We start from the raw sequence: 65,571 nt of genomic DNA on the forward strand, positions 1-65,571 counted from the left end.
TGAAGTCGAAATGAATGAAAACTCAAGTCGGAATGAATGAACAAAAGCATTGTACATAAATAACAAAAGATTACATTTCATTGGGCTGAAGTTTGTCATTTGGCTTGGAATCAAATTACATTTTTCGGGGATGGTTCGTTAGTTCGATCTCCGATAATAATTTGCTGAAATCTTTGTAGGCGATCAAAGTTAACTTAGCATAGGCCCACTTTTTCTGCATTATCGTACTTGCTTTGGAGTTTTGAACTATCCAAATGCAACCTTATAAACCGGCCTTTTTCAAAGCGTGGTTGCCGACCTTGTCAAAGGGAGCAGAAATCGATTTGGTATGAGATCGGGCGTCTATTGCCTTGTCGCGACACTAAGAACAAGGAACGATTCGTTTTTCAGAATATGATCAGTATTCTTTGTCTAAAAGCCTTGCATAGAAACTAAAGTCTAATTAAGAACTTAAGTGTCACACCCCAAATTTTCAGACAATATTTAAAACAATTATATTTAATTATCTGGAAACCCGGGGTGAAACAAAACCCAAAACCCCTCAAGTATTAAACCACGATATATACAAAAACTGAAATCAAAAGAAACGAAAAGGAAAAAAATCCTTAAATTACATTATTAAACTATAAAGAAACTAACTCACTCTTCAGAAAATCCTTAAACCGAAGACTCCAAGAGCAACTCCAAATCACGTCTCCTTATCCACTGCACTCCACCATCTATGTTCCCAAGAACACACCCACGTTGCAAAACAAAGCAAACATGGGTCAGCAAATTGAATTTGCTGGTATGAATAGACTAACAACAAAATATATAATAATCTTTTAAATGAATAAATGTAACATTTCAAACAATTTCAACTTGGAAGACAATATAGTTCTATTTTCCAAAAACGGCGTGTAGTTTCTTCCCAAGTAAGATTTCACCCCCAACATACAAATTCCAAGAATCTCATATAACAGTACTCGTCATTCCAACTTTCCAAAATAACTCACAATACAATACCACTTACATTCCATTTATTAAATGCACATATGACAACCTAATTAAATATGTGTTTGGTATACCTTACCTTTAAGCCAACACGTCGTCTTAGGGTAGGATATTTACGTCCCTGCAGAAAAAGATTAATAGATCCTACCCTCCCCGCAAAAACGTAGTTAGACATCACAATAAAATGATTTATCTCACCCGGTCAAAATTTCATTCATAACCAAACCTCATTTAAGACATTTAAGTCTAATTGATATGACCTGGTTCGTCTCGCATATTCGGGGAATACCACTTATCATAATACCTATATCAAGGGTAGTCATTCATATGACATCATTACGTCATAAAGTTTCTGCGTGCATAATCATAGATCTCAGACTATCACAAGTCATTAATAGTTTCGTAATAACATATCAAGTTATAGTCAATTCACAGTCACATAGAACTCACAATCATTTATTAGTATTATTCACCGTCACACTTCATATCCATAGCATCACACAATTCATATATTTTTACTTTAGTATCACTCGTCTACTTATGAGAACAAGGAAAAGTCACAACCAAGGAGTACATTCATCCCTTGTGAGTATCAACTCATACAAACCACGTAAACATTTCTCATAAGAAATCATAGACATCATATGCAATAACTCCATCACACGTAAAATCAATATTTTTACTTTGCTTATTAATTATCTTGTTGACTCCTTTATTCAAAGACCACATTGACCTTTTAGTTCCTACTCCACGATTTGCACTACACACATTTATCAAATCACACATATCCGTCGCCCTCACTCACACGAGTACCACTACAAGACATCGTCCCAAGCGGGATATCGCCTCCGAAACATACTTTCATCTTGTAAACTCGTAACTTGTGAGTCACGCGGCCATCTCTCGGGCTTTCCATACACATAATCACAAAGCCTCTTTTGGGCATAACAAAATATCGTCATTCATGGCACATTCAATGAATACCTTGGGTCATTCCCGCCACATTCAAGGAATACCCATCATAACACTAACGGGCCATTCATGGCACATTCAATAAATGCCCTGAGTCATTCCCGCCACATTCAAGGAATACCCAAACCTACATTCCCGTACATTCAAGGAATACGACCAACTAAAATCAGCTCATAACCCATCTACAACTTAAAGCCCGGTCCATGTAAACTGACCAGCCCACCTAAAAAGATCCGGACACAAATTAACTAAACCACTGGCGGGAGTTTTGGCTAACACTCCCATCATCTTCTCCATCGACCTTCTTTTCCACCAAACAACTAATACGACACCTATCCAACCACCACCATCAACCCAATCCTAAAATCACTAGCATGAAAAACCCCATAGCCTATTAGCAATCAAAATAACAAATCATCAATTTCTCCAAAAACCAAATCTAGATTTGAACCACCTACAACAAAAAACGAATTGAAACCAAGAACCAATCCATATACAACAACAAACAAAAACAAAATTAATCAAATCATTAGTTCAAAGTTTTAACGCCCAAGTCAAATTTCTTAACAAAAGGAAACTGACAGCCATTATTTCAAATCCCAAATCAATCTCCAATCTCTCCCAAAACTCAACCATTTACAATAACCACACAACTCATTATATATAGCAAAAGAAACAATAGTATAATTACAGAATCACAATCTATTAACGATCATCAAACAATTTGATCTACAATTGAGTTTTTGCCTCCGAACCAAAATCTATTTATCTTGTTTATTTATTTTATAAATTTGTTGTTTTTGCAATTATTAACACTAAACTTGAGTATTCAACGTCACCTAAAAATTTCAATCCAAGTATATAAAAATATATATACAATCGACAATTTACATATTATTTTTAAAACATGAGAAAATCATAAGATATATAAAAATATCTACTCACCCGTGATACGCTCCTGCTAGCAGCTATCTATCAGTAGATTTCTAGCAAAAATCCCCTCTTCTTCTTTATGTGAAAAACTCCATTTTTATTTTCTTCTCTTTGTGTCCAATCCCCTCCACGTGTGAATCCTTTTTTTTTTTTTTTTTTTAACTTTAAAACCACCCCGAAAAATATGGAATGGGCTTTATCCACTTTACCCTATCTCTTCATAATCTTTATCCTTTTTACCTTATCTATTTCTAATATTTATCATTTTATTTTATTTTATCTCTTTTTATTATTTTTATTATTTATTGTACTAAGAAAATATTAAATAAAAACACGGGGTGTTATATTAAGATACAAAGAGGACATATTGCTCCATTATTTTAGACATATTAAGAAGTTAATATGACTCAGATTGTTTCTTTATTGGTAGGGTGCTCTTTTATGTATCTTTGATCTTTCTATGTGGTTCTCACCATGAATGTAAACCTAGGTATAGATGAATGCATTAAATAGAATTTACAAGCCCTGAAAATGGACGTAATTTCAACTTAATTTCAGAGTGGCACCTATATGTCTAAAATCTCAACCCCGCCTTCATAATTAAAATACTAATTAAACCACAACAGTAATCATACAAAAACTGAATAAACAAGCGAACCAAGAGAACATAAAATAATTTTATATTATCTATGAAGTAGAAGCGAGATACTGCAAAATATTTACTGTCAAAATCCATTTTATTAACCAATATTTACCCAAATTCTGATTTTGAAGTCATTTTCACTATACACCATCGATTTGTCATAGTACTTCAACTTGTCGTAGTACTTGTAAAAAAGAGTACCATGCAAACACAACACCATCGATTTGTCGTAGTACTTCAACTTGTCCAACCTTTAATTAAGTTTGTTTGTTTCCCGCTTTTCCATAACACAAAATAACAAAAGATTGATTAAGAATGAAAACTGAAGTCAGACCTCATTTACCTGTGCTTCAAGCTTCGTCATTTACCTGTGTTGGTTGTGGAAATGAAACAAGGCAATTCTTTCTCTAGAGTGACGGCGGCAGGAAGGAAGGATAGGGCATACATAGTTTGTTTGAAGAATAAGATCCAATAGATCCCAGTGTTAGGGCATAAAGGAGCATACTCTTTGGGATTGGCTTATTTTGCCATGTCACAACTTAGAAAATACAATGGTAACCACTGGATGGAGGCCCTATGGGCCCCACACCATTGTGTTTTATTAGATAGAAGATATAGATATATAGATATAGATTTTAAAAACATGGGCATAAAGCAAAAAAAATTTGTTTTAAAACCAAGAGGAAAGTCTCTACAGCCACTAGGGTTTCTGTATATATAGTGGTCCTTGCCGTTGCGCTTGTCGTATTTACTTTGAGGCCCAAAAATAATAAACAGGCTTAAAAGTCCAAGACCCAGTAAATTCTAACACAAGCCCGGCCCATAAAGGCCCAATATGTGATCAAGTGAACGTTGCTCTCCATACCGTTGGTAAATAAACTAAACAGTCATGGAAGTTTTATCCAAACTCTATCTTCAACAAACTTTGATGTGTCCTAGATTCTAAACAGAAAGTATCAATCTTTTTTCTGTTATAATGGCTTCTCTACTCAACACTGTATCTTCCTTAAACTTTTCTAACAGAGAACTTCACCATTTGCACAACTCTTCACTTGTAAAACCACCATCTCTTTCTTTCTCCAGTAAGTACTATATTTTACTCTCTTTCTCTCTTTTTATATCATTCTTTTCTAACAGTGAGATTTTTTGGTTTGGTTTTGTAGGGAGGAAGTTTGTGATCAGAGCAGCAGAAACTGATACTAATGAAGGTTGGGCTCTATTTTTTAGCAGTTGGAATTTTTAGTGTTTTAGTTTATTGATGAGTAGAAGTATGAGTTTGGAGTGATGGGGTGATTCTAATATGGCAGTTAAAGCTGAAGTACCAAATGTAGCACCTTCTGCAAGTGGTTCAAATGTAAACCAACTTCTTGGGATTAAAGGAGCTGCACAAGAAACAGTGAGTTCTTAATACTTCTTTCCATCTCTTAAATTGTAATGTGATGTAATTTTTAGTAATAGTAACTGATCTAATTTTTTTTTTTTTTTTTTCACCATGTGTTCCTTATGCAATAAAGTATGTGACTTGAATTGTGAAGTAGAAGGGTTAGTCTTTTAGGCTGCAAAGGGGATTGTGGAAAAACTGGTTATAAAGTTATTTCGAAACCTCTTTGTGGTTAACAAATTAAGGGGAAGAAAAGGTTGCAAATGAAAAATGGGATTTTTGATTGATATCTTGTGTTCGAGACTGGAGATTAAATTTGATTGTGGATAGGAATCATAATTTTTTGAAGGTATTTAGACATTATTTTATTGAATGGAATTATTTCGAGAAATGGGTTGCATTGGGTGGTTAGGGGGAGGGAGCATTGTTATGCATTCTTACTTCAACTAAATAATGGCATCAGCTCCATAATGTGGATGTAGTAAGTAAAAGTCTGAAGTATCCAGTCAAGTCGTCTTGGCACATCAAGGGAATCATTCGATCCCAAACCTTAAAATCAGGTTTTGTTGTATCATTTTACTAAATTGATGTGAAATAGCACTGTCTCATTAATGTGAACTAGTGTGGTTCTTTTTTTTGGAAAAGAATATTTACCAAATCACTTCATTGCTTTATTAAATGGAGTGTGCAGTATCAATTAAGTTGGGGAAAGACCTTACAATAAACTATAAGAAATCCATTTTTACAATTGGAAAGTACATAAATGAACTAAAAAGTACTTGTGTGGTGTTCTGAAGGTTTTGTCTGTGATTTATATGGCTCTAAGAACACTCTAGCAATCTCGAGTTCACATTATCCTGCACATTGGCGTTATATCATGCACTACTAGCGTACTAAGAGATAAATTTCAAATTTAGAGAAGCCTTGGAATGAAAAAGTGGGCAATCCTGAGCCAAATCCTGTTCTCAGAAAACAAAAAGGGTCCAGAAAGCAAGAATACCTAAATAATGATAAATAATGGATAGGTGTAGAGATCTTAGCAACCTAAAGCCACCCTAGTGGGCACCGCTCACGACCTCAAGTCGAGCTTTAGCGCTTTCAAAGCTTAAACGCCCACAAAGCGCACACTCCATTTTTGGAATTTGTGAACTTCAACAAGTCAGTGCGTTTAGTATATTTTGGGATGCCTTCTTGACATTTTTTATCATTGTTTTTTTTTTCCTTTGTTTCATTAATAAGGAAATGATGCAACATGTCAGTAGACCCCAGCCTTGGGTAGTAGTCTAGGCTCTAGATTTTATTATAGGGTCAGACTAAGTAACAAATGTTCATTCTATAATCTCAGTACACGTCACCTCATAAAGCAATTTTTATGTTTTTCACCATAATACACAATAATTGATATTACAGATTCATCAACTTTTTTTGTGTGGAATACAATAATAAAAACAACTTTAAAAGAAGTATATATCATTCACACATGTGACAAAAACCCATAAATAGCCATCATGTGGGCGCTCTCAAGACGCTTTTAATAGTGGAGATTTTTCATTTTAGGTGTTCTACGCTCACGCTCCAGTATTCTGCTCTCGCTCCTGCTTTGCGTTTTGGTTACTTAGGTAGAGACTCAATGGAATATGTCTGAACAAATAATAGTTTTCACCTAGGATAATCTAATTACATGTTTTTAAGCTGGCTGAAAAGCTTCTGTTTTTACTAAGCCATGCCTGCTGGATGCATTTTTTGGTTTCTTGCACAATCATTTGATACAAGAGATACTATTATAAAATTAAGCAAGTAAAGAGCAAGCATACGAGTAGATGCTGAATGTTTGCTTTTTATCCACAGAATAAATGGAAGATCCGCCTCCAACTTATGAAGCCTGTCACTTGGCCTCCTTTGGTCTGGGGAGTGGTTTGCGGAGCTGCTGCTTCTGGTACCCTTTTTCTATTTTCTACTGTTTCCTTGGAAATGCAAAATTGAGGAACATTCCCCTTCTTCTGCATATATGTCAGTACTATTGCGCTAGTTCTGTTACTTTATGATACTGTTTTAAGTGAGGACCTAGGATGACACATGTCTTCATCCTTGCATTACATTTAAACCTTTGTGTGTACAAGTGCTTTACTGAATTAAAAATCTTGTCTTACTTGATGCTGTCACATCATGTTATTCCTTAATTGTTCTGATTATTTAAGACGTTGTAGAGTTAAGATTATACACATACGTAGCTGTACTAAACCTTGATCACACTACTTCATTTTTTCCCCCGGATGAAGTATTGTAGCAGATTTGTCAGGATGAAGTACCAATGATACTAGTATGGCAGAGAGTTACTACTCCGTTGTGTCTGAACAATGAGATGCCTAGTTTTGCTTGATTTATCTTGTTCCTGTTTGGTACCCTGAAAATTCTACTCTGTGAACTTTTTATCACCGGTTGCATTGCTTCAACATCACATCCATTTTTATTGCAGGAAATTTCCACTGGAGTGTCGAAGATGTTGCAAAGTCAATTGTTTGTATGATGATGTCTGGCCCTTTTCTAACTGGCTACACACAGGTAATCGTCGATGTTCATGTGGTGCTCAGTTTCATTTTTTTTCAAGAGTACTATTTAAGCTTTGCTGTGAGTGGATTGAATACACAATTGTTTCACTAATGTAGACCATCAATGATTGGTATGACCGGGACATCGATGCAATCAACGAACCTTACCGTCCAATTCCTTCAGGAGCAATATCTGAGAACGAGGTGTGTCAGTTTAGCTGTTCAGCTTGATTCTTCATTGACAATTTAAAATACTCGTTTTATCTAATATGTGAGAAGGATAGGAATTCTGGTGTTCAAGTAACACTTTGACGATTTCATCTTACATCATGCAAATTAATTAAGCTTAGGGTGCCTTTTGTACTTCCCTTGTATGCCATGTTTTCATCAGAATTGTTAGTTGTTTCCAGTTTTACCAGGGTTGTTTATCCATTTACTAGTTATTGAATGGATCATCTTTGGTTATGCATGTCAAAGGAATTGGATATTACCGCAAGAAACTTAACTAGTTGTGTTTTTTCTCATTTCGGAGGTTTATAAATTTAAAAATGGTTGACAAAACCTGCCTTTCAGGTGATTACCCAAGTATGGGTGTTGCTCTTAGGAGGCCTGGGCTTGGCTGGTTTGTTGGATGTTTGGGTAGGTTTCATAAATGGGCGATCCTTTTGCTCACTGTTTTATTATGTTCATCTGAACTCCTGTGTTTTTGGCTCGTGTTTAGGCAGGACACAGTTTTCCTACAGTTTTTTACCTCGCTCTCGGTGGATCCTTGCTTTCATACATATATTCTGCTCCACCATTGAAGGTTTAGGCATTTCTATCTCTCTCATGCTAGGAAAACCTCTACGTTTCCTTACTTATTGAAGTAACCGAAGAACTTATGCTCGATGTGTTTTATATATACCTGCAGCTCAAACAGAACGGATGGGTTGGAAATTTTGCTTTAGGAGCAAGCTACATCAGTTTGCCCTGGTACGGTTTCTTCCATTCTACTTGGCTTTCGAAATTCTTTTAAGTCTCACCCCCTCGGGCCCCTCCGACACACCCGACACACACACACATTAATTGAATCCTGCATACCAGCATATAATTAAAAGAAAAATCAAGACCCCACATAGGATCCTAATTATACAAATGTGAAATGCACTAATGATACTATCTAATGACTTTTCCTATACCATCATTTGACAGGTGGGCTGGCCAATCTTTATTTGGGACCCTTACTCCTGATGTAGTTGTGCTTACACTTTTGTATAGCATAGCTGGGGTCAGCATTACTTTAAACTTTTTAAGGAACTTTGGCTCTGTGACATGAGTATACTTTTATTATTGATGTAATACGATATTTGGTTATGTCAGCTTGGAATCGCCATCATTAATGACTTCAAAAGTATTGAAGGAGATAGGGCAATGGGCTTGCAGGTCTTTTGTTCTCCATCTATCTACTTTATGTGAAAGTCTTGTTATTTTTGAAATGGTCAGGTTTTTCCTCAGAACTTACCTGAACTCTTTCTTATGGCTATTTAAACAGTCACTTCCGGTAGCTTTTGGGGTTGATGCTGCTAAATGGATTTGTGTTGGTGCAATCGACATAACCCAGTTATCTGTTGCAGGTAAGCTAATCTTGTTTCTTGATAGCTATTTAGGTTTTAGGGTCTACGTGAAAATTCCTTTTTCTTGTTAAGCAATAAGAGCATATGTTTGACACAAAATGGCGACCTTGGAGAATAAACTTTTGAAGCTTCATGCAGTGGTTCTTTTATTTTTTTCTATTATTACGAGTGTTATTTGCACTGATACTTGTACTGACGATTTCAATGAGATGAAACTTGATGGATCTAACACAATAGCTTACCTCAAGGGAACATTATAATAAGTTTAAAAGGGTGGGAGGGTGTTTATAATGTGCTACCAGACACGCATAAGTGTGGGAGGGTTTATACTATATAATGTAACAGCCACAACGGGGGTCAGTGCTTTCGTTTATAAAATTTTAAATTTGCTATTCTCTTGACACGACCAGAGGCCGTCATGTGTTAAATTTGTGCTATCGGCAGACTATGGAGCTAGCCAACTATAAAAACAAACAGATTAACAACAACACATGGATTTGGCATAGTGAGCTGAAAGACCAATTTCTCTTATTCGATCTTTTACTAAAGATAAATTCCCAATAAATGAGAGGCCCGGCTGCCTTTTTGATAGCTTTTACAGGGCATCTTCCTAATTCTCAATTATTAATCTCAGACTGATTTAATTGTATTCAGTAACTTTTTGTCGCATATGTGTTGCAACCGACATTTTTTAGAACTACTACTAGTGAAATCTTCCTCGGAAATCGGAATCCTTCTTCTCCTTACCTATCTAAAGTAATAAATACATGATGTGCAACTGCAACAAGTACATGAATTTCCTGTCGATACTTCTATTGGTTCCAATATGATAATCCTTATTCATATTTCCTTGTGGTTGTTGCAGCCTATCTTCTTGCCTCTGGTAAACAATATTATGCCTTGGCCCTACTGGGTTTGATAATTCCACAAGTTGTTTTCCAGGTAAATTGAATGTTTGAAACAAGTACAATTCCACATGGATAATATACTATAGTGTTTTTATGTTGAAGAACAGTTCTTTCAAAAATCATTTATCTTAGTTTATACTGTTGTTACTCTGTTGCTGTCACAGTTTCAATACTTCTTGAAAGATCCATTCAAATATGACGTCAAGTATCAGGTATTTCCATTCAATTCATGATTTTGTGTTTAGGTCAGGATTCCACTTTGCCTTAAATTTAGTACTGAAACAGTGACAGTATGACAGTCAGGGTTTCATTGATGGATGCACCCATTGCAGTGTTTTTGTATACTTTCTATATTCTTAAAACCGCTGGGCAGATTAGCGTCGAATAGGGTTCTGGATGAACATTGACCATGAATTCCAATAAAATGTTTTGGCCATTTATCCATTTGAATGCAAGTACTTTAGAAGAATATGGACACGGCTGGGCACAGGACTTAGCACTCCATATAACGGTTAAACTAAATAACATTTGAGATTCACATATACCAGCAACCCAATGTTTTTAAAATTATACTAGTATTCATAGGCGTGATATGACCACATGTAAGGCAGAGGCTGAACAAAGTTGAGCTAACTTGGCCACTTCTCGATATGGCCGATTAGTATGGTTTGTAGCATATTTCTTGAACACTCTTCTTATAAGCCCTGACTATCCAAGCATTTAGGTTTCTCATTTGGTTTAGCGTAGCAGTATAACTTTTTGGGTTCCTGTGCACAAGATCCTTCGTTTGTACGTAGATGAATGAAGTATTAGAAGAAACATCATTGGCGTAAAACAAGCAGCAGGACTGCATCAGGGTGGTGGGCTGGGGAGCCCAAATAATTAGAGATCGAACTTGAGAAGTAGACATTTGTTGTGCTACTGTATATTAATTCTCTAGGTCTTCTGAGTAAATACACAAGTAGGCATGAACATCGCTTTTCGTCTAACATTTGTGTGGGTGAGGTCGTGAGGATCACAAGCATTCGATAAATACATTAACAGAATGTTGGGGTCTTTCAACCTCTGTAAGAACAGCATTTTGTCTTGAAGCATGAGAACGATGGTAATCAGTTCAATTTTGCAGGCTAGCGCACAGCCGTTTCTTGTACTGGGAATATTGGTGACAGCTTTAGCAACAAGCCACTGATATCTTCCTTACTCCTTACAACTTTCGCCAGACAGAGGTTAAGATCATGACAAACCGTTGGGAAGCGACCTTGCGTATTTGGTTTAATCACCCTTGGGTCAAGAAGTGCATCTCACGCGAGCCCTGAACCATAGAGATGTACAAGCTCAGGCTCAGGTAATTGTATTTTGTAGAGTGGCATATGAAGATTGAGTTGTATATTGCATCTGTCTATCAGTCTTCTGCAATTTTCTAAAACGTGTGTTGGTAGCTGTGTAATCCCAGTTATTTTCATTAGATGGGAATTTTGTCTCTTTTTTTTCCTTTATATATTTTCAGTTATTTTTATATTAAAGAAGGAATCCCATTAAAAAATCTTGAAATTGGGCTCTAGACACTTTCTTTAGTGTGCTTTTTGTCTAGAGAAAGACCAGATGTCAAATTTCAGTTTTTATGGAGGAAAAACAAAAAAAAAGTTTGCTATATCCTATAAACTTAAGAAATTTGCCTATGTGTTATACGCAATTTTCTGATTAAAGAATACGAGTCTAACCTTTTGTTTACAACACAAGGGTTATGTATCTACAGCGTAGTAGTTACCAATATGCTATTTGTAAACTGAGAAAACACCAATGCACAAGCGTAAGGAATGTGGAGAAAGGCCTTGACCTTTGTTCCCTGGGCAAGTGTCCGTACACTCCCCAATATTTTCCTCACACATCATCTCGGACTCGGAATCGCCAAATTTCCCATGAAGAGGACAAGTCGGACTGAACATTAAAGTGTACGCCGACCGTGATAGATTCAGAACAAATCCAGAGTCATGACGAAGTATAATATTTCTCACAAATTCACTGGGATAGTACCTATACATCTCCAACTCTGAATAGTTAGTACTGTTCCAAACTCAATTACAATTGTACCTCTTGGTCTCTCTATAAGTAGGGCCCCAATATCAGGAAGCAAAACAAGAGCAAACATGGAAAATCACTACAAGTTCAGCATCATCTTCTTCCTCTGCCTTACGTCCTTCCTATCTCATGCCCTTCCTCTGTGTGCACAATCGCCTTCAGACAATGGTTCTAGGGCAGCTTCTCATGGCATATCTGCAGTATTTGCTTTCGGTGACTCAACTCTAGACCCCGGTAACAATGACTACGTCCCTACCCTCTTCAGAGGTGATCACCTTCCTTATGGTCGTGACTTACCCTCCCATGCAGCTTCTGGTCGGTTCTCCAATGGCAAACTCGTGATGGATTTCTTGGTAGTGGATTTAGGTCTTAAAAATCTTTTACCTGCTTACCTTGACCCGAGTGTTACAGATCAAGAATTGCTCACCGGTGTTAGTTTCGCATCTGCTGGTACTGGGTTAGACGATTTAACTGCAACAATATCCAATGTACTACCAATGTGGACGCAATTGCAGTACTTTCAAAGAGCTTCCGCTACGATCCGGAGGGCTGTTGGTCCTGTGCAACAACGTCACATTGTGAATAATGCATTGTTTGCAATTGGTGCTGGTACTAATGATTTGTTGTTGAACTTTTACACCATACCAACAAGGAGAGCTCAATATCCATCCGTGTCTGATTACCATGATTTCTTGCTTGGCCGCTTGGAACAGCTGTTGCGCCAGCTTCACTTCATGGGAGCGCGAAAATTTTCAGTCTCTGGTCTTCCACCAATTGGATGCCTTCCATTACAATCCACACTTGGCAGTTTTGTACCAATCACTCACCTTCCACGCGAATGTGTGGAGCAACAAAATCTTGATTCTCAGGCATACAATGCAAAGCTTCAAGGTATGCTCTCTAGATTGCAACGTCAACTTCGTGGGATGAAAGCTGTGTACTTCGACATCTATAACCCGGTAATGGACATGCTTCGTAACCCTTCCAAGTATGGTTTCGAAGAAACAACAAGAGGCTGTTGCGGTACTGGATTCATTGAGATGGGAGGCGTATGCAACACCTTAAGTGCTACTTGTCCTGATGCATCCAAGTTTGTGTTTTGGGATGCAATTCATCCAACTCAAGCCACTTATCAGATACTCGCCAAAACTTTCCATGACACTGTGCTCCCGCGTCTTGTCAATTAGATTTTAGGTGTAGAGTGCCGGAATATATGGTTAGTTAAGCATTATTGTTTTAGCATATAGACAATTTAGGATTGTTATTACTTTGTTTTAAGTCAAGAGTACGTTCATGTTTTCTGAGTTGTTTTTTAGGAATTTTACTCAATTGTTATTGCAATCCATAACACATAATTGTGAAGACAGTTCATATATGATTTAGTTCATAATTTTTTTATGTTTTTCCAGAGTCTGGCAATAATGTACCGTGATCTTATTATAGTGCTGCTCTAGTGTTGAAAATTGAAAATTGAAAATTGAAAATTGAAAATTATTTCTATTTGGTCTAACCGTCTAAGAGTGCTGTTTTCAGACAGAAATATGATCGTCTCAGCTCTTACACACGGCGATATTGGCACTTGGAAAAGCATCAATATTGAAAAACCACCTTGTTTTGGCTATCGTGATTCTACCTGGAATTTTTTAAAAATTTAGAACGAAAACAGGAATTTGGGAATAATTTCAAAACAAGCTGATTTTTCGCTATAATGATCTCCAAGGCACCAATCTTCGAAACTGACTATATTTTCCAAAGATTTTAAGAACGAAAACAGGAATTACACATTTCATCCACGCGAAGTATCATTATTACACGAACACGAATTAATTAATAAGGCAAAAGAATCAGTAGTGTCTCTGGGTAGTCATCAACCCCGATTCCTTGTGGTGCATCACCCCCTATACTTGCTGCTGATTTCCCCAGTTTACAATCGTGGTCTGTGTCCTTATTTTTATCAGTTCTATGTTGTTGTTGTTCTTCCTTCTTCATTTGCTCTCCTTCCATTCATGGTTACATACATAAAACAAAGATTCAATCAAAACTTAGCTGGAAGTTGGAACAAAATTCTGTAACAAATTAATAAAAAGGAACAATTTGCTGAAAGAAATATAGTGAGACTGAACCTTTAACTACAATTCTTTGGTTTTTGTCTTCTGCAATGTCACCATGGACAAAGATCTCAGTCTTCCTCTGCTGCTCCTGTCCTGAAGCCATATTATTTCTCTCTCTACTCAACAAAAGGGTTGAGGTAGTAAGTGTTAGTAATGTACTTAACTAGTTGTGCAAGCTAGTGACAGAAGATATGTATATATACAGCCAATACAGGGTAATATGTTGATATGCATGAGATGTAGATGATGATTGATGAGTGACACGTAGTGGTATTACACTATTACTAACCAAGAGAACGACATGGGAGCAGTTTTTCATGGACGACGCGATTACAATAATGTTTGGAACTTAGCTATCTTCACCTATCGAGTACGTGCCTTTAATTTGTTGAACTTGAATTGTCGATTTATGAGTTATATTATGAAAACTCACACCTAGAAGCTTCCGGATCAAACGCTGTAAATCCTAAGCGGCGCCCATGCTTAGATGCTAGCTAGATGCCAGTAATTTTATATATTCCAGGTGGTGTATCGAAATTCTTATAACATTGCTCCAGTTTCATTCATCCACAAACCTGAGAAATAAAGTTTTTCCTCGTAGAGGTTACACTGCTCTAGGCCTTCGTGTTGCACCCATTGAGCCAACTTAAAACTTGAAAGTTAACTACTTTGGTAGTTTTCCTACATAGAATTGAATTAAAACTATTACACAAAACAACAATACTATCCACTGCAACTCTATGCTGCCAATCTGTGGTCGTAATCCTTCTCTCTATTTTCTGAATCACCTCCCATAGTTGTTTTCCAAAATGAGGCTCTTTTTTTTGCAGGCAAGTAGGGATTTTATATTAAAAAGAATAAAAGAAAAACACAAATGGTTTAGGGACTATGCTTAGCACCCCAAAAAACATGCTGTGTGTTGCCTCCCATTAGGCAAAAATCCCAACAGGCACAACGTAACACTAGAACTAAAATTACAGAGCCAAGCCTAACGTCCTATAGAGATGGATTCAACTACTGTTACAAGCCTAAACAGGTATCAGACCTAGAAAGATAGACATTCTAACCCGAAGTCCACCATCTCTACTCGGAATGATTCCTGTAAGCATTTTGCTTCTCGATATTGTTTATGTTGTATCTCAACCTTCTATTTGCCTGATCCGAGTAGTCATTAGAAATTCCATAGTTAATCAAGGATCTCTGGTTGTTTCGATCTAATCCCAAACTCTATATAGCACCCCGTGTTTTATTCCTTATATTTTCCTAATAATAATAATAATAAAGATAATAATAATAGATAATAGATAAAATAATATAGGATAACTATCAGCTTACAGATAAATGCCCGTAAGTAATAGATAAGGGTTGTCCTTGTTTTTCGAGTTTTTCTCCGCGTAGAGTTTTTAAGGAAAAACAAATGAGTTTTAGGCGAAAAAAGCGGGATTTTTCCGAAAAGAAGAAAAAGTTTTTTCTTGTAGGCGGATGATAATCGGAGAGCTTGCGGTGAGTAGATATTTTAAAGTTTTTAGATTTCTCGTTTATTGTAGATTTTATGATACGAGGAAAAAAGAAAATATACGATTTTTACTGTTCAGACTGTTCTATTCAGTGTTATATTCTATTTACTGATAACTACGTTTATATGTGCGTTTATGGTTTGAAGAAACTCTGTCTCCGGTGTCTCCTGAAACCTTGTCCCGACTTCGTGATAGCAAGCGAGTGCTCAAACGAAATCGCCCTACTTTTAATAAATAGATTGGTAGGTCAGCGAGTTGGTGGAAGCTTCTTGTGGTTCATGGCGACTAAAGCCCACATAATAAATCGTCTATAAACCGTTGAACCGATATATATATTTTTTGGTTGATTCATGATGATGGGTGGTTATTGTGAAGTGTTGGGCATGCAATTGATGTTTAGAAATTCGGTCGTGACATTTTGGTATCGAGCTTAGATTAGCCTAGATGTGGAAGGTCTAGGTGATCCTTGGAATGTGGTGATTGGGTGTGTTTGAGTTTAAGATGTTTGGAGTACTAATAGAAGTCCGTTTGTTTTAAAGGCGATGGCCGAGATGACAATGACGTTCGGGAATGCTTGGGAAGTAATACCATATCTGGCGATTTGGGATCAATATTAACTCAGTTGGTGCAAACTATTCAGAGGGGTCAACATGCTAATCTAGGAGATCATTTTGCTAGGAGAAACAAGGATTTTGTTACTTTAGGAGGCCAGAAGTTCAAGGGAGAGAAAGGGGCCATTGATGCTGAGAAATGGGTTACTATGTGTGAGTCCGTGTTTGCTAAGATGCAACTCACTGAGGTGCAGAAGCAGGAGTTGGCTTCTCACCAGTTAGAGGGGTCAGCTTTATTTTGGTGGAGGTCTATCAAGGATAATGTGGATGTGGAAACTATATATGACTTGGAAGGATTTCCAGGTAAGATTTGAGGGAAGGTTTGTTCCTAATGCTGTTAAGGAGAAATTAACTGAGGAATTCTTTAATCTGACCCAAGGAGGGAAAACTGCTATTCAGAATGCGTGACTAAGTTCAATGAACTATCGAGGTATGCTCCTTATCTAGTGGATACCCAAGTAAAGAAGAACCGGTTCATCCGTGGACTAGAGCCATGTCTATCGAAGTTATTTGATACCCTTTGATTCGAAAACTTTCGATCGCGTTAGATTTGGCATTAAGATATGAACAATTGGATAATAAATCCGAGATGATAAGATTAAAGAGAATGCCCCAAAACAAGCCGCCTTTACACCTTATTTCTAGTCACCACGCCAAGGCAGAAAAAGTCGACATCACCTATATAATAGGCAAACCAATAAGCATGTGAATAAGGACGCGAGAGTGCTTCGCTAAAGAGATTTGATGGTAATTGTTTGAACTGCGGGGAGGTTGGACATACTATTCAAGATGTTCTAAACCCAATGAACTAGTAGGCAAGTGTTATAAATGTGGACAGCTGGGACACTATGCTAAGAACTGCACTGGTTAATGTTAGGTATGTTTGAATTTGTTGTTTGCTAGTTTCCTTTATTGGTACTTAGCATGTAAGAATTTATCGTATGATTATGAAAATAAAATGTTGGTGGTTTTCACGGTTAGCTCTTATGAAATTTATAATTGAAATTGTTCAGCATGTTATAGTGTTGTTTTCCTAACGGAGTTTTCTATTTTAAATAAGTATTGGCTAAAGAAGAAATTGTTATTTTAAAATTTCATATTTGAGTAATTTGGAATGTACCCAAGGAATAAGGAAAACCCTTTTGATAAAGGTTGGAGTTGAAAGTTTTTATATATTGTCCAAGTTATGTATATCGTTGGTATGTGATCCAATATACATAACATCTCTCTGTATGCATCGTTGGAGTTTGATCCAATGTATACATGTACATCGTTGGAGTGTGATCCAGTGTGCATACCATACATCGTTGGTGTTTGATCCTATGTGATGGTAGAGAGTTAGTATGCATCGTTGGTGTGTGATGGTAGAGAGTTAGTATACTTGCATATCGTTGGTGTGTGAGCCAGTATGCATGCCTCACATTGTAGGTGTTTGATCCTATGTGATGGTGGACATAGTGTAGGCCGTTGATAATATGAATCAGTCTATACGTTTTATATTTTTATTTTCGAACATGTGGTGTTTGTGAGACACTGAGAGAAATGTTGATATATGTGTAAACACTAAGGTGATGGATGAAACATATGAGTTTTTAAACAAATAGTTTTGATAGGGAAGATCGTTAAAAAGGAAATTATAATATGTTTTTTTTTAAACGCCTTGGATTAGTTGGGAAATACTAAGAGTGGAACTAACTGCCTCAGTGTGAGAGGAACTACATTGCCTTCTTAGTATGATTTAACTCGAAGAATATGGGTTTTGCTAAATTGAGAAATAATGAGTTTGCTTAAGTGTTGGCAATTGAAAAAATTAATTACGTTTATTCTTTGGAGTTGTGTATGCTAGCGTATACACGTATTTCTTGGGGTCAATACGTATATAGACAAACTTTCAAAGTATGTGATTTGAATATTAGTATGTCTATCTATACGATATTGTATATGTGTATTCCTTTTAAGGTGTGTATACTTGCGTATACACGTATGCCTCATTTTAATTGTTTGACGTACTGGTTGTTTGGTTAATCTACACTCTACCTTGAATCTCGGGACGAGATCCTTTTAAGGTGTGTATATTATAACACACCGTATTTTATTTCTTATATTTTCCTAATAATAATAATAATAAAGATAATAATAATAGATAATAGATAAAATAATATAGGATAACTATCAGCTTACGGATAAATGCCCGTAAGTAATAGATAAGGGTTGTCATTGTTTTTCGGGAGTTTTCTCACGTAGAGTTTTTGGGAAAAACACAGCGAGAGTTTTAGACAGAAAAACGGGATTTTTCTGAAAGAAGAAAAGGAAGTTTTTCTTGTAGCTGGCTGATAATCGGAGAGCCCTGCAGGTGAGTAGATATTTTAAAGTTTTTAGATTTCTCGTTTATTGTAGATTTTATGATACGAGGAAAAAAGAAAATATACGATTTTTACTGTTCAGACTGTTCTATTCAATGCTATATTCTATTTACTGATAACTGCGTTTATATGTGCGTTTATGGTTTGAAGAAACTCTGTCTCCGGTGTCTCCGGAAACCTTGTCCCGACTCGTGATAGCAAGCGAGTGCTCAAACGAAATCAGGCCTACTGTAAATAGATTGGTAGGTCGCGAGTTGGTGGAAGCTTCTGCGCGGTTCATGGCGGCTAAAGCCCACATAATAAATCGTCTATAAACTGTTGAACTGGGATATATATATTTTTTGGTTGATTCATGATGATGGGTGGTTATTGTGAAGTGTTGGGCATGCAATTGATGTTTAGAAATTCGGGCTGTGACACTCTAGCCTTCAAGAATTAACTTGCTCTCTCCGGTTCGTACATTAAATCAGAAATGTCCAAAGCTCTGCCCGAAAACCGAAACTTCACCACAGTTGCTTTCGTCAAAACTATCAGAAGCTGAATTGACATACAAACAGTACGTCTGCAATTGAAAGAACCATCTTAAAATCAATCAGCTTCTAAATCCCAATTTGCATAAACTAATGGTACAAGAGAGTTCGCACCCCAATTTCCAAAATGAGGCTTGAGCATTCCTTCTTTGGAGCTGTCATCAGTGCTCTGCTGCCAATAAACCTACTTGCATTCTCGAGTATGTTTTCTCCATCCTAATTGCAGCTGCAACTAATCTTCAATTCCATCCCAGTTCCTGATGATAGTAGCAATGTAAGACACCTTTCTATAATGATCATATGCAAAACTAAAATTAGCTGTCAGCCATCCAGGTGGTGGTGAGCACCACTCAGTGTCTAGCTCCCTATTCTCATGTACATTAGGTTCTATGTCATAAGCCATGCTTCTAGTAATGTCTAGCCATTCCTGCCATGTTGCATAGGTTCTATGCAGTATCTCCTCATGACTTGGATTTTTCTGTTTCATCACACAATCATTTCTACTCCACCAAATATGATAGAGTAGAGCACATACATAAGTTAAAGCATTGACATCCTGTTCTAGATCTTTGTTCATGAAGAACATTGCTCCATTTGAGGTTGCTGAAATATTAAGCTAGTTCTTCCATGCCATTGCATAAATTAATTTCCAATTAGGATTTCCCCCACTAGATGGAAAATTAGGGGGAGCCTAGTGGGGGAATCCTAATTGGCTCATCTATTAGGGGGTAACACTAGTTCACCCATTAATTTACAATCCTAATAGGAGTTTGGCGTTGTACCCTTAGGGACTTTTCTGTGTGCGGAGCTGATTTGATTGATTTCTTAAAAATCAAACTAGAATAGGACCGTACGACATATCTTGTCCTCATTGCAGTTTGGTAGTTGTTCTTATGAGTGACATCTCATTCTGTTCGCTAGCTGTTCCTCTTTAAGTGAAATAGCGATTAGCGAATTGAAGTCGATCTGATTGTCAATCATATGTATAAGACTGTATTATCACTATAACAATCCTTCTTGTTCCTTTTACTTCAATTTTCAGTAGGGGTGTTCAAGTGCTGAATCTAAACATGTTTAATTTCTCAACCTAGCAAACTGGTTCTGGCTGCTGATTGATACAAGTGTTTGGTTGTAAAATCTGGTTTGTGTGGTGAATCTGGTGTGTCATATGTATTTATAGCAATTAAATTTAACGAGAATTTGCTGATCAACCTCGATAAGTTGTTTTTTTTTTTATTGGCAAGCCTGTTTTAAACGAGATAAGTAACTCATTGGTACGGGTATCGTTGGCAAGCCTGTTTTAAACGAGATAAGTAACTCATTGGTAACTCATTGGTACCACCCAGAGGTTTTACTTCGGTAGTTGGCACCTGCAAACGATAGAAAATTGGCTCGATAAGTTGCTATATACTTAGTGACAAACTAAAGGCAGCTATCTTACTATTTAGAACCGAATTCTTCAACAACTTTGATCAGGGTAAACTGAATCACTGAATTCGGTGCTTCATGTCCATTGTAGATTTATGTAACCTTTTATCCCTTTAATTTGCGCTTCTTCAAATATATATATATATATATATATATATATATATATATATATATATATATATATATATATATAATATATATATATATAAACAACAACAACAATAATATGATATCAAGATTGAATTCATCCTTTTTTCATACATCACAAAAAGAAACTTTCTATTCTTTTTTCACTACATGTCTACATTGTAATAAACAGGGCTAGCTAGCCTTCTCATCAGTACAATACGTAGCTTAGAGGACAAAACCCGACAGCAAGGCTGCACCCTTTGGGCTGCCTACGTACTTTGGAGAACGAACCCCGACAGCAAGGATCAAGCATAACGTAGTTCTTTACATCACAAAATATCCTCTTTTGAACTTGATTTTCTGCTTCATAAGTCGTCAGCCTTGGACATAATAGAAAACCTACTCGGTCTGGATTGAAACGCTTCTCTTCTTCTTCTTGGTGTTTTGTTTCGACGAGATGCCTTTAAGGTTCTATTTACCAACACCTTTTCCGCAGATAATATTTGAGTACTTGTTCCACCCGAAGAAGAGTTGGTACTTGATTCTGCTGCGCCTATTTCTTCTTGACTTTTCTTTTCTGCTTGAATTTTCTTATGAAGCCTACACCTGAACGCACCTGCATGTGTCGATGGAGAACACATGCAAGTACTCTTTTGAACAGGTGATACTTCAACACCTGATCTGTTTATGCTTGGAGAAGTCGAAGGTGATGGTGATGACGACCTATAGTGATTACTAACACCAGAGGGAGGTCGCATCGGTAAAGTTGAACTTGATCGTTGTTGAAAACTTCTACTAGGTAATGAAAAAAGACCACTTGTCGCCATTAATTGATTGTTAAAGAACTGTAGGAATTATTGAAGGTTTAGGGAGATTGGGGGAGGTTTTTTTAGAAGCAAGAAGTAAGGGTAATGGTTTCTGAATTTGTCTTGGCATCGGAGTTTGTTTTATAGGCAGTGGAGGCGGTGGAGCAAAGCCTATTTGGAATTGTATTCGGACTTAAGGAGGGAGTTGGAGTTCTACTAGAATTTCCCATAATTTCGTGACCATCAAGTATCAGTCTGAATTGAACGTGGAAACAACCAAAACATATAGTTATTATTGTTTTCCTGGTTATTTCTATACGGGCTTGAGTTTATGGGCCGAATGAGTTGTGTACTCATTACTCTGTTTTGTTTCTTTACCTTGTTAAAAACAAATAGTATTAGACACACATAATTTTTAATTTTGCTTTTGTAATAACATAAATCCTCATATAGTTAATATGGATTGCAAAACTACATTGGTAGTCCAACCAAAGAACGAAATTTTCATATCCAGAGTGCATGAGCCAGATTAGAGGAAAAAAGAGAGAACTCTTTGAGAAACAATGGCCTTACAGAACCCTTATCTATTGTAAAAGGGTGTGCAAGTCGTCCCTCACACCTCTTTTTTGCGGATGATATCTTCATCTTTCTAAAAGGTGACTTAATTAAGAAGCTTAGAAAATGTTGCTAAACTTCTTGAGGCTTACCAAATTTCTTTTTGTCAAGTTTTGAACAAACAGAAAAGCATTATTGCATTGATTACGTCACTAAAGATGATTACAGGGTCTGGGACTCCCGAGTTGCAAGGAAGACAGGGGCGGCTCAAGATAATCGGGGGCCCTAAGCAAAGTTCGAATAGGGAATCTTCTATGATTAATATATACTAATAAAAATTGTTACATTTTTTTTTTTTTTTTCTCGAACATCTTATTGATTTGTTTACGTTATTTCATATGATCCCAACTTTTTTTCTTTTTGTCTTTCTTGAATAGTCTTCACACAAACTTGAAACTTCAATTGATTTATTTAACAACAAATTGCAAATAGAGAGAGAATGTAGAATAATTATATACCAAATAAAACAAATATAGAAAGAAAGAGAGATTATAGGAAAAAACCATAAAAGGCAAAAATATGATATAAGTAAGATTGAATTGTTGGCGTTATATATACTTGATTATTTGTTATAGGGTGATGAAGAACTTTAATAAATTATGGAAGCGTGCTACTTTTTGTTGGAGGAGGCTTAGGACCGAAAGAGTTTAAGTGTTTAACACTATTTTAACAAATAAAAATTGTTACATCTTTTTAATTTTTTTTTCTCACAACATCTTATTGATTTGCATACATTATTTCATATGATCTTTTTTTTTTTCTTGAATAGTCTTAGCACAAAGTTGAAACTTTAATAGATTTATTTAACAAAGAAATTGCAAATAGAGAGAGAGAATGTAGAATAATTTTACACCAAATAAAACAAATATAGAAAGAAAAAAAGAGATTATAGGAATAAATCATAGAAGACAAAAAAATGATATAGGTAAGATTGAATTGTTAGTGTTATACTTAATTATTTGTTATGGGGTGATGAAGAACTTTAATTAGTTATGGAGGTGTGCTATTTTCTGTTGGAGAAAGCGAGGGAACCAAAGTATTTTAAGTTTAACACTACTTTAACAAATAAAAATTGTTACATCTTTTTTATTTTTTTTCTCACAACATATTATTGATTTGTTTACGTTATTTCATATGATCCAAACTTTATCTTTTTTTCTTTCTTGAATAGTCTTCGCACAAATTTGAAACTTCAATAGATTTATTTAACAAAGAATTGCAAATAGAGAGAGAATGCAGAATAATTTTACACCAAATAAAACAAATATAGAAAAAAAAAAAGATTATAGAGAAAAATCATAGAAGACAAAAAAATGATATAGGTAAGATTGAATTGTTAGTGTTATACTTAATTATTTGTTATGGGGTGATGAAGAATTTTAATTAGTTATGGAAGTGTGCTATTTTATGTTGGAGAAAGCGAGAGAACCAAAGTAGTTTAAGTATTTAACACTACTTTAACAAATAAAAATTGTTAGATCTTTTTTATTTTTTTTCTCACAACATATTATTGATTTGTTTACGTTATTTCATATGATCCAAACTTTATCTTTTTTCTTTCTTGAATAGTCTTCGCACAAATTTGAAACTTCAATATATTTATTTAACAAAGAATTGCGAATATAGAGAGAGAGAATGCAAAATAATTCTACACCAAATAAAACAAATATTGAGAGAGAGAGAGAGAGAGCAGCGAGATTATAGAGAAAAATCATATAGAAGGCAAAAAAATGATATAGATATAAGTTGAAGATTGTTGTTGGCGATATATACTTGATTATTTGTCATGGGGTGATGACGAACTTTAATTAGTTATGGAGGTGTGCTATTTTTTGTTAGAGAAGGCGAGAGAACTGAAGGAGTTTAAGTGTTTAACACTACTTTAACATGATTTTATGGTTTCAATTTGCCAATATAAAAACGTTCATCCAACAGTTAAAAATAAATGAAAAACAATAGTGGCAATAGTGGGCAATGACTGGATTATATTATAGGGGGGCCCTTGGGCTACGGGGCCCTAAGCGGAGGCCTACTTTGCTATATGGTTGAGCCGGCCCTGAAGGAAGATTCACTATTTATTCAGTTTTTGAGGAGGTAAGAAGGAAATAAAGGCCTAAGGTGCACTAGTACAACAAAGTTTAAAATTTTCTTAGTTTTCTTTCTCTGCCTTACGCCGTAATGCTTATTTCGATGTAGCCTTCAAATTGATGTACCCGTGAAAAAATACATTCATGCTTTCACTTCTTTGAGTACTTGATATTCCCGCCCAAAAAATATTTTTTACAAACACAAGAAACCAACGACGACTCTCCTTAAACAAACCATCTAACCATATATTTTCCTTAAGATCATATTTCTCAATAAACTTGTTCCATCTTCCTTCAAATTCGGTGGTTGTTAAGGAATTATTATAAATAGCTTGTTGCATTGCAAACTTAATTGACTCTTACTTCTTATGAGCCCGTAATTTTATAGGTAACTTTTTCATGATGTGTCATATACACCATCTATGGCGTGCATTCAGAAACACAATTTCTATAGCATTTTGCATGGCTTTGTTCTGGTATGTAATTATTGCATTAGGAGCACGACCACCCACACAACCAAGCCAAGTCTGAAAAACCCAAGAAAAAGTTTTAGTGTCTTCACACGATATTAAAGCACAACCCAACAAGATTGACTGACCGTGATGATTCACACCCACAAAAGGAGCAAACGGCATGTCATACTTATTAGTTAAGTAAGTTGTGTCAAACGTGATCACATCACCGAACTCCTCATATGCTGCACTACTCCTTGCGTCTGCCCAAAATAAATTCTTTATTCTACCATTGTCATTTAAATCCATTAGGAAGTAGAAGTTAGAATTAATTATCTTCTTGCATTTTTGCAAAGTAGTTATGAATAGGAAATGCATTCTCCTATTGCTCGGCAAATTGTTTCAATGTAGTCTTCGAATTGACGTACCCATGAAAAAATGCATTCATACTCTCACTTCTTTGAGTACTTGACATTCCTACCCAAAAAAATATTTGTAGAGACGCAGGAACTCAACGATGACTCTCCTTATACAAACCATCTAACCATCTATTTTCTTTAAGATCATATTTCTCCATAAACTTAATTGTTCCATCTTCCTTCAAATTCGGTGGTTGTTAAGGAATTATAAACAGCTTGTTGCATTGCAAACTTAATTGACTCGTACTTCTTATGAGCCCGTAATTTTTTAGGTAACATTTTCATGATGTGCCATATACACCACCTATGGCGTGCATTCGGAAACACAATTTCTATAGCATTTTCATGGCTTTGTCCTGGTATGTAATTATTGCATTAGAGCCACGACCATCCATACAACCAAGCCAAAGTCTGAAAACCCAAGAAAAAGCATTGGTGTCTTCACGCTGATATTAAAGCACAACCCAACAAGATTGATTTGACCGTGATGATTCACACCCACAAAAGGAGCAAACGACATGTCATACTTATTAGTTAAGTAAGTTGTGTCGAGCGATCACATCACCGAACTCTTCATATATCTTTGCTCTGCTCCTTGCATCGATCGTACAAAATAAATTCCTTATTCTACCATTGTCATCTAGATCCATGGAAGTAGAAGTTAGAATTATCTACTTGCATTTTTGCAAAGTAGTTCTGAACAGCTAGAGCATCCCCTAGGGTTGGTCATCGAGCTACCCGAGTCGAGTATTGCCATGCTCAAGCTCGACTTGCACCTTTAGTAAGCAAGCTTAAGCTCGACTTGAACTCGACTCTGAGCTTAATATGGAGATCAAGCTCGAATTGTCCAATTGTACTAATAGCTCGAGCTCGACTCGACTCATTTTGCACTACGAGCTCGAGCTCAAACTCGAGTTAAGCTCATTTATTACTCGTCTAAACTCAAACTCGAGCTTAAACTCAAAAAAAAATGTCACAGAGACATCAAACATGACTCAACATCAAATTTACTTAAGAGTCTACTCTGGAACAAAAAAAAAAAAAAAAACCTGCAAGACTGCATATAACATTCCATTGCTATTCAATTTAAGTTCATAGTGTCATATAATAGTAATACTATAATCCACAATCCAGTACCTATTACATTCCAAAATCCAAAAGACTTTAATACCAAAAACAAGTCAGACTATGTCAATCTATGACTTTATCATCCAAAGACTTTTATGAACCAAAACAAAAGTCAGACTATATCAATCTATGATGCAGCTTTGAGTCTTTGACAACTGCAACATCTTGCTTTGAATATGTGCACATTGATCTTTGGCTTTGCCTTCTAAGGTGTCGACATGCAAGCAAAACTCCAGTCACTAGAACACAAAAAAAAAACATGTAATTGTACTCTGTACACAAGGCTCCCTCACTTGAACACAAAAAAGAACCTGCAACAGTACACAAAGTGTTAGGTGCTTAGGTGTAAATGATATATAGCCTAAAAAGAGATGGTAAGTGGCGGCAATACCATATTACTATAGAACTGACAAAGAAACAACCTCCCATTTTCATCCTTAAGTAGATTATAAAGTCAAAGGGAGGCTCACTTACAATCATTCCCAAAACTTACATTCATTCCCAAACCTTCTTGCAAGAGTTAATCATCATTATTCTCTTCCTCTACCTACAAAGTAAATTAAACGCCCAATTTTATATCACAAGATCAATATTACAAAAGCATTATAACACATCAATTTAAACAGAAAAAATCAATTAAGCACTTACATTGAACAACTCTTCAATCCCACTATCACCGCGCAACCAATCTCCGCCGCAAAGCAAATCTTCAACTGCATCAGCCTTTAATGAGCTACGATACTGATCAAGAACCCTACCACCAGCACTAAAAGCTGATTCCAAAGCAATAGTGGTAACCGGAATAGAGAGTATGTCCCTAGCCAGTTTTGAAAGGTGTCGAAACTTAAGAGTATTTGCTTTCCACCAAGTTAAAGCATCAAAATCATCATCCTCTTCTCTAGGTAAGTAAATGCTTTCTTCTAGGTATATGTCAACTCAGATTTGTTTGGCTGAACCATATCCAATTTCCTCGCCCACGTATCAAACTCATTCCTACTCTTAGTTTTCACCTTTGAAGCACCGACTCCACTACCACTAGCTACACTACTAGCATTTCTTTCTGCATATTTTGAAACATAATCATTAAACAAGTCGTACAAAGCATCTTTAACCTCATCTTTATATTTCTGAAGTTTATCGGGTGCATAAATCTTAGAAAAACATAAATTAATCAATACCATCTTATACTGAGGATCTAAAACTGCTGCAAGTGCCATTAACAGGTTGCACTCTCCCCAATATTTGTCGAACTTATCCTTCAACTCCTTAGTCATGCTCCTAATATACTCTCTCTCATCAAATATCATGTCATTCAACAATTAATTTATTTTCCAAATTTCAGGGAGAAACTGATTTGAAGTAGGATAGGAAGTTCCAGAAAAAATAAGTGTGACTTCATAAAAAATCTCTAAGAACTTGCACACCTCTTCAGCTCGCTCCCAATCCTCATCAGATAGTAACCAAACATAGTTGGTTTCTCTATCTTGGTACCTCACAAACACATATTTGAACTCAATAGTAGTTGCTAACATAGCATAAGTAGAATTCCAGCGAGTAGAAACATCCAAAGGCAAGCTTTTAGAGGTTGCAATTGGCAGATGCAATTGCTTGACAATTTCATTAAACTTGTGAAGTTGTGAAGGAGTCAAAGTGACATACTTGACACTCTCCCGCACATTTATAATCACTCCTGCAATCTCCTTCAACCCATCTTGCACCATGAGGTTCAAAATATGGGCACAACACCGAACATGAAATATCTTACCACTAAAAAACAGGTTCTCATTGGATGCAAAAATAGTTTTCAAACTACTTATAGCTTTGTCATTTGAAGATGCATTGTCTAGGGCGATTATTGAAATCTTAGTTTCGAGTCCCCACTCAATAAGACACTCATGAATTGCATCTGTAATGGCAACACCAGTATGGGGAGGGGGCAAACGACAAAAGTTCAAGATACGCTTTTGTAACTTCCAATCAGAGTCCATGTAGTGTCCAGTGAGGCACATGTACCCCACTGTTTGATTTGAGGTCCACAAGTCTGAAGTTAGACTAACTCTATCAACACTAGCTAACTTTAACTTCAACTTAGCTTTTTCACAACCATAAACTCTTATGCATTCCTACCTAATAGCTTTGCATTTCACTACCTCAAATCATGGGTTAAGCATTTTACAAAGCAACAAAAAACACTCATGTTCAACCATTCTAAAAGGGTACTCATGCACCATAATTATCTTAGCAATTACTTCTTTTATCATGTCTTTATCAAACTTGTAAGTACTTAAATAACTACCGCTATCAGCACCAAAATGTAATAGATGTTGCTGACCCTTACCAGAGATGCTAGTCTTTCGAGGTATACAAGTAAGTCGGTGCCTAAGAAGGCTACTCGTAGACCCCCTAGTAACCATAAGTTCTGTAAAACAGTGGCTGGATTTCCCTTTCTTAATCCCACCCACTATTACTTCAGTAAAATATTTCCAAGCTTTTGACGTCTTCGTTGGTGCCTTCCTCTTTCGTGTCGTCATGGCTTCGTTAGGAGGCTGATCACCTATAGGTGGAACAATGCTATTTTCAGCTTGGGCAGTCACACTACCATCAGTTAACGAAGTTATGGTTGGTTGTTACGTAGAGTTGGAAGCTATTTGTTGTGACATATCTGTAAAATAACGTTAAAAATTAAGGACAAATCTAACATGTAAGTGAAATGCAACCACTAAAAATCAGCTTATATAAGTAGCATATTAGCATTTCAACAATCGCCACTATAACCATTATATGATCAGATCCACCAATAAAAACGCACCAAGTTCTAAAACTAAAAAAAATACAATTCCTAAACCAATATAGAAACATTTCATAACAAACCCAAAACACCCAGCAGAGAAAAAAAAAATACACGGTTTCCATTTCAAATTAAAGTAAAATAGTTCTTTTACCTGAAAACATAAGTTCCAAACAATAAAATAAAACCCCATCTGGCAAAATCAATAAGTAGTACTACTGAAATGAAGAAAACATACGCAAACCAAACAGATCTTAAACCAAAAAACAAAGTAGGAAAGGAAATACCTTGAAGTTAAGATAAATGTGAGTTCCAAATAATAAATAAGATGGTTGGTGCAATTATGCAAAACCATTTCACAAACTTAACCTGGAAAAAAAAAACCATCATTGAAGATGATTGTGAACAAAAAATAATAAATTAACAAATAGAAATTGAAATAAATCAAATTGCTAATCTTAAATTGTTAGTTGTTTTGAGTTAAAGAGATAAGAGTTCAAGAGAATATGAAAGAGAATAAGATGGAGCTATGGTGGCTGTTGGAGTGTTGGGTGTTAGGGTTTAAAGTGTTTAGTTACGTTGTTTAAATACATTGGGCAAATGGGCAACTGGGTATGGGCTAATGGGCCATAGCTTCATGGGTTGTGGGATACTGGGATAGTGGGATATCTATAATATATGTGCTTATAAAACGAGTAGCTCGCGAGCTACTCGAATTCGAACTCGAACTACTCGCTATCTAAAATGAGCTTTAAATTAAGCTCAAACTTGACTCATATATTTATGCGGACGAGTTTGAGTTGAGCCGAACTCGAAGTTACTACTCACTTAACAGCTCGACTTCGATGACCAGCCCTAGCATCCCCATTGTCAAGCCTTAACCGTCTGGATTTCTCAACATAATTACGATAATCTTTACCTAAATATGACAGTTTATCAAGTCCACCTGCTTCCACTACCAAAGAAGAATAGCTTTTGTTTGGCCAAATACACGCTTGATCATTTATCTCAAGTTTCCTTTTGACACGTCGATTCAATTTACGATTTCTTATGAAATATCGTGACTTTTCTGGACTCAAGCCATGATTATGATCAAGTACTACAGATGTCCCCCCCCCCCGCCACTTTCCATCATAATCTAAAGCAGCTCTAAGCTTCGCATTGCATTGGGTTTTGGTAATTGGCCGAATGCAATTTGAAAGCATTTCTTGAAGTGCTCTTTGTCTTGCCTGATCGAGAACATGCTTGCCAAAAAAAAAAAAAAACAAACAAACAAAACAAAACACTATTTCGACTAGTACTTCAAAATCTTTTCTGTTTGTTTGTTAACAAACCAAATTTGAATTTTTAACAACAAACTTTATAAAAGAAATATAAATTTAAATGATACATGGGAAAATAAAAAGGGAGGGGAAATATTGTGTTACTTTACATTTGAAATTTTTATAAATAAAAACCCTTGTATAATGGTGTGAAAGTAATGGCGCGGCTAATGGAGAAGAACAACTTTGGTTCGAATTGGGTTTAGAAGAAAGAATGGATGAGAGAGAATGAGGGTTTCAGAAGTTTTTGGTGTGTTTTTGAGAAGGGATGAGAGAGATGAGGGTTTAATAATAAAAAAATAAAACAAATAAAAAAGGCTCCGGTTGACTTTTGCTTATTAGATGGACATGACATGTCAGCGTCCACCTCAGTGTGTTGGTTTATTGTGTCAAGTTCCTGTGTCACTGTAGAATTGTAGAATTACTCCTGAATGTATGCATTCTACATTCTACATGTTGTCATTAGTTTTCAAACTCGTCCTATGAATGGGTGCCATTATATATTACATTATTTTGAAAAATATTTGCAATTATGCAGAGCTATGAGATATAAATATTATATCGATCTTACAACGTGAAAACCCCACTCACATAAAAGAAAGAACCCCTTCAACTTTTTTTTTTTATTTTTTAATAATAGACGTTTGATAGAAGTTTTTTTGAGAATGTCAAATGAGGTGAAGATCATATTGCACCTAGTTGAATAGCTAGGTATTCCCAATCATACGAATAAAGATATGATAAACATCATTTTAAATGCAAAACTATACTTGTATTGACATTTCGACTACATATAATACGACTATGTTTTGAGGTTAAACATGATCCCGAGCTTAAAACTCTTATCGATGTCCTCACTAAAAAAGTAGATGTCATCTATGTTAAACAACAACCCCCTCCTGTCATGAACATTAAATCTACTCGTTGTAATGTCTGTTTTAGTCTTGAGCATTCCGACTTCTATTGTCCTCTTGTTTATGCATAACCACCACCACAACCGTCAAACTTCAACAAGTTAACTCAACCTCAAGGACAAGGAAACTTAGGTGACCAGAATAGAGGTTTAGTGCCCATGACCCCGGAACTATCAACATCAAGACATGAATGCTCAACAAGCCTTAATTCCAGTTCAACCATCTACAGAAGTAGTAGTAGTGACCTTGTTGGAAAAACAAAATCAAATTATGCAACAAAACTCCAACTTGATGAAAGATCAGCATGATCAAAACTCTAATATGATGAAACAAATGATGCAAATGATGCAATCTTTGTGCCAAAAGGTTATTGACATGTATCCTAACCAAAATAATAACCAAACAGGCGTATTTCTAGGTCAAGCAATGCCTAATCCTAAGTCAACAAACACCGCCCAAATAAAAAGTATTCAAAGTAAGGGCCGTCCACTACCTTTCATTCAAAGTGAGTAGTTGATAACCAAGTGACTATGCCTAAAGATCACCCGCAAACTAAAAATGATACCATACCAAATACTATAATAGAAACTGAAGACCCTACAACTGTAGAAGTACCAGTTAAACCACAACCAAAAGGGAAAACCTTACAAGACCCAATAATAGAAATTGAAGACCCTACACCTATAGAGGTTCCAATATGGACACCTAGATGGAAAATGGCTAAAAATAATGCAAAGACTAATAATACTTTTGAACCTTATGCTAAATATAGAGATAAACCAATCGTATTCGAGAGACTAGTTGTATCTAAAAAGGACGAGAATTTTGATGAGATTAGGGAAGTGTTTAAAAATATGACTATAAACTTACCTTTTCTAAATGCTATAAAAGTCTACTTGGACACGCTAAGTTTCTAAAAGAGTTGTGCACCAAGAAGAGGAAAACCAACATACCCCACGAAGCTTCTTTAACTCCGAACAATATCCCTCTTTATCCTGAACATAACGGAATTGTTAAGTACAAGGACCCCGGTCGATCCCACTATACAATGCACCTTAGGCGATACCTTCATAACAACTGCTTTATTAGACCTGGGGGCGATTGTTAACTTACTCCATTTTTATTTATATAAACAACTAGGTCTAACAAAACTTCAACCAACCAAAATGACTTTGCAATTAACCGATGGTTCTATTAAGTATCCCAAAGGCGTAGTTGAAAACATTCTCGTTAAAGTTTAGGATTTTTACTACCCAGTTGACTTTGTTATTCTCGACACAGAAACTGCTCATGATTCTATTCCCATCATCTTAGGGCGTCATTTCTTGGCAACCGCCAATGCCCAAATGAATTGCTGGGATGGCTCAATGACTTTTTCTTTTGGAAATCTTTATGTGGAGGTTAACATATTTAGACTTAAGCAGGGACAACTAGGTTTGCCTGTAGAATAAGAAGTGAAGTCCATTGAGAGTTTTGTATCTCACATTAGTGTGGCTGACGCTTTCGCCCCACACTAGTAGATACCCCTCTTATGGAAGAAGACAAAGATCATAATTTCGACTCCTTGGATGAGATTAATGACTTTTTCAAAGATGCAGATGAATACCATAATTATGTAGATGCGACCAAGCTAGATGAGGAATTCTATGAGTTTCTAAGAGCCTGTGATGATCCACCCTCTCAAAAACTACCTAGAGCACCACCCGACCACCACCCACCTAAGCTAATCCCTCATAGAATCCAATCACTCTTTCCACCCTTTTCTTCTAACACTTATCCACATTCCAAGTATTTTCCACAACCATTCTTTTTTTCACGATTATTCACTTGGACACTCTTTCGTTCAAAAAAGAAGAGAGTACATGCTCGATTAGGTTCTAGGTCCATCAGATCTCGCTCTCATTCCACTAAGTTGCGTCGTAGAAAGTCTTGGTGCTTGATTCTGTTTGGTGGTGTATTACATGTTAACTATTTATGGAAAGATCCACAATTATTTAGATTATTGATGTATGGTAAACTGCATGCTAATACATATATATCACATTAAGTCTAGGGAATCTGACTTAAAAAGACCCATATAATTTTTTGTAACATACCACCTTTCTGGAGTATAGGCCAAACAAATATTTTCAAACTAAAAAAGAGTTTTCCAATTTTGTTTGGGGGTGGCGTATTTTGGTATTTCATTTCAAATCTTTTTGTCACTCTTTGCCTATCATGTTTACTCCAGTAGAGTTTGTGTTAGTTAATACGTAACAGTTTAATTGTGCTTCATGTTATCATATCATCTTTACAATATTTTTGTTATAGGTACTGCCAATTATTGCCACGTTTTTATGGTAAATTCTTTCTTTATCTCTTTACACTTCGAGGACAAAGCGTTCGATTGTTTGGCGGTGAGATAGAAACATTTACAAATATTAGGTACTTTTAGGATGTAAATTACAAACTTTTCTTTATAAAAAATTAAAAATCATAAATATTGTTTATACTAGGCACTTAGATATAATAGTATTGTTCCATTCTCCATGATGATATTAGTCTAGAAATCTCACGTAGTACTTGAATTAGGATTTAATTTTTGAAACATAGATTAATACATAGGTAATAGTCATTGCATCTTTTCATGAACATCTTGCATGAACATCTTTGATTGTACTTGGCAATATTTTTCTGAGACCTAGGTTTGAGTACTTAATACATATCCTGTGAGCATCTAGTCTAAAAGCCTCATAAGAGTGAAATATCTGAGTGATGACACAATGGAGAAGTCAAATTCGAGTAGAGAAATCACACATCCACTTGCTTGATCACCACACCATATCCTAAGCGAGAATTTAGGCCCTCTTTGGATCGATATAGCCAGAAATTCACACGTATATGAAATTTATTATCCACTAGTCGCCCCACTGAGCCTTTCATTAGCCTTTTCACAAACCACAAATCCTTTACCCAATAAAACAAAATAAAAAAATAAAATCAACCTACCTATCTGGATAAGTATGAGAAATAGGATGAGTGAAGAAAAGAGAAGAGAAAAATATGTGTAAACAAAAATTAGTTAGTTGCTTCAGAAATGAAAAAGAAAATAAGTTTCCATCCAAAGAAAAGAAAAGAAAAAAAAAATAAAAAAAAAATGAGAACTCCAAAAATATAATAAAATGAGTCAAAAAGCCAAAATAAAAAGGCTAATGATGGAAACAAAATGTAGAAGCAAACGAACAAGATTTTCTCTAGTTACATAATATGAAGACCCTATTTTCTTAGGCTTGTCTTTTTAAATATCCACTTCCTTCCTTCTTTAACCAATACCTACGCCCTGTATCACCTAATAAAGACATCTAGCTCAATTAGGAATAGGTTGGTGTGATAGTAAGTGGTAGATGTGTTTGATCGACCTCAGCTTCCTTGGATTGTCATTGAGATTGTGAGGAAACGTGTGCCCATTGCACACTGGAGTTAGCAAACTTGAGTGGAAAAATAAGAGTGTTATGTGTTTTGACACATTCCTTGTGAGAACCTACTTAGGCATGCTATCCAAAAGTTTCAGAAACGGACCTGCCATTGCATTTCATATCATAGTTCATTGTATAGTTGTTTATCTTAAGATGATTTGATTATCATGCATGTATTAGTTTAAGTTTTAGAATGATCATCCTTGTTTAAATACTAGTGAGATGTATAGATTCTGAGATAAAATTAGGGAACAATTACTGTTATTTCTTAGTCGTTGTAGTATAAATGAAGTTTGTGAGTACCTTCTTTAGTTTTTTTTTTGTTAAAGGTAATTGATTAATTATAAAGAATAAGGCTTACATGATATCAAAGGTAGCAGAATAGAAAAATAAAATAAAATACAAGCCCGCACTAGAAATGAAAATCTAGTGAACAAAACGATAATAAGTCATATGATGGTTCTCGGATGAATCATGAATGAAGGTCGAGAAATCCACCATATATCTTGTCTCCCCTGTGTTAACGCAACCCCTCATGCAGCACAAATTGTCATTCCCTTTCGTTAGTCTCTCCAAGATGGAGTGAGATTAATCCATCTTTGCTTTTCTTTCAAAGATTGCCGATTTCTTTGACTCTCCAATGCGTGTTGTGTTGTTCTGGGAAGCCTGAACAACTGAAGTAGAATCGCATTCCACCCAGATATAACGCCAACCCAAATCAATTGCCTGTTTAATGGCCTAGATAATAGCCATTGTTTTTCGCCATATAGTTAGTGGATATACCCATCCCACCAAATGGCAGCTCCCAAGAAATCTCCTCAGTAGTTTCGAAGACATATCCCCACTGATCTTCCCCGGATTTCCTTTCAACATCCGTCGGTGTTTATCTTGAGTATACCCGAGGAGGAGGTAGCCAAAAAGCACTCAAAGATTTTTGGGGACCTGCAAATTTTGAATCAGAAATGGAAATGCTTTAGAATCTTGAGGTCATGCATCGAGTTTTCCATAATCCCCGAGGACTTATGGTGCGCTCTTGTAATCGCTCTCTCGACCAAGAAGCAAACTTGTGTGTATCTTGGAACTTTGGCATCATAGAGGTTTTGTTCCCCGGTTTTCCAAAGATCGACCATGATCGCCAAGGAGCAAGCTTTCCACATATCCAAGATAAGTGAGCTGTAATGCTTGCTCTGGCCCTCACATCGAGAAGGACTCGATTCGCTGAATTTGAAAGATTTGCTGTGCAAACTTCCAAATCTTCCTAGCAAAGGCGCAATGGAATAGGACGTGCTCCAGAGTTTCCTCCTGATTTTGACAAATACAACATCTAGATGCAAGGTGAAACTTCCTTTTTTGTAGCTGATCATCCGTTCTAGCAGCACCGTGCGCCAGTTTCCAAGCAATACCTTGTGTTCTCGGCAGAATTTTGGCGCTCCAAATGAACTTACTCCATGCTGATTTCGGAGCTTTTTTCCTGATACCTTCAAATGTTGCTGCCACTGTAAAGTGCCCATTTGTAGAAGCGATCCACACTCTTGAATCTTCTTTGGAACTTTCTGGTTGAGGTAGCTTAGAGATGTCGATGCCCAGCTGATGGAGTACTTGCGTCATCTCGTTGGAGAAGGACCATCTATCCTCATGTATGTAATCACTGAGTCTAGCTTGGAATTTAACAATTTCTTTCCTTTCCTCCTGAAAAAATCGATATGGGCCTCTCTCAGACCCAGTTCTCCTCCAAATGTTAATCGCCTCACCATTACCGACGTTCCAACCATGTAGAGATGCCATTTCATTGAGAGCCCATTTGATGCCGAACCAAAACTATTGAGGTTTTGTAGTTTGACCATCCACCAACTCTGTTGATATATTTCCCTTCATGAAATCTGCCCAGTCTCCATCTTCGGACAGCAGCGTCCAAGCTTGTTTCATTAACATCGCAAGATTAATATCTTTGAGCCTCCTTATTCCTAACCCTCCCTCCTCTATTGGTTTGCATGATTTCTCCCAAGAAACCGTTATAGCTTTCCTTTCCGCTGGGTTGCCACTCCAGATAAAGTTCCTGATGATGTTTTCACATTCCTTTATCACCGATTTTGGCCATTTGTAGATAGCCATATTGTGAACCGGGATACTATTGAGGACATGCTTTGCTAGCACCACCCTTCCTTGGAAGGATAGCATTTTTCCCACCCAACCTGCCGCTCTCTTTCTGATCTTATCCACTAAAGGAGCAAGAGCCGCTTTGGTAACTTTTCCCATGATAAGAGGAACACCCAGGTAGTTCTCCCCAAGGTTAAGACCCTCATCGATGTTTAGCACCCCCAGATAATGGCCTTTCTTCTATCAGCATAGGGCTAAGAAATATATTGCATTTTTCCTTATTGATAATCATCACGAGGAGTCCCGGGTATCGATTCAGAAGTTTCACCAAATTCTTGATACCTTTCATACTAGCATTGCTGAATAGAAACACATCATCGGCAAACATCAAGTGTGAGGGGCTACAGTACTTTGTATTGACCACCATATGTGAGAGCTCTTTATTCTGAATCAGTTTGCTGATGGACCTGCTTAAACAATCCTCCGCCAGGGCAAAGAGCATGGGAGAGAGAGGGTCGCCTTGTTTAAGACCTATTTCTGCAGTAAAGTGACCTTGTGGACCCCATTGAGCAAAATAGATAACATATTGCTTGCGAATGCTCCCTTCAACCATTGAATCCATTTGTCACCGAATCCCACCTGTTGTAGCACCGCCCAAAGAAAGTTCCAATCCATAGTGTCGAAAGCCTGCGAGATATCTATCTTTATGGCGATGTTACCTCCATATCTAGGAGTTTGAAGCTCATTAATCAATTCGGAAGCTAGTCTAATGGCCTGCTGGGAATTCCTGTTTGGGATGAACCCATATTGCTCCTTGCTGATGATCCTTTCTGCAAACGGAGATAATCTCATGTCAAGAATCTTTGTGATCACTTTATAAATGAAATTAGAGAGGCAGATATGTCTGAATTTGTTCACCTGGTTTGCATTTTTCTCTTTCGGGATTAGCACTATGAAGTTAGCGTTAAAACCCATGGGCAACGGCTTTGATGAAGAAGTATTGTATAGCTCGACAAGGTCATGTTGCACAATGTCCCAATAGTGATGGTAGAAGCACCCACCCAAAACCATCGTCCTCGGAGAGCTATCCGCCTTCTTGGAAAAACAGGGGATTTACTTCTTTTCTTTCAAGGTTGGGTGGAGAGAAAGCATTGTCGACCTCGTGATAATCGAGGCATGGAGCCAATAAGATCCCAATCGATATCATGCTCCACCTTTTAAATTTCTCCGAGTAATCGCCACTAGGAAAGAACCAATTTCTTCTTGAGAGTCCATAGTGACCCCTGCATAGTTCTTCATATTAATGATCGTAGTTCTGCATCTATTCAGATTTGCTTGGGCATGAAAGAATTTGGTGCTTCTGTTGTTGTCATTATCCCATTTTGCTCGAGCTTTTGTCTCCGCATTTCGTTCTTGCTCCAATAACATCTCCACCTTATTTTCTTGGTCCACCATGAGCGCAAAGAGTCCCTCCGACATGTATCCTTGGTCAAACTGCTCCTGCATCTGTTCAAGGATTTTGGTTTCTTCCTCAACCTTCACCTTAATATTGCCAAAGACTTCCTTGTTCCATGTTTTCAGAGCCCTTTTCAATCTTTTCAACTTTTGAGTAAGAATATATATCGAGTGTCCCATGATGGGAGTTTCCCAAATTTTGTTGCACCAGTTCTCTGAAGGAGGGATGATCACACCACATATTAAAGAACTTGAAAGGGATATTCTTCGGTTTGGGGATGTCTATACTTCTCCCCACCAGAGGAGAATGGTCGGAACATAGTCTGTTAGCCACTTCCTCTACTGTGAGCTGTTGCTGAGAGCAGTGAAAGATAGTAGGAGTAGCAAGAGAGACTTTCCAAAATAGCCAAAGATTGGGTACCTGAATATGTCTTGAATTACAGAGGAAAGATGTGTTTAGCCCCAGAGACTGAAGAAAGGTTTTAGACATGTCCTCTACCTTTATCATAGGTTTAACAATACCTATTATATCCGGATCCCATTTGCGAATCAACTTAGAAAGTCGATTTTGTAACTTATCATTTGCGATACCTCGTATATTCCAATATATGCATCTCATTGTGAATATTAGAGATTTATTGTTGAAAAGTCGGAAACCGATTAAGAATCCTTCACATCGGACCTAGTTCGTGGATCTAGATCCAAAGGGAGGGGAGTTGTTTTGAATCGCCATTGTGGCTTATAAACACCTCTGCTAGGATGTGCTTGATCATCATGAGAAGTCTCTTGGTTCGCATCCATGAAGGTATCTCCTTCTTTAGAAAACTCTCACGAGACTATAACTCGTCCACTAGGGAATTCTTAGTGGTTTAAGGCCTTATCAAGATATGGTCAATACATTCGACTCAAATAAACGAGACTAGTTAAAAATACATTTTGGCCACTTATTTTAATTTATCATATTTGCTTGAGGACAAACAAAATGCTGTTTGGGGGTGGTTTGATAAGAGCCTAAAACTGTAGTTTTAACCCTTTTAACAATATCACTTTTGACCAATTATGTGATTAATAAGTAAAAGTTAATATCAAGTATCGTGTTCTTATGTATTTCAGGCATTGGAGTCAAATATGTGTAGAAATGCGCCCCTTTTGTGAGATAAAGGAGCAAGGGTTGGTTGCTAAGAAGTTCTATGATAAAATGCCAAGATTCAAGGAGATAAAACCATTTTAAATCCTGGTCAAAGCTAAAAAGTCAAAGTTAACGCGGGCAGAAACAACACACAAAAGTCAGTAGAACTTCCAAAGGCCGTATCTTTGGACTTAGATCTCAGAATTGGGCCTATCTTATGTCAAAACGACCTTCTTGGAAAGAGCTTTCCAATGGTCCCAGCCTTGACCCAATCAGAGGAACATAAGTGGATGAAAAGGCTGTTGAAGTAAAATCTAACTGAAAAGCCCTTTGTTGACTGAAGTACTGAGGTTTTGGGCTCAATTTTCCGGCCCAAAATAGGCTCCTCAGCCCATGCACGATTTTGTGGATCTGGTCTCCTCCATTTAACAAACAAATACTTAGCTCTTAAGGATAGTTAGATCTAGATCAGAAAGTTAGTTTTTTACTTAGTTTTTAGTTAGTCAATAATCCAATAGTTAGTTTTTACTTAGATTTACTTAGTCTAGATCAAATAGTTAGTTTTAATTCATTAAATTAGTTTATATAGATTAATCTACTTAGTTGTCAATTCTATTAGTTGCTAGAACAAGTTTTGAATCTTATAATAAAATACTTAGTTTATATTTCAATCTTCAAATTCCAATTCAAGTTAATTTAATCAACTTTAGTTTAATTTAATTATGTCTTATTATTATTATTTATTGTTAATGAACCCAATAAAACTAGGCTAAAAACTCCATTAGAGGAGTTTTATGAAGTCTATGTGAGGGTTATGATTGTTTTTCTTTAGTTTTCTTATTGTCTTATGTGCTTCAAGTTCAAGTTTTATAGTTGTCTAGAAATAGAGATTACAGAAGTTGAACTAGAGAAATGAAACTCCACAGAGAGATTTGTGGAGGAGAATTTTTCTTATGCTAATCATATCTTAGTACAGAGATTGCTAGGATTGGTTAGAGATCAATAATAAATTGTGGCTTTTGTTGTTTTACCTTGTGTAGATTAATAAAGGTTAAGATTAAAACATGAGAAACTAGTTAGAATAATCATAGCTTCACATAAATGGATTAATCCTTCCTCTATGTTATTCCAATTCATTAAATTTACTTTTTAATTGCTTAGTTTAAATTAGTTTAATTTATAATTAGTTTATTGCATTGTTAGTTTAAATAATTTATAATTAGTTTTAGTTTAAATAAATCACATGCAACACTACTCTCATTGTTCTCACTATTATTTCCTTGTGTTTGATTAATTGAATTCGCTTAGTCTTGATATATTAAGAGTAGAATGAATCCCTAATTCTCTATATTGTATAATGAATTGAGAGTAGGAATATTGATTTAAACACTTGTTTATGTGATTGATTATTTGTGTTTACGATAGATAGTTTCTATATGTAAATTTGTCTTTATCAGTTGCTCTTGCATTAAGTTCTTCTCTCTTTGTTTCCATGTTGTTCATCTTGTCTTGTTTCCATTTGTTCATCACTTAAGCTTTCAAACTATATAAGAATGACATTAAAAATAGGGTCGAATTGAGATAAACTAAAACTAAACCAACTATGGTTTTATTCTCTATTTTGCAAACATCACGAATCCTGATTCAAGGAGCATATATAATGTTGGTAAAAGAATTTGCATCAGAATGTTACTGATATAAGAATGACACATTAGTAGTAAACGTGGTGTGAGAATGAGAAGAGGTGGCTACTGGTTGATTGACACATAATAGTTGAGTCAAATGTTTTCTCGATACGCAAATCAAGGCTATGGGTGGATTGGTAACTCAGTGAGTGGCCGGATCCATGGTGTGGAAAAATGGATCGAGGGTTAGAACTTAGAAGTTAGAACTAGACTTAGAACTTGCTAAACCACAAGTTGTTAGAGCATTCCCAACAAGTCAGTATTTAGGGAAATTGACAATTTTCACCGTTTTTGACTAAAAAGTCAAAAACCCTTGCCCAATGCAAGGGAGACAAAGTCGGTCACTCGTCACTAAGTCAAAACTCCAATAGCAGTTGCTACCGAGATAGTTGCTGAGTTGTGAACTTTGGACGAGATGTTTGATTCTGTCTGGATTACAAAACTCATCAAACGGAATTAAACATCTCGTCTCGATATATTTCTTTTTTTCCAAACGGAATCAAACATCCCGACCGGAGTCCTAACGGCTAGTTTATATCCAACAACGGTCAGAAAGTCAGGAAGGTAAAAAACGGCCAAAAATTAAAACTTTGATATATATACAACATTTGTTTCATTTCAACTCACACTTCCAACAATCATATTTCTTATTATTCAAAATTAGTTTAATTAAATTACTTTCAAATGGCATCTCAAGCAAGTCAAGGAAGTGGTAGCACTCAATCAAAACCAAAGAAGACATCAAGTCACTTTAGCATGTCCGAAAATCAAGCTCTATGTCCTGTTTGGATAAAAATTAGTGAAGACTCCGTTATTGGTGCTTTCCAAAATGCAAAAGGATTTTGGAATCATGTAACGAACGAGTTCAATCAAACACGTGGGTCAGATAGGTCTTCTGATTCAATTTGCAATAGATGGAAATATATTTCGAAAATGATGAATAAGTTTGTTGCAATTGTGAATATGGTGGAGGCTCGAAATGCAAGTGGTACTACAATACAAAGCCAGGTAATTACAATTTCGTCAATTTGTCAATTTATAAATTTTGTTTATGACTATCTTAGTCTAATTCTTGTTTTTTTTTAGTTGTCTGAGGCAAGGATGACATACCAACAATAAGAAAAAACGTGTTTTTCACTTGATCATTGCTATGTTATACTCAAGGATAATCTAAAATGGAGTAATATTTTTGAGACAAGGTCAAGCCACCCCACAAAGGAAAAGGTCGCAAAAATGATGGTGAAGATTCAACTTCTAATTCACCAAGTGTTGGTGGAGTTCAATCGAGAGGGTTCTAAAGATATTGAGCATCCTCTTGGATCAAGAAAGCCAAGTCCAAGAGGAACCAAGAAAAATCAGTTGGTATGTTGGAGGGTTTCTTTATAACGCTTAGAGGATACATTTTCAAATGAAGAAAGTGAAACACAAAAGTGCATAAAATTTAGAGAAATGGAGCTTGCAAATGGTCAAAGAGCTATGACGCCGAAAGAAGAAAAAAATCGGGTTCAATTGGAAAAAAATCGGCCTCAAAATATGCAATGTGAAGCTAAGACTTTAGCTACCAATACAAGTGTCCTCCATCCTGATACCGCTATTATGATAGAGCAACAACAGGCTAAAATATATGTGTTGAATGGGAAAGGGCTAGAGGTGGTTCTAGCTCAAACTAAGCTTATGTAATATATGGTATTTTATTTTAATTAATGCACTATGTATTTTAATTTCAATGTATTTTTAATTAATGAACTATGTATTTAATTTCATTGTCTTTTTAATTAATGCATTATGTATGTTCTTTTCAATGTATGTATAATAGATTTGTAAACTGAGCTTTGAGATAGTGATTTACTATCAATCTTATCTATTCTTTGTACTTCAAAAAATTATTATTAATACAATTACCCTTAGCAAAAAAATTCAATGTATGTATAATTAACGAACTATGCATTATGTTTACTAATCAAGATAATTATTTTCATAGAAATACAATTACCAATAAAATTAAAATACATTGTAATATAGTTCATTAAAATACAACTCATAAAACACATAGGAACTTCATAGTTCACTTTTGGAATTACATAGGAAATATATCACATTTTGGAACTTTATAGTTCAATTTTGGAATTACGTAGGAAATACATCAAACTTTGGAACTTCATAGCACACTCATTTTAATTTCCATTTTCCACTCTTTCTCCCTCTAGATCCGACCAACTTAGATCATAAATTAGTGTTGGTGTTTCTTCAAGACTAGTCCAATTCCACACATGCTCAACTAAATCCCTTTGAAGATTAGTTTGTGTAACTTAATAATTTATAATTTTATTTCTTGCTTGAATCATTTGATAGACAAAATGATAGTCATCGTCTTCTTGGTAGAGTTTAGGTATGATTTCTTTCCTCTCACCTTTCCAATTCCACACTCCACTTTCACGTTCATTCTCAACAATCATATTATGCATTATAATGCATGTCTTCATTATGTTCCCAAGAACAACAACGCTATGACAACACGCAGAAGCCTTAATAATATGTCATCTTGCCTGCAAAACTCCAAACGTCCTTTCAATATCTTTTCTTGCAGCTTCTTGACGTTGACTAAATATATTTTCATGGTTATTTCTTGGATAATGAATGGATTGAACAAATGTGCCCGATTTTGGGTAAATACCATCAGTAAGATAATATCCCATATCGTAGGCATTACTATTCACATTAAAATTAATAGTAGGAGCCTCACCTTGCTCTAATGATTCAAAAACATAATAATGATAAAGCACGTTAATGCCATTATGCGAACCTGGTAAGCCGAAGAAGCAATCATTACACCATAACAAGATATTTGTAACACGCACCTTTTTTGTTTTGTAACACTTTTTTACCGTTAGTAAGTCACTAACGCTACAAAAGCGTTGGGAATGTTGCATAAGTGTTAATTCGGATGAATTTCAAGAATTAATTTCTAACCTTTTCAAATGGGATAAAATCGTGTAATAAGTGTTACAAATCCTCAAACCTAAACTTCCTATTTTGTAATGAACCTTTGCCTCTCCTGTGGGCGATAACATAGAATCCATTAACCATCTTAACTAGAGACGAGAACTTGCACCTCTCTTGGCTTCTTAACAAAGGCCTAGTGCCTCTTATCTTCTCCTCCTCTATCTATCTCTTCACTCCTTGCTTTCCTTTATCTTAAACTCCTGTTCTGAAAGTTTTCAAATAGTTCTAAAGGTTTGATGTGGGAAGTTGGGTTAGTAGAAAGCACTTAAAGCATATAGTCATGAATAATCAACAAGCTATGGAAGTGGCAACAGAAGGAAACAGGAAAATAGAGGATCTACAGAAAGATATGTACAAGTTATTATTTGCTAAGAAACAGAGTGTGGTAGAAATAGATTGCTTAAATATTGAAAAGCAATTCAATGAGAAACTCACTCTGATGGGAAAACTGTATGGAGGCCATACTATAGACCTGGAAGAGTTAAGTGAGGAATTACATCGAACATGGCAAACGAAGAAAGAAATCTGTCTGGAATTGATAGACAGAGAGCATGTCTGTATCACCTTTGAAGAGGAAAATGAACGGAATCATGTGCTGGAGAACGGTCCATGGATAATTTATGGACATATATTCTCGGTCAAGGAATGGATTGGATCTAGCAAGATGGATGAGTACAACTTTGATTTTTTTAAATTTTGGGTTCATATTTGGGATCTTCCAAAGACACGCATTAACAAAGCAAATGTTTGGAAGATAGGAGCAGATCTAGGGACATTATATGAAGTGGATCTATCTTGCCCACCAGACTTTAATCAACCAGTGGCCAGAGTAAAAGTTGAAATGGACATAAAAAAGAGACTGCAAAAGATCAGAAGGTGAAACTGGAAACAGGAGAGATCTTTGAAGTGATACAAATATGAAAAGCTCAAAATCTTCTGCTACTTCTGTGCAGTAATAGGTCACGATCATTATAGTTGCCGGATCAGAGCATAGCACAGGTATGAGATATCAAAATATGGAGGATCACCAAAGGACATTAAACCTTTCTTCACAAGTCAGATGAAAGCACATAAATTTTTCAATGGCATTGCCTATTCAGGTAAACAAACGGTTACCATAGTAGGTACTCCTCAAAAACTCAGGTTCGAGGAGACGCCGGCACCGTCATCACATGGAGGTAGGGGGTATAGTATGCGAGCAAGACAAGAAAGATGGAGAAAGTCCACGTCAGGGGGGACAGAGGCTACTAGAGACAAACATTTGGATTCAGTAGCAGTAACAAGGAATGAGGCCCAAGCAACGGTTACCATAACGGATACTAATTTTCTAGCTGCGTCCCCAACGGATATAATCCAGAGGGCTGGACCCCCTAAGAAGGCTAGTCCGCTTGGACTAGACCAAAACAAGGAAGTTAGAGAAGGGCCAGAAAGAAAGGGGCCTGGGATCTTGGGCCCTGGGCCAGATAGGGGAACAAGAAGGAGAATGGATGTAAATGAGGTGGACATAGGGGTTAGGCCTGCATAGGGGATACCCGGATGGGTCGATGACGAAAGCAAGACAACCCATGTCATGGATGGGTTATAGTTCGATGGGCCAAAAGATAGAGGATGGATCGATCTAGACCCAAAGGAAACGAAACAACTAAGGGTCAAATCACTAGGAGTAAAGGAAATAGGGCAAGCAGTTCTACTCACCTACTCTCGACGGTTTCCAAGACAAATGACTTTACAGCCGAGGAAATCCAGCCAAGCACAGTGGCTATTCCCAATATGCCATATCAATCAATTGGATTTCGATTTCAAAGTAAGGCAACACGTGGAAGAGGTTTTAAGATGATGGTTTCCCGAGGACATAAAAAGAAGCATAAATGTCAGGGTATATCAAGTGGTCAGGCATGTTTTGAAGATTAGACAGAAGGGTCAAGTGGAGTGGTTAGAAAAGGAGAGAAGAGAAAGGGGTGTTTGGGAGTGTTGGAAAAGGTAAATATGGCAGATTAAGGAGATAATGGATGGCTACAGAGGAGTATTAAAGGGGTTGCGAAAAAATCAAAAAGGGCAAAAAGAGAAGTTGATGAGGTGAGAAGAAGAGGGGAAGGACATCTGTTGTTCCAACAGAAGCTCAAATTATTCCTGTATCAAGTGGATCAGAAAGATCCCAAGGCCTGCAGAGGATGATGGAATGGCTACTTCTTCGGAGCCATCTTCAACGTAATCAGATGACTTAGATACTGAGGATGAAGAGTCTGAAGAATCTAAAGAGATGGAGGAAGAAGTACAGATAGATGATGATCTAGAATAAGAAGTGATTAACTATGAAGCACAAGATATGGTATGATTGGATGATGATAGTGATGGATCTGATTTCTAACTAGTACCCCTAGCTATGGATGACTTTACAGTTGTGAAAAAAATTCAATATAAGGAGAATCAAGAGGTAGAACAAGGTGACTCTAGGTATGGGGAAAAGAGGGAAGAAAGCTTAGAACAAGTCAGGAGCTATGAAGAGAATAATGATGAAACTAGCAAAAAATCCCCTCTTCTCCCCCGTGATTCGTGGTGGTTGTCCCTTCACAACTACCTTTGTCTCCATGACGATACACGCCTGGAATTGTCAGGGGATTTGTACCACCATGACAGTTTAACAACTAAAGGACCTAATAGGAAAGTTTGATGTAGATATTGTGTGTCTCTCGTAAAACCAAGGCTAGCAAGGAAGGTATAAACAAGTTAAGTAAGAAGTTGAAGTTTAGTGGGCATTTTGCTGTTCCAGCTAAAAGACTGAGTGGGGGCTTGGCTATCTTATGGAAGGAAGGGGTGGACCTGGAGATTCTTGGGGCATCATGCAACCAAGTGACATGTAAAATTTTAAATTATTTCCATAAAGAGCCATGGTTTTTTACTTTTACGTATGGTGAACTTGTAGCGCACAACAGAAATAAAGTGTGGAATGAACTAAGGGAATTAGCCCCTCTAGTTCCTGGCCCATGGTGATTGTTTAGGGATTTTAACGTGATTTCTAGCCTGGATGAAAAGATAGGTGGCAGAAGTAGGATTACTAAGAACATGTATGATTTTAATAGTTTAATTAATGATTTGGGGTTAGTGGATTTGGGGTATAAAGGCCTTAAGTATACTTGGAGCAATAACGAAGGCCTAGTGACCATATTTTGGAAAGGCTTGACAAAGTCTTGGCCACTTTAACCGGCTTGCCGCTTTCCCTAATGCCCAAATCGGAACTTGGGCTAATGCTACTTCTGACCATATATCTCTATTAATTAATCTGGCTAAGAAAGAGGATAAACTTCATAGACCTTTTAAGTTCTTTGACATGTGGTTCAATAATGAGACTTGTATGGAAGTCATTGAAAAGCATGGAATTCGATTACTCATGATCTTCCTGATAGTAATTTTATGCATAAGTTGGATAAGACCAAAAAAGACTTAACTATGTGGAATAAATATGTGTTTGGTAACATCTTCACCAATATCAAATCCATTCAATCTAAGCTTGACTCTGTGCTGGCTAAACCTTTTAGCATTGTAAATTAAAATAAAGCTAAGGGTTTAAAAGATGAGCTGTTGGACTGGTATACTAAAGAGGAGGATTATTGGAAACAAAAGTCCTCTAACTTTTGGCTTAAAGATGGAGGTAGGAACACAAAGTTCTTCCATCTCTCCACCATCTACAGGAGAAGAAAGAATATCATTGATAAGATCAGAAATAATGATGGAGAATGGAAGGAGGGTAGGACTGATGTGGGGGTCTCTTTAAATCAGTATTTTAAGGAGATCTTCACCTCATAACACCCTGGGAGAAATGAGCATATCCTGAATTTGTTCCAACCATGTGTGACAACAAGGGACAATGAGATTCTTACTGCTATCCCTGCAGGAGGGGATATTTGGGCAGTGGTTAGAAAGATGGGGAGTTTAAAGTCCACTGGACCTGATAGGTTCCAAGACATTTTCTATCAGAATTGCTGGGACATCATAGGTCTTGCTGTGATTGCTTTTGTTCAGGACTTCTTCAACCAAGGGTTCTTTAATCCTGGGTTTAATGAGACTTATATAGCTTTAATTCCAAAGATAGCAAATCCTGATCATGCTTCCAAGTTTAGGCCTATTAGCCTGTGCAATTTTGGGTACAAGATTATCTCTAAGCTTCTTACCAACAGACTCAAAGGTCTTATTAATAAAATTATCTCCCTATTCCAAGGGGCTTTTATTAAAGGCATAAGCATAGGAGATCATGTTGGTTTAGCCTATGAAGTCTTTCATAATATGAAGAATATGAAAACAAAGAATAAGGGCTGAATTGCCTTTAAATTGGACATGGCTAAAGCCTATGACAGGGTTGAATGGTCTTTTATGGATATTATTTTTGAGAAGGTTTAATCAAAAGTGGAGACACATGATTCACCAATGTGTCTCTATTGTGTCTTTCCATATCATGTTGAATGGGACCCCTCTTGAGAAGTTTGTCCCTGAAAGAGGGGTTAGGCAAGGGGATCTCTTATCCCTTTATTAGTTTAATTTGGTATCTGAAGCTTTGTCTAGGATGGTGGCAAAAGCTGAAAATGAAGAGGAGTTACATGACATAAAAATAAAAAGGCACTCCCCTGCTCTAACACATTTGCTTTATGCAAATGATCTCATTTTATTTATTAAAGCAAATGTGTTTGAGAGTGGGAATCTAAAAAAGATTCTGGATGACTATTGTGGGGCTTCAGGCCAATTGATAAATTATGAGAAGTCTAGTGTTTTTTTTAGCAGAAATGTTACCTACAGACAAAAATTCAGACTCAAAAGATTCTGGAATATTAGAAACTTTGCTCCTAAAGAGAAGTATCTTGGTGTCCCCATCATGTTATCCAGGAAAAAGTCTGAGGACTTTGATTATTTAGTAGATAAGATACACAATAAGATTAAAGGTTGAACAGCAAAGGTGTTGTCACAGGCTGGGAGAACTACTTTTATCCAAGCTGTGATTCAGGCCACTCCTCTATATGTCATGTAAACTTATTTGCTTCCTGTCTCAATTTGCAATAAGATTGATAAGGCATGTAGAGATTTCTAGTGGTCTGGAAAGGAACAATCTAAATGTGTCCACACCATAGGGTAGGATCACATATGTCAACCTAAAGAAACTGGAGGATTGGGTTTAAGGAAGGCTAGAGACATGAATGTAGCAATGTTGGCTAAACTACCATGGAAAGCTGCCACAGATATTCTGTCCTTCTGGACTAGAACTATGTTCAGTATCTATGACAAACACTGGATAGGTGATGTGGACAAACCCCAAGATGAATACCATCGAGTCCACCCAGTCAGGTTTCTGTTTGTACTATACTCATTTAGGCATTCAGTTGTTTTAACTCAACAAGATGCATGAACCTTGAAGTCGTCGCCAATCGGTATTAAGTTCACGTATTTAATCATTATATACTTGGAATTATTGTAGGGTCCTCCGGCGATTTATCCAAGGATATTCGGTCATGAGGCTATCGGGTAATTTCGGAACACCATCAAGTGTTTAAGTTAAATTATATTTGATATACTCTTATCATTATTATTTTTAGAACTTATTCTATATTGTCCAACAAGGTTCAATGCAATTCGTTCTTATTGGAGCCTGGAGGAATCCGTTCTAATAGTTTTGATATCTGGGAGATTGATCACACTCTTATGTTGATTGCTATGCCTAGATTTGAGAAATGCTAATTTTTTTTTATGATACTATATTTATGTTGCATTTATTCATGCAAGTTCACTTAATATTCAGTGATAATTGTGGGTAAAAAATATTATTCAACCACTTGTTATAAGACTTGGCTCTTCACATGAAAGTGCTCGGCCTATGTCGTAATTTGTGATAGGATAAGTTGTTGCTGGTCAAGAGCCTTTGCTCAATAGCATTTATGTTAGAACTACTTCGTCTTGATTTTGTTTGAGTCTGTGTGTCAAAGAGAATATAAATATCACATGTCCTTTCAATATGCAATTTGTAACCTGTTTGTGTGTAAGTTAGTTCTTAGGAATGGTCCTATTCAAGTTTATATAATTAAAATATTTGAATTTGAGTGTCTAGAAACTTATATATATAAGATGAATCGTGATACTTTAGCATAACAAACCAATCAAATTTCTTATTTATTATTCCTTTGGTAATTGATTAGAGTCGTGGAGAACTTAAGGGAGAACGTAAGTGAAGTAAAAGAAGGTGATATTGTGGTTCCAACATTTATACCGGATTGTTAAGAGTGCAAAGACTGTTTGTCAGAAAAGAGCAACCTATGTTCTAAGTTCCCTTTTAGTATCTCTCCTTGGATGCCTAGAGATAGGACAAGTAGATTCACAGACACTTTAGTGGAGGTGGTGTGGCTGATGTTTTAGTGAATATACTGTGGCTAATGTTGCACATTTGACGAAGATCGACCCATCAGTTCCTCCAAATAGGGCATGACTTCTTCCAATGACGTATGGTTGAATTATTTTGTCATACTAAAAAAATAAATAATATGATGGAAGTTACTATGTTACTCAAGTCACATGTGTTGTGTGAGTTAGTTCAAAATTGTTTCTTTAACTATTTACTAAAATTATAAGAAAATGCAATAAGCCGTGAATTAGTTCAGCTATGAACTAAGATATGATATTTGTTGTTTTGCATATACAGGAGGAGAGGGTTGTTTTTTGCATGTTCAGGTAGTCTCCCTGGAACGGGGCAAAAAAATTGATTTTTTTTTTAGTATCAACACATTAGTAATGGTTATAGACCATTGCAAAATCTAAATAAGCAACGCCTTTTAACCGTTAGTAATTAGAAATTGCATCGGTATCTAACCGTTATAAATATTTGCAACACTTTACCCACGCCAAATTTGCAACGCATTATAAACGTTGCAAAAAATAATAGTAACGCTTTTTGGCCGTTGCTAATTGCCTGTTTTGGTGTAGTCAAGCCCATCCAGTTGGACAATTCTTCTACACCCAGTGCATACAATCGATTGATCCAAGCATTCTTGGATAACCTTTTTTCGCATTTTCAGCTAATATTTTTAGCCGTGTCTGCCTCAGTTGGTCGTCTAAAGTACTCTTTCTCAAACGCCGTGATTATTGCAGCGCACCAACGCTTCATAGATACAGTTGCTGTGGAATCTCCAAGTTGAAAATACTGATCCGTTAAATCAGATGAACAACCAGTTGCTAATTGTTCAACTGTAACTAATCCTTTCTGCAACCTATAAGTTGCTTGCCGACCCAATCCATCCACCTTGTCTTGGAAGTAGTCGTCAAATGCTGCAACATGCAACAACATATACGTAAAAAGCTCTTTTTGCATCCTGTACCTTCACCTAAACTTATGAGGAGGCCACCTACAAAGTGTTGTGAAATAATCCCTCAGTATAGCGCGTTTACGAACATCACCACCATCTCTAAACGTATATGCTCTGCCCATCACAGATCCACCGTGTTTGTCTGTATTTACATCTTCAATGGTTGTTTGAGCCATTAATGCCCCAGCTGTGTATAATAATTGTTACCTCCTCCTCCTTCTGACCTTGCCTCTTTTTTGTGTATGAGATGAGATGGTATATGGATGATATAGATAGATGATGGTCGTTGAGCAAAATAGAAGCGTATCGAAACCTAATTATCCCTCAATAAGTAAAGGATAAGTAGGGTATCGTTCCACTTTTAAGTGTATGTTTATATGAATGACAGGACTGAAAAGGGGGTTGAGGGATTAAAAACTATGATTGTAGATATTTTAGATTCTAATGCTAAACTAAACTAAACTAAACTATTGAGAATTTATAAGAGAGAGAATTCAAGAGATTAGAATCCACTAATACTTTTGATTCAATGACCTTTTGCTTCATGGTTGTTCTCACAAGTAGACTACAATTAGGCAATCGAAATGAAGTGATGCCTCTTGGACGAAACATCGTTAACAAATAACTCTACTTAAGGTTGTTCCTATGTTCATGTTACTAGTATCTTCTTTCCTTTTATGTGAGTTTGGACAGTTATTCAATGAATCACCATCTAAGGCAAACACAATGAATACTTCCCTTACTCTAAAACACTACACAACTAGAAGAAAAGTAGAAAATAATAGTATAATCACTACACTAGAACATCATTTTTGTGACGCCAATTTGATGTCACAAATATTTTTTGTGACGCCATTTTGGCGTCAGAAATTTGGTGTCACAATTTAGCGTCGCTAATATTTGTGACGTCATTTTGGCGTCACAAATATTAGTGACGTCATATTGACGTTACAAATTTGTGACGCCAAAACGACGTCATTAATATTTGTGACGCTATTTTAACGTTACAAATATTAGTGACGCCATATTGACGTCACAAATTTGTGACGCCAAAACGATGTCACTAATATTTATGATGCCATTTTGGCGTCACAAATTTGTGACGTCAGTATGACATCACTAATATTTGTGACGCCAAAATGGCGTCACTAAAATTGAATTAATTTGAAAAAAAATATATTGCACAATTAGCCCCAAATTTGGGGCTACATCCACGTACTCTAAATAATCTGTCCAAGAATCACTTAGAATTTTCATTCACCCACACAAGTCCTAACAAGAACAATAACTACATTACTTTTTTATAGATACAAAAAAAGAAAACTTTACACAACATTGTGTTCTCAATACTCAATATATATTTAACATTACACCTTCCACATAGTCCCAAACTATACATTCCACTTGTATTAACATTAAACATGTACAAAAGAAAAGTAAAAGTGTAAAACTAAAGAAACCAAACACAACACAAGCTTTTACTAAACAGTACGAAAGTGTTCATAAATTTACACTACAAAAAATAGCTCTGCTTGAAGCTTTCCAGAATAGTTCTCCCATGAAAACATCCACATTCTTCCCACCTACAAGGAATAAATGGAGCATATGATCAATATGTCTATTCAAGAGATTACTTCAATATAAAACTAACCAACTCTATGTCTAGTGAAAGGTAGTTAACCCTCCCCCATCGCTTTTATGAGGATCATCTTCCGAAATTATGGGGTGAAGGTAACATTACCAAGCATCCGGCTTCTAAAAGATATATTAGAAATATACAAGTACTATCTTCTACCGACTACCGCGTTGTGGAAGTAATAGCCATTTAAAAGTTCAAGAGGATACATCGTCGATCCACATATGTGAAACGCGTTTCTATTTATAAGTACTATACATTCCATGCTTGTACAGCTTTGTCGATATTGTTCGCTATTTGTATGGATCCTATTCCTAGGAAAATACAACGTATCAAACTTGTGACGATAAACATGTATGCAAAGGTCAAAGTAAGCATCATCTATTAGTCGCATAAAACAATGCCTAAAGTCCTAACTATCACACACGCTTGATCACAAGTACAAAATATGCTTAACAATATGCATATTTAAAACAAAAATGAGAGACCCTCGAAGGCTGTAATACAATCAATGGCTACTAATAACTATAGTAAGCATTTCTCAGATATATGGCTACGAGCACTACCAACTTGTTTACAACTTTACTGAAACTTATGACTTAAGAATTGTATGATTATGCAATCACTAATTCAGACTTGAGAGAACTTGAAAATACACAATTTACTCGCCATAATTTTAAAATGAAGAAAGTGGATAGTCTACTGTCTTTTTATATAGGGTAAGGGTGTACCTCCGAAACCAGTTAAAATTCATATCTGGGTGTCTGAAGCTTTGTGAGTTTGTCCCTCATAATCACTAGAAGAAATAGGTATCACATCAGTAAGGAAATACAAGAATAGCTCAGCTTTTATTTAAAAAAGGGGTAAAATAAATAATCAGACAAGATAAAGCAAATTGTTCTGATAAGTATCTGCCCCAACATAATGAACACTAAGAAATGTAAATTGATATGTTATTTCAAGTACCGGCATCTTGATATCTTTCCTCTATGGTAGCCGTGATACAAACTCCTAATCAAATGAAGTTCCTCTCAAGTAAATCGTGCCTTCCTCAAAGACTCGAGCAAGACATAAACTTCGTGGCTTAAAACATTGAGGATTAAACCTAAAACGCAAAAAACGAAGAACAACAGTAAAAATCCCAGCCAACTTCTACCAACATCTGTTTCCGGGTGAGATGAAAGACAATTGTGGTCATATGCCTTTAAGAACATGAACACAAGCTATATACATTGTTTTTCTTTTACTTGAAACTCATATTCGTATAGAAACATATGGGACAATCTCTTTATGCTAATCCATGCTAATTTAAGGAAAATATTGCTGAAAGCGGACTAAGTTGGCCGCATGCGCAACATTCTTGGTCTAAATTATTTGGTCAACTACAACTGATGCGTCTCTTCTAAAGCAACACTAATGGATAGAATGGTTCAATTAAAAAACGCCTAGGTTCAAAAATTAATATCATCAGTGGAATATGACTTCTAATCTCTAGGAAGCGAATGTAAACATGGAGGCTATCTGAATTATATATCATTCATTTTATCTACAGATGTCATCTCCACATCATATACGAGTAGTAGAACTAGTTCTTCTGCTTCCCTTTTAACTAAGTGCTACAAATTGTTATACTATATTTTTCAAACATTTTTTGCTGAAAATGAAACATGGAAGGCTTTATTGTGTATTGGTATTGGATGATACTAGTTACAAAGGAGCTCACTAAGAGAGAAATAATAAAAGAAACGACAATTTAACTAGCAAAACAAAGAAGATTCTTATTGAACACAAATTGATCATTCCACAACTCCTAGAATTAATATACCATAATCTCATTTTAGTGAGTAAATATTTAATATTCACTCCCATGATTAGCCTCCCCGGAAATGAGAAAATATTAAACTATGTCTCATACTGTCGCTATTGATATTTTTTAAAAAGGTAACCAGTTTGATACTGGAACATAAAATCCAATTTCCTATCCTAGTCCACCTTCATACCTTGTACATCCCATGACTGAACCAGATTTGAAGAAGAGTGACTAAATCAAAAAGGAACTGGAGGGGGAACTAAAGGATTAAGTATATGAAACATCTTGAAGAAAGAAAGGAAATAAATGAGCTAGCCTAGTCTAGGTGTTTGGCAAAGGGAGAAGTCCCTGTCCACAAAAGAAGTTGTATGCAAGTGACTTATAAAACACTAGGTCATTGATTGATACCTGTCCAACCGAAACACGATTGATACCTATCCAATGATACATCATAGCAGGTCCATGGCAGTAGTAGACACCCGCAAAAAGCAAGGCACCCAAAGAGCGACACCACCCGGCGACAGCGGGCACCCAACAAAGGACACCACCAACAAGAAAAGAATAACACCCGGAAGCAAGAAGCAAGCAACAACACCTGCACATACTCACATACACACACACACACACACACCAGCTAGCAATACACTCACAATACCACATGCACACACTCACACACTAGCTAGCAGCACACTCACATCACCACCTACACACACTCATGCACTCGCAAGAAGACTGAAGCCGCAATTTGCAGTGAGTACCAAGCAGCACTCGGTACCACCACAAAATGAGAAAGAAGTTTACGCAAGTAAACGGAAAATCCAATCGACCACTTAAATAAAAAATGATAACACGAACCAATTAATGGTAAACAAGTTGATAACTAAACAACTTATAAATGACAAGGAAAACAATCATCTCAAGTAACAATGGCGAAGATAATTATAATGTTTTTCTAAAAGAAAAAAATCATTCAAAGAGCATATAACTAAGATCTTTATTGCATCTAATAAATATTCTCGCCAAGAAATCAACACACATCCATAGTTAACTCACTTAAGATCCACCAGCGCTTTCCTCACCAGTCGAATCCCAATGTGTTCTTAAGAACTTTAGGCGCAAAACTACCATTGTACTTCCAAACCAACAAGGCGCGCAAGTACCACTAAATTCTCGGAGTAGAAAGCAAAAAAAAAAAAAGTAGTAGTAAAGTTACAAAATCAGATGGGTTTATTCCCTCGTTGCATTTCGACTTGACAAATAAAAGTTGCAAACATACCGGTTAAGTCGAGAAATGCCTCAGCATCAGCTACCTGTTCTCTAGGCGTTTGAACTATAAACCAACAACAAAATTCAACATATTAGCCAAAAAAATGACATAAGGACGCCACCCCCATCAAAACGAGCCCACGACTTCCTCTTCTCATTCTTTTTACGCATTTTTTCTGCTAGGATGAGAGTCATTTGGGATTTCCAAATCCTCTCACTTACAAATTAAGTGAAATGATGTTCTAAATCAGATTTACCTCAAGACTTGATGTAGATGACGAATTCCATTATATATAAACAACGCCAATATGATTAAACCTTGCCGCCAGTTGTTGTGAAACTCAAAACCGACATGAAATTACAAACCCCAAAAATCAATTTGAGAGAACCAACAACTAAAGATTCCAACTTTTGACTAAAAAAGAAGTAATCAAAAGTGGTCGATTTCGACATTGATATGAACACACATTGAAACAAAGGATATCAAAACTAACTATAATTCTCAATCGAACAATACTAGACAATATCAATAACTTATAATCTATCATCAGAAAGAAAAACACAAGCTCAATACTTATACAGTAAACAAACTATACAAAAACCAAAACAGAAGAAAAGAAACTAGACATCATATTATAAAAATAAAGAAACATACTTTAAGTGGAAAACTAATGTTAGAAGTTCAAAAAACATACCTTCAAGCAACTAAAATTTCGAAAAATAAATAAAAGCTTTGGGTCCACAAAGATCATTCGATGATTTACAGGCATGTTCTGATTTACAACCAATATAATTATTGTTTGGTTTATGACACAAGTATGTTGAGGCTCTCGACTCATTATGTAATTGGCACTAGTTCGAGGAGCTAGATAGTATCCGAGCTATACTGAGCTCGAGTATCTCAGTTAGTCTACTGTTGTAGGATGGTAGTCGATGAGTTTCAATATTTTTAGGTTTGAGTGTTCGACTTGTTTTAGATGTACAGGATTTAAAATATGTTCATACTCTGCGTATCTCATAACACAGTCGAGTTGAGTTTGAACGAGCTAACAAAGTGGCCAAGCTTGAGCAGCTCTACTAATTTACCATCCCTACCTCTAAATGAGCTGAGTAATCTCCACCTAATTAATGTAGATTATTACGTATCACGAATCTCCAACTAATACGCACATTTAAGTTGTAGTTCAAATAGTTACATCTTTTCATAATACCTACATGTGCACTAGCTTGAAAATTGTATAATCGATCCAAAATTGGATATATGATTTCCAGCTCTAGGTTCAAGCAAAGTGATTATATAGTTCAAAATATTCCCAAATATAGAGTATAAAACTCTTCAATAGAAGTACATAACATTGAACTTTTTCTAACTATACAAAATCCATTCCCACTTGTGGGCCAAACCCACAAAGAAGCAAAACCCCCAATTCAGTGAATTTCATAACCCCAAATCAATTTATAAAAATAACTCTACTAATCAAAAAATACAAAAAAAATTACTTGCTTTTTCGGTTTCTTTGCCATTTCTTGAGCTTAATTGAAAACCCAACAATTGATTGAAGAAATAGTTACCTTCCGGATGGACTTAGCAATTCGTTTGGCGGGACTTGAACTCTTGTTGTCCATGATCCACAAATCGAAACCCACCTGAAAAATTGAGAGGGCTACAATGAGTGGGAAGATCGTTGAACGCTTGAGAGCAAATAATAGAAGCTTAGCTTCAAACTGACGAATATGAGTTTGAACTTTTCATGTTCGCACAATCAATTTTCCATTCTTCTACTAAAACCCTAGGGCTTATTTGAGAAGTCAAGTACGAGAGAGTTGAGATCGAGAAGAAACCGTGTTTTGGGTGTGACGCCTCACGCGAATCGAATGTCGCTAGTTTTAATTTTTTATTAGCTAAAATATTTATACCTTTCACCTATATGCCGTCACTATGTTTTTCAGTTTTTCTTGAAAAAATAAAACAACTTTTGATTTATTGTGACGCTAAAAACCAAATATCGACTTTAATTGGCGTCCAAAAAATTCGGACGCCATTTTGGCGTCACAAATCCCTAAAAGCCTCTGTCACAAAAATACAGTTATGGTGTAGTGAATATTCAATTACAATAAATAAAACCCTATTCAAGCATGATATTCGATTGCAATAAATAAAATCATGTCACTAGCAAATATTCAATTGCAATAAATAAAACCCTAAACTAGATGATATTCGATTGCAATAAATAAAAACCTTAATCTATACTTCCATCCCCTGGTCTGGGCAATGGAACTAATAACTAAAAACATAAAGAACTAACCTGATTGAAGAACACCATAAACCAAAAGAATCAACAAACCCTAAGCACCGACTTCATCTTCTCCCTTGAAGGAGAAGATTAGCCTTCCATAAAGAAGGAAGAACACGAAGAGCGAGAAGAAGAAGAGTCGAAGAATATAAGACTAGAAAGACTAATTTATTAAGACTCAGCTAATTAAAACCGATATTTTATTATTAATCTCTCTCTGCCTCAAGTTCTGGAGACAAGAATATAAGTGAATTGGCAAATTACATGAGGCACTTAGGTTCTCTATTTATAGAGGTTACAATGAGCTCTAGAAGCATTCAAAACCGTCATTTGTTTCCTAATACAAATAGACTTCTTTCAGAGTCCAACTTCGTCTCCAAAACTGAGAATGAATTGGCTACAGTGTCGATTCATGTGTCTGAACGCACTATTCATACATCTCAGACGCAATCAATGCATCTGGACACTCGATCCATGCGTCCTAGACGCGTTAGCTGAGTTTGTCTCTTCTGCTCTATCATTCTATCCTCTTTTGCGAGATTTGGTCCAAACAATGAATCCTTTGGCCTTGAGCTTCCAAATAGGCTTTAAAATAGGTCAAAGTCGCATCTTTAATAGCTCCAATTCCTTGGCCTTCTCCTTGATTGTCCACGGGTTTCCCATGTGATCTTTAATGCTCCGAATTGCTCCGTTTTACCCCTTTTCTCTAATATTCCACAAAACTCTCTTTGACCTGTAGAATCATAAAACATAATTTACAAATACTATTAGTCCACTAATATGGCTAAACAAGAGGCATAATCGAGGGTTAAATAACACTTTTTGAGCACTTATCACCTCCTTCGCCTCATCATATTATTATGCTCATCTCTTACTTTTTCCATGTAGTCATCTTCAGCAGTAATACCAGAAGACGTGGTATTATCAGATTATTATCCTCATCATATTATTATCCTCATATTATTATCATCATATTATTATCCTCATCATATTATTAGAAGACGAGGTAATACCAGAAGATGAAATATTACTACTAGATCCCCATAGACTTTGGTTGAATGCAATTTTATCTTGTCTAGACATTTTTTCAATGTTTAGGTTGTTTGTGGGGAAGAAGATGGTTGTTTGTTTGATCTGGAAGAAGAGTAAAACGAAATATGTAAGGTAAGGTCACATGTGATAGCTAGATTTTTGTTCACTCTCCAATTGACAACAGATTCTATCAAAATGTATTAAGGATCAACATATACCCTCAATAATTTCAATGTATGGACCATTATTAATAACTTCAATGCATGGAAGCCGCAGAGGCATGTATTTTTGTTACCAGACGAGATGTTTCATTCCGTCTCAGCCTAAATTACCAGACATGATGTTTCATTTCGTCCTGGTCTACACCATACACATATGTTCCTGAAATATGCAAAACTATAGCAGATACAACAGATACAGGTTCTAGGGACTTCAAACCTGAAATATGCAAATTTGATACAACAGATACAACAGATACACCATACACCATACACAGGCTCTAAGGACTTATTATACTCAATTGATACAACAAAAATCTAAACTACAACACCCAACTCTAACACATAAATTATGTACAAAAACTAACTTATAATTCCTGAATTTTTTTTCCCATAACCTCCTTTGTTTTATTGACATATTCATATCCAAAACCTGCTAATATTTTCCTAAATAATAAATAAGTCATTACAAACAACAATCCCAAATGCCATATCATAAGTAATGGCCCACAGTTATTACAAACAATAAGAATTTAACTACGTATAACTATTGAGACCTCCTCCCCCTACCAAAAGCCTAGCTTGAAGAGCATTCCCCCCTACGTCGTTGTCGCCTCTCTGGTTGAGCTTGAGCTTGAGGTGTGGACCTTCCTAACATAGCAGTGTTCTCCAACTCTTGCACACGTCTCTGAAGCTGCAACGTTCGATTTCGCTCTTGCTGTAAGTACTCAAAACTTTGACGAGAGGACTCCATGAACGACTCACGCATGACATAAGTCAGAGAGTAGTAGTTAAGGAGCTCCGATCTTACTTCCTCCTGTTTAACAAAACAAATGAATGTTATATGTTATAATGAATAATAATAATAAATCATGAATAAATTTAAATCATACTAACCATGCCTAACTGCTCAAACTATTCTGACAGATTTGTGACCAATGCGGCATTTGTTGGTGGAATAGGTATACTCATTTCTTGCCCCTGAGAAGTAATCATGCTCTAGTGCCAAAGGTTAGAGTCATCAAATATCTGTGGAGTTTTTTGCGGCATCTCAATATCATGAAACACCCTGGGCTGTGACTGTGGCAACTCCACTCCTTCTGGGAAATAAATGTCAGACATCAATGCTTCAGAAGTAACCCCTTCAAAGTTGGTGCCCTGGTATAACACACCTAGCAAGAGATCTTAACCAACCCTCTTCCAATACAAGTCATAGTCTCCCATAAAAATGTAAGCTATTACGTTCAGCCAATCATTTGGGTTTGCTCTATAGTGTTTAAGAGTTGCAGGAAGAATATCAGAGACTATCATATCAATGGGCGGTGGGTAAGGTATAACAATCTATCCATATACTTGACGCCAATATCGGTCCCCAAGGTACCATGCAGTTACTGACCCAACAAGTATCACTCGCCGTTGAGAATGAAAACTTGCTCTATGACACATATATGACAATCTCCAATACTCAGTGTTCTCTGGAACATTTGGAATATCCTCATAAAGGGTCTGAAAGATGAAGGAATAGGGCCAGGGTTGTACTCAATTCGTGTAGCTCCTAAAAGCTCAATCTATTGACGAAGTGTTATGAATATTATGAGATGGATCATTATACCCCCTCCGCCTACGATGAAGCCCCCATGTTTGAATATGTGGAATCAGGTCATGAGTCTTATTTACTTGCAACGTCTTCAACACAGGATGCATTACACGAAAATATTTGTACCACCAATACTAAATCAATATATAAAATACAATATCAACATAAATATAAACATGTCAACATTAATAACTAAATAAATAAATGAGATGAAATAATAACTTAATAAATAAGACTTACCGGTATAATCCAAACAAAGCCACACAAATTGCCTTTAACGACTTTAGTCTCAACTGTGAGGTCTAGCCAACGGTAAAGATACACCAATATCGATTGGCCCCAGTCATAATCACACATCCTCTCTATGTCTAAGACAGCGGCCATCCACCCGATACATAAGAAATTATCAGAGTTCCAAATAATACAAAGAAGAACAAAGTAAAATGGAGGAAATATTTGACCTAAAAATGTTTGTTCGATCGAAACTCAAAAATATGCCAATATGAAAGTCTTTCATAACTACTCCAAAACAGTATTTATATTCATATTCAAGTATCTAAACCGTTGAAAATCATAACTCATATTTATAGTTAACTCTACTTAAAGTGCTCTCCGATATCCATCTTAAAACATGTCTTCCTTCATTATCTTCTCCCATTTCAAAACCTAAAAAGAAACTTGTGTTTTTTTCCAAAACCTCCATTAAAACTCATCAAAACAATGACATCTCCATATCTATTAGGGACGGGACTCTTATCATGGTGAAATTATCCTATATTAATTTATATATTATTCATTATTATTATTATTATGAAAAATAAGAGAACTAAAACACGGGGTGTTATAATCCCAAACAACAATGCTTGATCATTTTGTCCCAAATTTGAATTTAAAAAGTTTCCAAATGGTTTGGCGACTATCATGTTAGTAACCGTGACAAAATTAGGGTCCGTATTTGATCTCAAACAACGCCACCATGACACGATATTTGAAAGTGCACAATGCACTTTCCATAGATGTATTGTCTACATTCATACTACATGCAATACAACAAACTATTCAACATGATATAATTTAACTCGATTTTTTTTAACACAATGCAACAAATTCAAACTAATTACACAACAACAAACTTGATATAAACTAACATAAATAATAATAATTAACCTAAAAAAAAATCTAAAACTTACTTAAGACGCCGCCACTCTATTTGCTACGTGTTGGACGGATGGTGGCGCTAATGGTGGGTGTTGGTCGATTTCACAACATGGTAGAAAGTTAAAGCCAAGTTGAATTTCGTCCTCCTTGTCCACATTTGGAGTTGTTGACGATGATCCTTTTTGCCCCCTTTTTTGGATAATTTTGCAATTTCCAAACCATCTGCTATGCTCTTGATGTGGTGAGGCAAGTGGAGAATCATTTGGGGGGGAGAAGTCATTAGGAATTGAAGAAATTTAATAAAATCGCAATGGAGGAAGAAAATCGCAGTAGAGAAGATGAAGTGAAAGTTGGCTCTTTCGCGTCTGGGATGTTTCATTCCGTATTGTTATAAAATACTAGATGGGATATTTCATTCCATTTCAACCAAAATATTAGACGGAATGTTACATTTCGTTTCTATCAAAATTCATGTGGATGAAATCAAACATTCCGTCCGAGATTCAAAGTCACCTCTACATTGGACAACCTCACCTTGCTTTTCACCAAAATGGTAGCAAACAAGGGAAATTGAGCCTACGTGGAAGTGAAAAACACTCGCTTGCATTGGGAATGCTCTTAGTGCTAGAGGTGATAATTTGCCCTCAACCCGCCCCTCAAAATTGCATGTTCAAGCCCTAAAAAATTGGCCTTCACATATTTGAGGGGCGGCCCGCCCCGACCCTCATGCTTATAAAGGGCAGGCTAGGGCCTAGGTTCTTAAGCATGAGGTTGTCCCTCATTAAGCCCTTACCAACCCTCACTTGAGCCTCATACGTTTTCTTGTTATTTTACATTATATTTATGTATTATACTCTAATTATCTAAATTGTATTAAAAAAATTACTAAATTAGTTTTCAATAGGGATAAATTATAACACAACATAACATATGCATTTTTGTAATTGATTTAATGATAGGTATATAAGTCATACATTAAAGCAAATTCAACCTAACAACATAGTTAAATATGAAAAATGTAGATGTTTTAATAATATTATCTCTTCTACTATCTCAATTTTTTATTTTTAGTTTATTTTTTTTTTTTAATTGAAAATTTTATTGATAATGATAACGAGTTTTACAAATAATTAGGACAAGCGTGCAACAAGCTGCGCCGCAAGTACTTTCTGAATGACAAATTATATCCTCCTAAATATAAACTCATTAGAACCAGCTATCATTACGTTGCAGTCCATAATTTTCTGCAATCTCTTAAGGAGCTCAACAGACTGTTGTGCCAAGAAACCAAAAGTGTTGAAACTGAACGGAATGAAACAATGCTGGTTAATCCTACAAGTCTCCTCGTGTTTTTCAAAAAAAATTTGTATACTTAGTTAAATAATTAGTTTTGTATACTTAGTTAAAATTGATATATATAATCAAAATATGATAAAAATAAATAAATAATCACAAAAAAAAAAACTATTAAAGTATAATTAGACCGGGCTTGACCCGACCCTCATTTGGCCCTAAAAAATGAGGGTCGATGGAGAGATTAAGGGCTTGAGTTTTTATGTTTGACCCTATTCGACCCGGCCCTTAATACAAAATAAGGGCGGACTGACTCGACCCTCAATCATAATTATGAGGGCTTTTATGGTTTGACGGGCGGGCTAGCTAGGCTGGCGCTTTTATCACCCCTATCTTAAAGCAAGACATTATGCTCCAGTCGGTGCCTGGGCAAAGATAAAAGCTAAACATTGTAAAATGAGCCCAATTGTATATTTCACGGGCCGAAGGTTTGTTTCAGTTCTAGACAGCGGGTCAGCTCAAGAACATTCAGGGCATTTAGCAGCCGCAAACAGTTCTTAACTAGTATACCACGGGAATCCAAGCTAGGAAGTGGAGAACCTGAAGAGAAAATAACGGAGTGTGGTTGTGCTTTTGTGTTAAAAAAGAAAAAAATAAAGAGATATTGGTGTCCAAGTGGACAAGACAGACAAAATGAGTTTTGGCTCCTCCCCTGAGCTAAGACTTCACTTCTTCGTTCAGGATAATTCAAGGGTATATGACATTAATCAAATTCTAAACAATAAGTCAATAACTGATGGTATTTTCATCATTTTGCATATCATTGAGATATGTAACTTTCAAAACAGGTGTTATTGTGTGGCCACGTCTTTTGATAAACGGTTTTGGGATCCCAAAATGCGATAAACACTTGCTTTAAAATGCGAAAGCAAGTAGGGGTTTTCACATTATTGTTTACAACTATGGTTGGCCGTGCTAACTATCATACTACTTAAGCTCATTTGAAAATGTCATGTCACAATTTGTAAAATGCAAGATTAGCCGCTGGATGGGCCCTATAGACTCCACACCAATCTATCTCTACACTATATGATAGCCGGATCTTTAAGAGAAAAATTTCTCAACCGAACTGTGTATTTGTAATATCTTTATTTTATGGTTTTAAAACCACCTCCCTTAATTATTCTAATCAACTCCCTCTTTTTTAAACAATTTACCAAAAAACTCTCACTTTTATTGAAATTAGATTAAACCATATTATTTAAAATAATTTAGAAACCCTCATTTACGTCACTCAAATTATATTCAACCCCTCCTAATATTTTTATATTATTTTTTAGATTATAACTACAATTCAAAAAATCATACTATCAGAGAGATGTTAGATGTTAGAGCGACATATTTAAAGATTTGAAAAAACACCGATACGTAACACGGTTTGCATACTCGTTTTATTAGATAGAAGGATCCAACATACAATATGCCGCGCATACCAGACAAAATATATGAAATGTAGTTAACTATGGGCCACACACGACATCATTCTTTACAAAATAAATGGTCCTTCAGTTATAACTTCTTGCATCAAAGTCCGTCTCTATTTTGTTGTACTGTGGTCATTTCTAACAATATAATTGACACTTGAAACTCTGCAAACCACATTTAAATTATATATGCATGTCAAATCTAATAACATCCAAATCCCACTTAATTAACATGATTATAATAGTAGAATTGACAAATTTTAATTTTTTTGGTAAGCCTATTTTTAATGAGAAAAGTTGGTCATTGATGTTGGCAAGGATATCACACTAT

General features: G+C 36.1%; 5 protein-coding genes and 1 long non-coding RNA gene across 6 annotated transcripts; 3 read left to right on the plus strand and 3 right to left on the minus strand.

Annotated features, from left to right (window-relative positions):
- Nucleotides 1-4,393: 4,393 nt before the first annotated feature.
- On the plus strand, nt 4,394-11,566 carry LOC147483303 (chlorophyll synthase, chloroplastic-like). The gene is made up of 15 exons (XM_086576554.1): nt 4,394-4,623; nt 4,705-4,749; nt 4,849-4,937; nt 6,771-6,858; nt 7,399-7,484; nt 7,589-7,675; nt 8,045-8,110; nt 8,193-8,276; nt 8,382-8,443; nt 8,663-8,738; nt 8,831-8,893; nt 9,003-9,084; nt 9,950-10,026; nt 10,157-10,204; nt 11,119-11,566. The coding sequence occupies exons 1-15, from the start codon at nt 4,518-4,520 to the stop codon at nt 11,179-11,181; spliced, it is 1,122 nt and encodes a 373-aa protein (XP_086432680.1). The 5' UTR covers nt 4,394-4,517; the 3' UTR covers nt 11,182-11,566.
- A 434-nt stretch (nt 11,567-12,000) lies between these two features.
- Nucleotides 12,001-13,469, plus strand: LOC147483304 (GDSL esterase/lipase At2g40250-like). The gene has a single exon (XM_086576555.1). It carries the CDS (start codon nt 12,140-12,142, stop codon nt 13,256-13,258), a length of 1,119 nt encoding a protein of 372 aa, XP_086432681.1. The 5' UTR covers nt 12,001-12,139; the 3' UTR covers nt 13,259-13,469.
- A 13,318-nt stretch (nt 13,470-26,787) lies between these two features.
- LOC147483305 (zinc finger BED domain-containing protein RICESLEEPER 2-like) lies at nt 26,788-28,276 on the minus strand. The gene is made up of 4 exons (XM_086579530.1): nt 27,692-28,276; nt 27,224-27,418; nt 26,916-27,110; nt 26,788-26,814 (listed from the first exon to the last, which is right to left on the minus strand). The coding sequence occupies exons 1-4, from the start codon at nt 28,274-28,276 to the stop codon at nt 26,788-26,790; spliced, it is 1,002 nt and encodes a 333-aa protein (XP_086435656.1).
- A 7,664-nt stretch (nt 28,277-35,940) lies between these two features.
- Nucleotides 35,941-36,531, minus strand: LOC147483306 (uncharacterized). The gene has a single exon (XM_086579531.1). It carries the CDS (start codon nt 36,529-36,531, stop codon nt 35,941-35,943), a length of 591 nt encoding a protein of 196 aa, XP_086435657.1.
- Nucleotides 36,532-48,673: 12,142 nt separating this feature from the next.
- On the plus strand, nt 48,674-49,051 carry LOC147483307 (uncharacterized). Its single transcript, XM_086579532.1, has one exon. The coding sequence runs from the start codon at nt 48,674-48,676 to the stop codon at nt 49,049-49,051; it is 378 nt and encodes a 125-aa protein (XP_086435658.1).
- A 3,679-nt stretch (nt 49,052-52,730) lies between these two features.
- LOC147483308 (uncharacterized) lies at nt 52,731-54,060 on the minus strand. The gene is made up of 2 exons (XR_015203919.1): nt 53,820-54,060; nt 52,731-53,035 (listed from the first exon to the last, which is right to left on the minus strand). It is a non-coding gene; the product is annotated as an uncharacterized LOC147483308 (long non-coding RNA).
- Between the last annotated feature and the right edge of the window lie 11,511 nt (nt 54,061-65,571).

The sequence above is a fragment of the Coptis chinensis genome, chromosome 8, assembly GCF_015680905.1.
Source record: "Coptis chinensis isolate HL-2020 chromosome 8, ASM1568090v1, whole genome shotgun sequence".
Classification (NCBI taxonomy): Eukaryota; Viridiplantae; Streptophyta; class Magnoliopsida; order Ranunculales; family Ranunculaceae; genus Coptis; species Coptis chinensis.

What these genes read in the sequence shown, in the direction of transcription:
- LOC147483303 (XM_086576554.1), top strand. Translation starts at nt 4,518, where the DNA reads ATGGCTTCTCTACTCAACACTGTATCTTCCTTAAACTTTTCTAACAGA. An exon ending in AGAAACTGATACTAATGAAG is followed by an intron (nt 4,750 to 4,848) that starts GTTGGGCTCTAT and finishes CTAATATGGCAG; the next exon opens with TTAAAGCTGAAGTACCAAAT. An exon ending in TTTTGTATAGCATAGCTGGG is followed by an intron (nt 8,739 to 8,830) that starts GTCAGCATTACT and finishes TGGTTATGTCAG; the next exon opens with CTTGGAATCGCCATCATTAA.
- LOC147483304 (XM_086576555.1), top strand. Translation starts at nt 12,140, where the DNA reads ATGGAAAATCACTACAAGTTCAGCATCATCTTCTTCCTCTGCCTTACG.
- LOC147483305 (XM_086579530.1), bottom strand. Translation starts at nt 28,276, where the DNA reads ATGTGCCTCACTGGACACTACATGGACTCTGATTGGAAGTTACAAAAG. An exon ending in ATTGGGAGCGAGCTGAAGAG is followed by an intron (nt 27,419 to 27,691) that starts GTGTGCAAGTTC and finishes TGTTTTTCTAAG; the next exon opens with ATTTATGCACCCGATAAACT. An exon ending in GGATTGAAGAGTTGTTCAAT is followed by an intron (nt 26,815 to 26,915) that starts GTAAGTGCTTAA and finishes TTTACTTTGTAG; the next exon opens with GTAGAGGAAGAGAATAATGA.
- LOC147483306 (XM_086579531.1), bottom strand. Translation starts at nt 36,531, where the DNA reads ATGGCATCTCTACATGGTTGGAACGTCGGTAATGGTGAGGCGATTAAC.
- LOC147483307 (XM_086579532.1), top strand. Translation starts at nt 48,674, where the DNA reads ATGGTGGCAAAAGCTGAAAATGAAGAGGAGTTACATGACATAAAAATA.